Here is a 69,193-nt window from a genome sequence, read left to right on the forward strand (position 1 = left end):
TCTCTTACGGCTCCTGAGCGTTGCTCTCTAGGAGATGAGGATGGTGAGCTGTGCAGTGCTCCTCAAGAAGGAATTGCCTTGGTCTTGCCACTGCTATCCAGTTGAAAAGGATTTGCATCCATGAGCCGAGCTTGAAGGTGGCCCTGCCAGCAGATTGTCTTGCAGCGGAGAACCTGCAGCAGCCTCATGCAAGGTTTTCTTCCCTCAGCCCCTGGCCTGTGATTCCAGCAGCTCCTCAAGTGCTTCCTGTCAGATGTGCTGGGGCTGCCCCCGGGCCAGCTCTGGCAGTGGACACGGGAGGCTGCTCCTCTGGATCCTGCGTGGGGCCTGGTGACCACTGCATTGCCGGGTGCTGGCATTGTGACATGGGGGTGACACAGCCGCATATGTGCAGCCCTTTGGAGGAAGCCTTTGGGGTGCTGGCTCCAAATCAGTCCCTGTACCTACAAAATAGGGGAGTAAGCAACCTAATAGAGTCCCTTTTTTGCAAAAAGACAGTGTGGATTTGTTGCCAGTGCAGCCTTCCTTCCAGTAGCAATACTGCCTGTAGTATCATGTATGGAGGCCTCAGGGCTCGCTCAGGGCTTGTCACGCAGAACTGCAGGCCTGACAGAGCAGAACTGCTCTCCTCTCCTCTCCTGTCCTCTCCTGTCCTCTCCTCTCCTCTCCTCTTCTCTCCTCTCCTCTCCTCTTCTCTTCTCTCCTGTCCGCCAGTCCAATATCTAAGAGACTGTTTGCCTGAAAGGACAGAGGGTTTTCAGTTCCAAAATCAATGTCAAGGACACATAACACAATGAATTTTATTTTATTTTGTTGTTAATTTATTAATTTTCTTGATTTTATGTTAATTCTTGTTATGTTATTTCATGTCATTTTTTTTCCCTTTGTGACTCTGTTTCAGAACCCAGGCTCACAAGCACTAGCTCAAGCCCAAGTGTAGCCAGGAGTAGGCTGAGGCATTCTTCAGTTTAGCAGGAGAAAAGATCCCTTGCAGGCTGGCAAAGGCAAGTCCCAGAGCTGCAGAGAGCAGCAGCAGGAATAGAGGCCAAGCTGTCCGCGGTTCCTGCAGAGGGAGAACCTTGACAAGGAGTTGTGGGACTGACCATGCACAAAAGAGGAAGAAGAAGAAGAAGAAGAAGAAGAAGAAGAAGAAGAGGAAGAAGAGGAAGAAGAGGTGAGTGGTACCGTGGCATCTCTTCCAAAGCGTGACATGTAGCGATGACGAGCAGACTTTTTGCCTTCCACAACTTGTTTGGCTGCTGTGCTTCTTGGGCAGGGATGCATGAGAAGCGCTCTGGTCCCTGCCAGGCGCTTGTGTTAGCTGCAGGGAGAGCTGAGAAGTGGCAGCTGCGGCTGCCAGCATGGTGGAGCATGAGCAGCCGGCTCCCAGGCCAAATGGCCCAAAGAAATGGTGGCAAGGGGCCGTGCTGAGAACTGCAGAGGAAGGCAAAAAACCGCCGGGGACCAGTGCCAATGTGCCCCAGGGGAAAAAGTTCCTTGCTGAGCCCAGTGCTGGCCATGGGCTGTTCCCTGAGCATGTGAGCCAGAGCTGGCTCCTTGTCCCACAGGCTGCTCATGCTTGCCAGGAGCTGCCCAAGCCCTATCCTCCCTTGAGCTGGAGCTATCTGGCGGACTTGCCAGAGTGCCCAAGTGCCTCTGAGCTGATAGACCTTGTGGGCAAGAATCCTTGCTGTCCCTGTGTAGGACACCAGTGGGTGTTCCAAAGCACTGCAAGCCCTTGCAAGGCCTTGCAAGCCCTCGACATCCTATCTCTTAGGGCTCCTGAGCGTTGCTCTGTAGGAGATGAGGATGGTGAGCTGTGCAGTGCTCCTCAAGAAGGAATTGCCTTGGTCTTGCCACTGCTATCCAGTTGAAAAGGATTTGCATCCATGAGCCGAGCTTGGAAGGTGGCCCTGCCAGCAGATTGTCTTGCAGCGGAGAACCTCCAGCAGCCTCATGCAAGGTTTTCTTCCCTCAGCCCCTGGCCTGTGATTCCAGCAGCTCCTCAAGTGCTTCCTGTCAGATGTGCTGGGGCTGCCCCCGGGCCAGCTCTGGCAGTGGACACGGGAGGCTGCTCCTCTGGATCCTGCGTGGGGCCTGGTGACCACTGCGTTGCCGGGTGCTGGCATTGTGACATGGGGGTGACACAGCTGCATATGTGCAGCCCTTTGGAGGAAGCCTTTGGGGTGCTGGCTCCAAATCAGTCCCTGTACCTACAAAATAGGGGAGTAAGCAACCTAATAGAGTCCCTTTTTTGCAAAAAGACAGTGTGGATTTGTTGCCAGTGCAGCCTTCCTTCCAGTAGCAATACTGCCTGTAGTATCATGTATGGAGGCCTCAGGGCTCGCTCAGGGCTTGTCATGCAGAACTGCAGGCCTGACAGAGCAGAACTGCTCTCCTCTCCTCTCCTCTCCTCTCCTCTCCTCTCCTCTCCTCTCCTCTCCTCTCCTCTCCTCTCCTCTCCTCTCCTGTCCTCTCCTCTCCTCTCCTCTCCTCTCCTGTCCTCTCCTCTCCTCTCCTCTCCTCTTCTCTTCTCTCCTGTCCGCCAGTCCAATATCTAAGAGTCTGTTTGCCTGAAAGGACAGAGGGTTTTCAGTTCCAAAATCAATGTCAAGGACACATAACACAATGAATTTTATTTTATTTTGTTGTTAATTTATGAATTTTCTTGATTTTATGTTAATTCTTGTTATGTTATTTCATGTCATTTTTTTTCCCTTTGTGACTCTGTTTCAGAACCCAGGCTCACAAGCATTAGCTCAAGCCCAAGTGTAGCCAGGAGTAGGCTGAGGCATTCTTCAGTTTAGCATGAGAAAAGATCCCTTGCAGGCTGGCAAAGGCAAGTCCCAGAGCTGCAGAGAGCAGCAGCAGGAATAGAGGCCAAGCTGTCCGCGGTTCCTGCAGAGGGAGAACCTTGACAAGGAGTTGTGGGACTGACCATGCACAAAAGAGGAAGAAGAAGAAGAAGAAGAAGAGGAAGAAGAGGAAGAAGAGGTGAGTGGTACCGTGGCATCTCTTCCAAAGCGTGACATGTAGCGATGACGAGCAGACTTTTTGCCTTCCACAACTTGTTTGGCTGCTGTGCTTCTTGGCCAGGGATGCATGAGAAGCGCTCTGGTCCCTGCCAGGCGCTTGTGTTAGCTGCAGGGAGAGCTGAGAAGTGGCAGCTGCGGCTGCCAGCATGGTGGAGCATGAGCAGCCGTCTCCCAGGCCAAATGGCCCAAAGAAATGGTGGCAAGGGGCCGTGCTGAGAACTGCAGAGGAAGGCAAAAAAAAGCCGGGGACCAGTGCCAAGGTGCCCCGGGGGAAAAAGTTCCTTGCTGAGCCCAGTGCTGGCCATGGGCTGTTCCCTGAGCATGTGAGCCAGAGCTGGCTCCTTGTCGCACAGGCTGCTCATGCTTCCCAGGAGCTGCCCAAGCCCTATCCTCCCTTGAGCTGGAGCTATCTGGCGGACTTGCCAGAGTGCCCAAGTGCCTCTGAGCTGATAGACCTTGTGGGCAAGAATCCTTGCTGTCCCTGTGTAGGACACCAGTGGGTGTTCCAAAGCACTGCAAGCCCTTGCAAGCCCTTGCAAGCCCTCGACATCCTATCTCTTACGGCTCCTGAGCGTTGCTCTGTAGGAGATGAGGATGGTGAGCTGTGCAGTGCTCCTCAAGAAGGAATTGCCTTGGTCTTGCCACTGCTATCCAGTTGAAAAGGATTTGCATCCATGAGCCGAGCTTGGAAGGTGGCCCTGCCAGCAGATTGTCTTGCAGCGGAGAACCTCCAGCAGCCTCATGCAAGGTTTTCTTCCCTTAGCCCCTGGCCTGTGATTCCAGCAGCTCCTCAAGTGCTTCCTGTCAGATGTGCTGGGGCTGCCCCCGGGCCAGCTCTGGCAGTGGACACGGGAGGCTGCTCCTCTGGATCCTGCGTGGGGCCTGGTGACCACTGCGTTGCCGGGTGCTGGCATTGTGACATGGGGGTGACACAGCCGCGTATGTGCAGCCCTTTGGAGGAAGCCTTTGGGGTGCTGGCTCCAAATCAGTCCCTGTACCTACAAAATAGGGGAGTAAGCAACCTAATAGAGTCCCTTTTTTGCAAAAAGACAGTGTGGATTTGTTGCCAGTGCAGCCTTCCTTCCAGTAGCAATACTGCCTGTAGTATCATGTATGGAGGCCTCAGGGCTCGCTCAGGGCTTGTCACGCAGAACTGCAGGCCTGACAGAGCAGAACTGCTCTCCTTTCCTCTCCTCTCCTCTCCTCTCCTTTCCTGTCCTCTCCTCTCCTCTCCTCTCCTGTCCTCTTCTCTCCTGTCCGCCAGTCCAATATCTAAGAGACTGTTTGCCTGAAAGGACAGAGGGTTTTCAGTTCCAAAATCAATGTCAAGGACACATAACACAATGAATTTTATTTTATTTTGTTGTTAATTTATTAATTTTCTTGATTTTATGTTAATTCTTGTTATGTTATTTCATGTCATTTTTTTTCCCTTTGTGACTCTGTTTCAGAACCCAGGCTCACAAGCATTAGCTCAAGCCCAAGTGTAGCCAGGAGTAGGCTGAGGCATTCTTCAGTTTAGCATGAGAAAAGATCCCTTGCAGGCTGGCAAAGGCAAGTCCCAGAGCTGCAGAGAGCAGCAGCAGGAATAGAGGCCAAGCTGTCCGCGGTTCCTGCAGAGGGAGAACCTTGACAAGGAGTTGTGGGACTGACCATGCACAAAAGAGGAAGAAGAAGAAGAAGAAGAAGAAGAAGAGGAAGAAGAGGAAGAAGAGGTGAGTGGTACCGTGGCATCTCTTCCAAAGCGTGACATGTAGCGATGACGAGCAGACTTTTTGCCTTCCACAACTTGTTTGGCTGCTGTGCTTCTTGGGCAGGGATGCATGAGAAGCGCTCTGGTCCCTGCCAGGCGCTTGTGTTAGCTGCAGGGAGAGCTGAGAAGTGGCAGCTGCGGCTGCCAGCATGGTGGAGCATGAGCAGCCGGCTCCCAGGCCAAATGGCCCAAGGAAATGGTGGCAAGGGGCCGTGCTGAGAACTGCAGAGGAAGGCAAAAAACCGCCGGGGACCAGTGCCAAGGTGCCCCGGGGGAAAAAGTTCCTTGCTGAGCCCAGTGCTGGCCATGGGCTGTTCTCTGAGCATGTTAGCCAGAGATGGCTCCTTGTCCCACAGGCTGCTCATGCTTCCCAGGAGCTGCCCAAGCCCTATCCTCCCTTGAGCTGGAGCTATCTGGCGGACTTGCCAGAGTGCCCAAGTGCCTCTGAGCTGATAGACCTTGTGGGCAAGAATCCTTGCTGTCCCTGTGTAGGACACCAGTGGGTGTTCCAAAGCACTGCAAGCCCTTGCAAGCCCTTGCAAGCCCTCGACATCCTATCTCTTACGGCTCCTGAGCGTTGCTCTCTAGGAGATGAGGATGGTGAGCTGTGCAGTGCTCCTCAAGAAGGAATTGCCTTGGTCTTGCCACTGCTATCCAGTTGAAAAGGATTTGCATCCATGAGCCGAGCTTGGAAGGTGGCCCTGCCAGCAGATTGTCTTGCAGCGGAGAACCTCCAGCAGCCTCATGCAAGGTTTTCTTCCCTCAGCCCCTGGCCTGTGATTCCAGCAGCTCCTCAAGTGCTTCCTGTCAGATGTGCTGGGGCTGCCCCCGGGCCAGCTCTGGCAGTGGACACGGGAGGCTGCTCCTCTGGATCCTGCGTGGGGCCTGGTGACCACTGCGTTGCCGGGTGCTGGCATTGTGACATGGGGGTGACACAGCCGCATATGTGCAGCCCTTTGAAGGAAGCCTTTGGGGTGCTGGCTCCAAATCAGTCCCTGTACCTACAAAATAGGGGAGTAAGCAACCTAATAGAGTCCCTTTTTTGCAAAAAGACAGTGTGGATTTGTTGCCAGTGCAGCCTTCCTTCCAGTAGCAATACTGCCTGTAGTATCATGTATGGAGGCCTCAGGGCTCGCTCAGGGCTTGTCATGCAGAACTGCAGGCCTGACAGAGCAGAACTGCTCTCCTCTCCTCTCCTCTCCTCTCCTCTCCTCTCCTGTCCTCTCCTCTCCTCTCCTCTCCTGTCCTCTCCTCTCCTCTCCTCTCCTGTCCTCTTCTCTCCTGTCCGCCAGTCCAATATCTAAGAGACTGTTTGCCTGAAAGGACAGAGGGTTTTCAGTTCCAAAATCAATGTCAAGGTCACATAACACAATGAATTTTATTTTATTTTGTTGTTAATTTATGAATTTTCTTGATTTTATGTTAATTCATGTTATGTTATTTCATGTCATTTTTTTTCCCTTTGTGACTCTGTTTCAGAACCCAGGCTCACAAGCATTAGCTCAAGCCCAAGTGTAGCCAGGAGTAGGCTGAGGCATTCTTCAGTTTAGCATGAGAAAAGATCCCTTGCAGGCTGGCAAAGGCAAGTCCCAGAGCTGCAGAGAGCAGCAGCAGGAATAGAGGCCAAGCTGTCCGCGGTTCCTGCAGAGGGAGAACCTTGACAAGGAGTTGTGGGACTGACCATGCACAAAAGAGGAAGAAGAAGAAGAAGAAGAAGAAGAAGAGGAAGAAGAGGAAGAAGAGGTGAGTGGTACCGTGGCATCTCTTCCAAAGCGTGACATGTAGCGATGACGAGCAGACTTTTTGCCTTCCACAACTTGTTTGGCTGCTGTGCTTCTTGGGCAGGGATGCATGAGAAGCGCTCTGGTCCCTGCCAGGCGCTTGTGTTAGCTGCAGGGAGAGCTGAGAAGTGGCAGCTGCGGCTGCCAGCATGGTGGAGCATGAGCAGCCGTCTCCCAGGCCAAATGGCCCAAAGAAATGGTGGCAAGGGGCCGTGCTGAGAACTGCAGAGGAAGGCAAAAAACCGCCGGGGACCAGTGCCAAGGTGCCCCGGGGGAAAAAGTTCCTTGCTGAGCCCAGTGCTGGCCATGGGCTGTTCCCTGAGCATGTGAGCCAGAGCTGGCTCCTTGTCCCACAGGCTGCTCATGCTTCCCAGGAGCTGCCCAAGCCCTATCCTCCCTTGAGCTGGAGCTATCTGGCGGACTTGCCAGAGTGCCCAAGTGCCTCTGAGCTGATAGACCTTGTGGGCAAGAATCCTTGCTGTCCCTGTGTAGGACACCAGTGGGTGTTCCAAAGCACTGCAAGCCCTTGCAAGCCCTTGCAAGCCCTCGACATCCTATCTCTTACGGCTCCTGAGCGTTGCTCTGTAGGAGATGAGGATGGTGAGCTGTGCAGTGCTCCTCAAGAAGGAATTGCCTTGGTCTTGCCACTGCTATCCAGTTGAAAAGGATTTGCATCCATGAGCCGAGCTTGGAAGGTGGCCCTGCCAGCAGATTGTCTTGCAGCGGAGAACCTCCAGCAGCCTCATGCAAGGTTTTCTTCCCTCAGCCCCCGGCCTGTGATTCCAGCAGCTCCTCAAGTGCTTCCTGTCAGATGTGCTGGGGCTGCCCCCGGGCCAGCTCTGGCAGTGGACACGGGAGGCTGCTCCTCTGGATCCTGCGTGGGGCCTGGTGACCACTGCGTTGCCGGGTGCTGGCATTGTGACATGGGGGTGACACAGCTGCATATGTGCAGCCCTTTGGAGGAAGCCTTTGGGGTGCTGGCTCCAAATCAGTCCCTGTACCTACAAAATAGGGGAGTAAGCAACCTAATAGAGTCCCTTTTTTGCAAAAAGACAGTGTGGATTTGTTGCCAGTGCAGCCTTCCTTCCAGTAGCAATACTGCCTGTAGTATCATGTATGGAGGCCTCAGGGCTCGCTCAGGGCTTGTCACGCAGAACTGCAGGCCTGACAGAGCAGAACTGCTCTCCTCTCCTGTCCTCTCCTCTCCTCTCCTGTCCTCTCCTCTCCTCTCCTCTCCTGTCCTCTCCTCTCCTCTCCTCTCCTGTCCTCTTCTCTCCTGTCCGCCAGTCCAATATCTAAGAGACTGTTTGCCTGAAAGGACAGAGGGTTTTCAGTTCCAAAATCAATGTCAAGGACACATAACACAATGAATTTTATTTTATTTTGTTGTTAATTTATGAATTTTCTTGATTTTATGTTAATTCATGTTATGTTATTTCATGTCATTTTTTTTCCCTTTGTGACTCTGTTTCAGAACCCAGGCTCACAAGCATTAGCTCAAGCCCAAGTGTAGCCAGGAGTAGGCTGAGGCATTCTTCAGTTTAGCATGAGAAAAGATCCCTTGCAGGCTGGCAAAGGCAAGTCCCAGAGCTGCAGAGAGCAGCAGCAGGAATAGAGGCCAAGCTGTCCGCGGTTCCTGCAGAGGGAGAACCTTGACAAGGAGTTGTGGGACTGACCATGCACAAAAGAGGAAGAAGAAGAAGAAGAAGAAGAAGAAGAGGAAGAAGAGGAAGAAGAGGTGAGTGGTACCGTGGCATCTCTTCCAAAGCGTGACATGTAGCGATGACGAGCAGACTTTTTGCCTTCCACAACTTGTTTGGCTGCTGTGCTTCTTGGGCAGGGATGCATGAGAAGCGCTCTGGTCCCTGCCAGGCGCTTGTGTTAGCTGCAGGGAGAGCTGAGAAGTGGCAGCTGCGGCTGCCAGCATGGTGGAGCATGAGCAGCCGTCTCCCAGGCCAAATGGCCCAAAGAAATGGTGGCAAGGGGCCGTGCTGAGAACTGCAGAGGAAGGCAAAAAACCACCGGGGACCAGTGCCAAGGTGCCCCGGGGGAAAAAGTTCCTTGCTGAGCCCAGTGCTGGCCATGGGCTGTTCCCTGAGCATGTGAGCCAGAGCTGGCTCCTTGTCCCACAGGCTGCTCATGCTTGCCAGGAGCTGCCCAAGCCCTATCCTCCCTTGAGCTGGAGCTATCTGGCGGACTTGCCAGAGTGCCCAAGTGCCTCTGAGCTGATAGACCTTGTGGGCAAGAATCCTTGCTGTCCCTGTGTAGGACACCAGTGGGTGTTCCAAAGCACTGCAAGCCCTTGCAAGCCCTTGCAAGCCCTCGACATCCTATCTCTTACGGCTCCTGAGCGTTGCTCTGTAGGAGATGAGGATGGTGAGCTGTGCAGTGCTCCTCAAGAAGGAATTGCCTTGGTCTTGCCACTGCTATCCAGTTGAAAAGGATTTGCATCCATGAGCCGAGCTTGGAAGGTGGCCCTGCCAGCAGATTGTCTTGCAGCGGAGAACCTCCAGCAGCCTCATGCAAGGTTTTCTTTCCTTAGCCCCTGGCCTGTGATTCCAGCAGCTCCTCAAGTGCTTCCTGTCAGATGTGCTGGGGCTGCCCCCGGGCCAGCTCTGGCAGTGGACACGGGAGGCTGCTCCTCTGGATCCTGCGTGGGGCCTGGTGACCACTGCGTTGCCGGGTGCTGGCATTGTGACATGGGGGTGACACAGCTGCATATGTGCAGCCCTTTGGAGGAAGCCTTTGGGGTGCTGGCTCCAAATCAGTCCCTGTAGCTACAAAATAGGGGAGTAAGCAACCTAATAGAGTCCCTTTTTTGCAAAAAGACAGTGTGGATTTGTTGCCAGTGCAGCCTTCCTTCCAGTAGCAATACTGCCTGTAGTATCATGTATGGAGGCCTCAGGGCTCGCTCAGGGCTTGTCACGCAGAACTGCAGGCCTGACAGAGCAGAACTGCTCTCCTTTCCTCTCCTCTCCTCTCCTCTCCTCTCCTGTCCTCTCCTCTCCTCTCCTCTCCTGTCCTCTTCTCTCCTGTCCGCCAGTCCAATATCTAAGAGACTGTTTGCCTGAAAGGACAGAGGGTTTTCAGTTCCAAAATCAATGTCAAGGACACATAACACAATGAATTTTATTTTATTTTGTTGTTAATTTATTAATTTTCTTGATTTTATGTTAATTCATGTTATGTTATTTCATGTCATTTTTTTTCCCTTTGTGACTCTGTTTCAGAACCCAGGCTCACAAGCACTAGCTCAAGCCCAAGTGTAGCCAGGAGTAGGCTGAGGCATTCTTCAGTTTAGCCTGAGAAAAGATCCCTTGCAGGCTGGCAAAGGCAAGTCCCAGAGCTGCAGAGAGCAGCAGCAGGAATAGAGGCCAAGCTGTCCGCGGTTCCTGCAGAGGGAGAACCTTCACAGAATCACAGAATCACAGAATGTTAGGGATTGGAAGGGACCTCAAAAGATCATCTAGTCCAATCCCCCTGCCAGAGCAGGAAAACTTAGGTGAGGTTACACAGGAAGGCGTCCAGGCGGGTTTTGAATGTCTCCAGAGAAGGAGAATCCACAACCCCCCTGGGCAGCCTGTTCCAGTGCTCTGTCACCCTCACTGAGAAGAAGTTTCTTCTCACATTTAAGTGGAACCTCTTGTGTTCCAGCTTGAACCCATTACCCCTTGTCTTACTGTTGGTTGTCACTGAGAAGAGCCTAGCTCCATCCTCGTGACACCCACCCTTTATATATTTATAAACATTAATGAGGTCACCCCTCAGTCTCCTCTTCTGCAAGCTAAAGAGACCCAGCTCCCTCAGCCTTTCCTCATAAGGGAGATGCTCCACTCCCTTAATCATCTTTGTGGCCCTGCGCTGTACTCTCTCCAGCAGTTCCCTGTCCTTCTTGAACTGAGGGGCCCAGAACTGGACACAATATTCCAGATGAGGTCTCACCAGGGCAGAGTAGAGGGGAAGGAGAACCTCTCTGGACCTACTAACCACCCCCCTTCTAATACACCCCAGGATGCCATTGGCCTTCTTGGCCACAAGGGCACAGTGCTGGCTCATGGTCATCCTGCTGTCCACCAGGACCCCCAGGTCTCTTTCCCCTACACTGCTCTCTAATAGGTCATTCCCCAACCTGTACTGGAACCTGGGGTTGTTCCTGCCCAGATGCAAGACTCTACATTTCCCCTTGTTATATTTCATTAAATTTTTCCCCGCCCAACTCTCTAGCCTGTCCAGATCTCGCTGGATGGCAGCACAGCCTTCTGGCGTGTCAGCCACTCCTCCCAGCTTGGTGTCATCAGCAAACTTGCTGATAGTACACTCAATTCCCTCATCCAAGTCATTGATGAATATATTGAACAGTATTGGTCCCAGAACTGACCCTTGAGGCACTCCACTAGATACAGGCCTCCAACCAGACTCCGCCCCATTGATCACAACTCTCTGGCTTCTCTCCTTCAGCCAGTTTGCAGTCCACCTCACTACCCGATCATCCAGTCCACACTTCCTCAGTTTTGCCGTGAGGATGCTGTGGGAGACGGTGTCAAATGCTTTGCTGAAGTCAAGGTAGACCACATCCACTGCTCTGCCATCGTCAATCCACCTTGTTATGTCTTCATAAAAGGCTATGAGGTTGGTCAAACACGACTTCCCCTTGGTGAAGCCATGTTGACTGTCCCTGATGACCCTCTTATCCTTGATATGTCTTAAGATGGCACCAAGGATAAGGTGTTCCATCACTTTCCCAGGGATGGAGGTGAGGCTGACCGGTCTATAGTTGCCCGGGTCCTCCTTCTTGCCCTTTTTGAAGACCGGAGTGACATTTGCTTTCCTCCAGTCCTCAGGCACCTCTCCCGTTTCCCAAGACTTGGCAAAGATGATGGAGAGTGGTCCAGCAATGACTTCAGCCAGCTCCCTCAGCACCCGCGGGTGCATCCCATCTGGACCCATGGATTTATGGATGTCCAGATTGCTTAATTGCTCCCTAACCCAGTCCTCATCAACTGAGGCAGACTCCTCCATTGCCCTGCCTTCCTCTGGGGCCTCAGGGGTACGGGGCTCCTCAGGACAGCCTCCGGCAGAGTAGACAGAGACAAAGAAGGCATTCAGTAATTCTGCCTTCTCTGTATCTTCTGTCACCAGGGCACCCACCCCGTTCATCAGTGGGCCTACATTGCCTCTGGTGTTAGTTTTATCTGCCATGTATTTGAAGAACCTCTTCCTGTTGTCCTTGACCCCTCTCGCCAGGTTTAACTCTAAGGAGGCCTTAGCTTTCCTAGTTGCCTCCCTACATCCTCTGACAACAGCCTTATATTCTTCCCAAGTGGCCAGCCCCTCCTTCCATGATTTGTAAACCCTCCTCTTCCACTTGAGTTTGCCCAGCAGTTCCCTGTTTAACCACGCAGGTCTCCTGGCTCCCTTCCTTGACTTCCTGCGCGTCGGGATGCACTGATCTTGAGCTTGGTAGAAGTAGTCCCTGAAAGTTAACCAACTATCTTGGGCGCCTTTACCTTCAAGCAGCCTTGCCCACGGGATTTCCTCCAGCAACTGTTTGAACAGGCCAAAGTCGGCCCTGCTGAAGTCCAGGGTTGCAATTCTGCTCGGTATTCTGCTCCCACCACAGGAGATTCTGAACTCCACCATCTCATGGTCACTGCAACCAAGGCAGCCCCCCACCTTTACTGCTTCGACCAGACCCTCCTTGTTAGCGAGGACGAGATCCAGCAGCACACCTCTCCTAGTCGGCTCCTCCACCATTTGCATCAGGAAGTTATCGTCAATGCACTGGAGGAACCTCCTAGACTGAGGCTGGCTGGCTGAGTAGTCCTTCCAGCAAACATCAGGGTAGTTAAAATCCCCCATAACAACCAGAGCCTGTGACTGTGAGGCCACGCTCAGCTGCCCATAGAAGGCCTCATCAACTTCCTCACCCTGATCTGGTGGCCTGTAATAGACTCCCACAACAGTGTCACCCCTGCCAGCCTGCCCCTTAATTCTCACCCACAGACTCTCAACTTGCTCCTCAACCGCACCTGGACAGTACTCTATACATTGCAGTTGCTCTCTCACATAAAGAGCAACTCCACCACCTCGCCTGGCTGGCCTGTCTTTCCTGAAAAGGGCATAGCCATCCATGACCACATTCCAGTCATGTGAGCTGTCCCACCATGTCTCTGTAATTGCCACCAGATCATAATCTCCTGACCGAACGCAGGTTTCTAACTCCTCCTGCTTATTCCCCATGCTGCGCGCATTGGTGTACAGGCATTTCAGGGAGCGAGCCGAGTACACCGATTTCACCCTAGGGGCCTGGGGGGCCTCCCGGTCTTTATTGATTCCAGTGTGCTGCCCCACTGATGCAAGCCCAGCTACAACCCCATCCCCCTTCAAACCTAGTTTAAAGCCCTGCAAATGAGCCCTGCTAATTCCTGTCCCAGCATCTTTTTACCCCTGTGGGATAAACCTTTCCCACATATCACTGACCGGACTGGTGTCTTATAAAACCAGCCGTTATCAAAGAACCCAAAGCCCTGCCTGTAGCACCAGTCCCGAAGCCAATCATTTACGGACTCAATTTTTCTATTCCGTCCCACATCATCATCCGAAAATGGAAGGAGGGAAGAGAAGATAACTTGAGCCCCAGACTCTTTCACCATTTGTCCCAAGGCCTTGAAGTCTCTCTTCATTCCCCTCAGACTACGGGATGCCGCTTCCTCCCCATCTGTCTGAAAGATCAGTAGGGGGTAATAGTCCGTTGGGCGCACCAGTTTGGGGAGCGCCCTGGCGATGTCCCTGATCCGAGCTCCAGGTAGGCTACAAACTTCCCGATGCTGAGGGTCAGCTCTGCATATCGGGCCCTCCGTCCCTCTCAGAAGGGAATTGCCTACCACAATTACCCTTCTTTCTTTTTTATCGGAGGCAGTCTTGAGGCGTGGAGTCGATCGCCTCTTCCTATGTGACTTCGTAGGTGGCCCTTGCACCACATCCCCACCTACATCTTCTTCAATATCCAGGGCCTCAAACCTATTACGGAGGGGCACCCGGGGAAGCAAAGCAGGTAGGGAGGGGGGTTGCCCGCGACGCCTAACTGAAACTCGCTTCCAACCCTCCTCAGCTGTTTGGCCCCCTACTTCTGCCCGACAGCGACAGGGCAGGGGCTCTCTCAAATCCTCCCTCTCTGCCCGACAGGGCAGGGGGTCCATCACCTTTTGGGGGGTTCCTCCTTGGGGCCTTTCTGCCTGGCACGCCAGGGAGTTACTCCACCAGTCGATCTCCCTTTCACACTCCCTGATGGACCTCAGTGTCTCGATCTCCTCCTTAAGCTTTGCAACCATGACGAGCAGATCTTGCACCTGCTCGCACCTCACACAGGCTGAATGCTCATCTCCCTCCCCCGGCAGCAGCAGGCTCTGGCACTCCCTGCAGCCGGACACCTGGACAGCCACAGTTCGAGGCAGTAGCTCCGTCTGAGTCGACACAGTCTTCTTTAAGCAAGCTCTCTTCCTGGAGGAGACCATGTTTGGCAACAGTCAGGGACACTGACAAGGACAACCTTGACAAGGAGTTGTGGGACTGACCATGCACAAAAGAGGAAGAAGAAGAAGAAGAAGAAGAAGAAGAAGAAGAAGAAGAGGAAGAAGAGGAAGAAGAGGTGAGTGGTACCGTGGCATCTCTTCCAAAGCGTGACATGTAGCGATGACGAGCAGACTTTTTGCCTTCCACAACTTGTTTGGCTGCTGTGCTTCTTGGCCAGGGATGCATGAGAAGCGCTCTGGTCCCTGCCAGGTGCTTGTGTTAGCTGCAGGGAGAGCTGAGAAGTGGCAGCTGCGGCTGCCAGCATGGTGGAGCATGAGCAGCCGGCTCCCAGGCCAAATGGCCCAAAGAAATGGTGGCAAGGGGCCGTGCTGAGAACTGCGGAGGAAGGCAAAAAACCGCCGGGGACCAGTGCCAATGTGCCCTGGGGGAAAAAGTTCCTTGCTGAGCCCAGTGCTGGCCATGGGCTGTTCCCTGAGCATGTGAGCCAGAGCTGGCTCCTTGTCCCACAGGCTGCTCATGCTTCCCAGGAGCTGCCCAAGCCCTATCCTCCCTTGAGCTGGAGCTATCTGGCGGACTTGCCAGAGTGCCCAAGTGCCTCTGAGCTGATAGACCTTGTGGGCAAGAATCCTTGCTGTCCCTGTGTAGGACACCAGTGGGTGTTCCAAAGCACTGCAAGCCCTTGCAGGCCCTTGCAAGCCCTCGACATCCTATCTCTTACGGCTCCTGAGCGTTGCTCTGTAGGAGATGAGGATGGTGAGCTGTGCAGTGCTCCTCAAGAAGGAATTGCCTTGGTCTTGCCACTGCTATCCAGTTGAAAAGGATTTGCATCCATGAGCCGAGCTTGGAAGGTGGCCCTGCCAGCAGATTGTCTTGCAGCGGAGAACCTCCAGCAGCCTCATGCAAGGTTTTCTTCCCTCAGCCCCTGGCCTGTGATTCCAGCAGCTCCTCAAGTGCTTCCTGTCAGATGTGCTGGGGCTGCCCCCGGGCCAGCTCTGGCAGTGGACACGGGAGGCTGCTCCTCTGGATCCTGCGTGGGGCCTGGTGACCACTGCGTTGCCGGGTGCTGGTATTGTGACATGGGGGTGACACAGCCGCGTATGTGCAGCCCTTTGGAGGAAGCCTTTGGGGTGCTGGCTCCAAATCAGTCCCTGTAGCTACAAAATAGGGGAGTAAGCAACCTAATAGAGTCCCTTTTTTGCAAAAAGACAGTGTGGATTTGTTGCCAGTGCAGCCTTCCTTCCAGTAGCAATACTGCCTGTAGTATCATGTATGGAGGCCTCAGGGCTCGTTCAGGGCTTGTCACGCAGAACTGCAGGCCTGACAGAGCAGAACTGCTCTCCTCTCCTCTCCTCTCCTCTCCTGTCCTCTCCTCTCCTCTCCTCTCCTGTCCTCTCCTCTCCTCTCCTCTCCTCCTCTCTTCTCTCCTGTCCGCCAGTCCAATATGTAAGAGACTGTTTGCCTGAAAGGACAGAGGGTTTTCAGTTCCAAAATCAATGTCAAGGACACATAACACAATGAATTTTATTTTATTTTGTTGTTAATTTATTAATTTTCTTGATTTTATGTTAATTCTTGTTATGTTATTTCATGTCATTTTTTTTCCCTTTGTGACTCTGTTTCAGAACCCAGGCTCACAAGCATTAGCTCAAGCCCAAGTGTAGCCAGGAGTAGGCTGAGGCATTCTTCAGTTTAGCATGAGAAAAGATCCCTTGCAGGCTGGCAAAGGCAAGTCCCAGAGCTGCAGAGAGCAGCAGCAGGAATAGAGGCCAAGCTGTCCGCGGTTCCTGCAGAGGGAGAACCTTGACAAGGAGTTGTGGGACTGACCATGCACAAAAGAGGAAGAAGAAGAAGAAGAAGAAGAAGAAGAAGAAGAAGAAGAAGAAGAAGAAGAAGAAGAGGAAGAAGAGGAAGAAGAGGTGAGTGGTACCGTGGCATCTCTTCCAACGCGTGACATGTAGCGATGACGAGCAGACTTTTTGCCTTCCACAACTTGTTTGGCTGCTGTGCTTCTTGGCCAAGGATGCATGAGAAGCGCTCTGGTCCCTGCCAGGCGCTTGTGTTAGCTGCAGGGAGAGCTGAGAAGTGGCAGCTGCGGCTGCCAGCATGGTGGAGCATGAGCAGCCGGCTCCCAGGCCAAATGGCCCAAAGAAATGGTGGCAAGGGGCCGTGCTGAGAACTGCGGAGGAAGGCAAAAAACCGCCGGGGACCAGTGCCAATGTGCCCCAGGGGAAAAAGTTCCTTGCTGAGCCCAGTGCTGGCTATGGGCTGTTCCCTGAGCATGTGAGCCAGACCTGGCTCCTTGTCCCACAGGCTGCTCATGCTTCCCAGGAGCTGCCCAAGCCCTATCCTCCCTTGAGCTGGAGCTATCTGGCGGACTTGCCAGAGTGCCCAAGTGCCTCTGAGCTGATAGACCTTGTGGGCAAGAATCCTTGCTGTCCCTGTGTAGGACACCAGTGGGTGTTCCAAAGCACTGCAAGCCCTTGCAAGCCCTTGCAAGCCCTCGACATCCTATCTCTTACGGCTCCTGAGCGTTGCTCTCTAGGAGATGAGGATGGTGAGCTGTGCAGTGCTCCTCAAGAAGGAATTGCCTTGGTCTTGCCACTGCTATCCAGTTGAAAAGGATTTGCATCCATGAGCCGAGCTTGGAAGGTGGCCCTGCCAGCAGATTGTCTTGCAGCGGAGAACCTCCAGCAGCCTCATGCAAGGTTTTCTTCCCTCAGCCCCTGGCCTGTGATTCCAGCAGCTCCTCAAGTGCTTCCTGTCAGATGTGCTGGGGCTGCCCCCGGGCCAGCTCTGGCAGTGGACACGGGAGGCTGCTCCTCTGGATCCTGCGTGGGGCCTGGTGACCACTGCGTTGCCGGTGCTGGCATTGTGACATGGGGGTGACACAGCCGCGTATGTGCAGCCCTTTGGAGGAAGCCTTTGGGGTGCTGGCTCCAAATCAGTCCCTGTAGCTACAAAATAGGGGAGTAAGCAACCTAATAGAGTCCCTTTTTTGCAAAAAGACAGTGTGAATTTGTTGCCAGTGCAGCCTTCCTTCCAGTAGCAATACTGCCTGTAGTATCATGCATGGAGGCCTCAGGGCTCGCTCAGGGCTTGTCACGCAGAACTGCAGGCCTGACAGAGCAGAACTGCTCTCCTCTCCTCTCCTCTCCTCTCCTCTCCTCTCCTCTCCTCTCCTCTCCTCTTCTCTCCTGTCCGCCAGTCCAATATCTAAGAGACTGTTTGCCTGAAAGGACAGAGGGTTTTCAGTTCCAAAATCAATGTCAAGGACACATAACACAATGAATTTTATTTTATTTTGCTGTTAATTTATTAATTTTCTTGATTTTATGTTAATTCATGTTATGTTATTTCATGTCATTTTTTTTCCCTTTGTGACTCTGTTTCAGAACCCAGGCTCACAAGCATTAGCTCAAGCCCAAGTGTAGCCAGGAGTAGGCTGAGGCATTCTTCAGTTTAGCAGGAGAAAAGATCCCTTGCAGGCTGGCAAAGGCAAGTCCCAGAGCTGCAGAGAGCAGCAGCAGGAATAGAGGCCAAGCTGTCCGCGGTTCCTGCAGAGGGAGAACCTTGACAAGGAGTTGTGGGACTGACCATGCACAAAAGAGGAAGAAGAAGAAGAAGAAGAAGAAGAAGAAGAGGAAGAAGAGGAAGAAGAGGTGAGTGGTACCGTGGCATCTCTTCCAAAGCGTGACATGTAGCGATGACGAGCAGACTTTTTGCCTTCCACAACTTGTTTGGCTGCTGTGCTTCTTGGCCAGGGATGCATGAGAAGCGCTCTGGTCCCTGCCAGGCGCTTGTGTTAGCTGCAGGGAGAGCTGAGAAGTGGCAGCTGCGGCTGCCAGCATGGTGGAGCATGCGCAGCCGGCTCCCAGGCCAAATGGCCCAAAGAAATGGTGGCAAGGGGCCGTGCTGAGAACTGCAGAGGAAGGCAAAAAACCGCCGGGGACCAGTGCCAATGTGCCCCAGGGGAAAAAGTTCCTTGCTGAGCCCAGTGCTGGCCATGGGCTGTTCCCTGAGCATGTGAGCCAGACCTGGCTCCTTGTCCCACAGGCTGCTCATGCTTCCCAGGAGCTGCCCAAGCCCTATCCTCCCTTGAGCTGGAGCTATCTGGCAGACTTGCCAGAGTGCCCAAGTGCCTCTGAGCTGATAGACCTTGTGGGCAAGAATCCTTGCTGTCCCTGTGTAGGACACCAGTGGGTGTTCCAAAGCACTGCAAGCCCTTGCAAGCCCTTGCAAGCCCTCGACATCCTATCTCTTACGGCTCCTGAGCGTTGCTCTGTAGGAGATGAGGATGGTGAGCTGTGCAGTGCTCCTCAAGAAGGAATTGCCTTGGTCTTGCCACTGCTATCCAGTTGAAAAGGATTTGCATCCATGAGCCGAGCTTGGAAGGTGGCCCTGCCAGCAGATTGTCTTGCAGCGGAGAACCTCCAGCAGCCTCATGCAAGGTTTTCTTCCCTCAGCCCCTGGCCTGTGATTCCAGCAGCTCGTCAAGTGCTTCCTGTCAGATGTGCTGGGGCTGCCCCCGGGCCAGCTCTGGCAGTGGACACGGGAGGCTGCTCCTCTGGATCCTGCGTGGGGCCTGGTGACCACTGCGTTGCCGGGTGCTGGCATTGTGACATGGGGGTGACACAGCCGCATATGTGCAGCCCTTTGGAGGAAGCCTTTGGGGTGCTGGCTCCAAATCAGTCCCTGTAGCTACAAAATAGGGGAGTAAGCAACCTAATAGAGTCCCTTTTTTGCAAAAAGACAGTGTGGATTTGTTGCCAGTGCAGCCTTCCTTCCAGTAGCAATACTGCCTGTAGTATCATGCATGGAGGCCTCAGGGCTCGCTCAGGGCTTGTCACGCAGAACTGCAGGCCTGACAGAGCAGAACTGCTCTCCTCTCCTCTCCTCTCCTCTCCTCTGCTCTCCTCTCCTCTCCTCTCCTCTCCTCTCCTGTCCGCCAGTCCAATATCTAAGAGACTGTTTGCCTGAAAGGACAGAGGGTTTTCAGTTCCAAAATCAATGTCAAGGACACATAACACAATGAATGTTATTTTATTTTGTTGTTAATTTATTAATTTTCTTGATTTTATGTTAATTCATGTTATGTTATTTCATGTCATTTTTTTTCCCTTTGTGACTCTGTTTCAGAACCCAGGCTCACAAGCATTAGCTCAAGCCCAAGTGTAGCCAGGAGTAGGCTGAGGCATTCTTCAGTTTAGCATGAGAAAAGATCCCTTGCAGGCTGGCAAAGGCAAGTCCCAGAGCTGCAGAGAGCAGCAGCAGGAATAGAGGCCAAGCTGTCCGCGGTTCCTGCAGAGGGAGAACCTTGACAAGGAGTTGTGGGACTGACCATGCACAAAAGAGGAAGAAGAAGAAGAAGAAGAAGAAGAAGAACAAGAAGAAGAAGAAGAAGAAGAAGAAGAAGAGGAAGAAGAGGAAGTAGAGGTGAGTGGTACCGTGGCATCTCTTCCAACGCGTGACATGTAGCGATGACGAGCAGACTTTTTGCCTTCCACAACTTGTTTGGCTGCTGTGCTTCTTGGGCAGGGATGCATGAGAAGCGCTCTGGTCCCTGCCAGGCGCTTGTGTTACCTGCAGGGAGAGCTGAGAAGTGGCAGCTGCGGCTGCCAGCATGGTGGAGCATGAGCAGACGGCTCCCAGGCCAAATGGCCCAAAGAAATGGTGGCAAGGGGCTGTGCTGAGAACTGCGGAGGAAGGCAAAAAACCGCCGGGGACCAGTGCCAATGTGCCCCAGGGGAAAAAGTTCCTTGCTGAGCCCAGTGCTGGCCATGGGCTGTTCCCTGAGCATGTGAGCCAGACCTGGCTCCTTGTCCCACAGGCTGCTCATGCTTGCCAGGAGCTGCCCAAGCCCTATCCTCCCTTGAGCTGGAGCTATCTGGCGGACTTGCCAGAGTGCCCAAGTGCCTCTGAGCTGATAGACCTTGTGGGCAAGAATCCTTGCTGTCCCTGTGTAGGACACCAGTGGGTGTTCCAAAGCACTGCAAGCCCTTGCAAGCCCTTGCAAGCCCTCGACATCCTATCTCTTACGGCTCCTGAGCGTTGCTCTCTAGGAGATGAGGATGGTGAGCTGTGCAGTGTTCCTCAAGAAGGAATTGCCTTGGTCTTGCCACTGCTATCCAGTTGAAAAGGATTTGCATCCATGAGCCGAGCTTGGAAGGTGGCCCTGCCAGCAGATTGTCTTGCAGCGGAGAACCTCCAGCAGCCTCATGCAAGGTTTTCTTCCCTCAGCCCCTGGCCTGTGATTCCAGCAGCTCCTCAAGTGCTTCCTGTCAGATGTGCTGGGGCTGCCCCCGGGCCAGCTCTGGCAGTGGACACGGGAGGCTGCTCCTCTGGATCCTGCGTGGGGCCTGGTGACCACTGCGTTGCCGGGTGCTGGCATTGTGACATGGGGGTGACACAGCCGCATATGTGCAGGCCTTTGGAGGAAGCCTTTGGGGTGCTGGCTCCAAATCAGTCCCTGTACCTACAAAATAGGGGAGTAAGCAACCTAATAGAGTCCCTTTTTTGCAAAAAGACAGTGTGGATTTGTTGCCAGTGCAGCCTTCCTTCCAGTAGCAATACTGCCTATAGTATCATGTATGGAGGCCTCAGGGCTCACTCAGGGCTTGTCACGCAGAACTGCAGGCCTGACAGAGCAGAACTGCTCTCCTCTCCTCTCCTCTCCTCTCCTCTCCTCTCCTCTCCTCTCCTCTCCTCTCCTCTCCTCTCCTCTTCTCTCCTCTCCTCTCCTCTCCTCTCCTCTCCTCTCCTCTCCTCTCCTCTTCTCTCCTGTCCGCCAGTCCAATATCTAAGAGACTGTTTGCCTGAAAGAACAGAGGGTTTTCAGTTCCAAAATCAATGTCAAGGACACATAACACAATGAATTTTATTTTATTTTGTTGTTAATTTATGAATTTTCTTGATTTTATGTTAATTCATGTTATGTTATTTCATGTCATTTTTTTTCCCTTTGTGACTCTGTTTCAGAACCCAGGCTCACAAGCATTAGCTCAAGCCCAAGTGTAGCCAGGAGTAGGCTGAGGCATTCTTCAGTTTAGCATGAGAAAAGATCCCTTGCAGGCTGGCAAAGGCAAGTCCCAGAGCTGCAGAGAGCAGCAGCAGGAACAGAGGCCAAGCTGTCCGCGGTTCCTGCAGAGGGAGAAACTTGACAAGGAGTTGTGGGACTGACCATGCACAAAAGAGGAAGAAGAAGAGGAAGAAGAGGAAGAAGAGGTGAGTGGTACCGTGGCATCTCTTCCAAAGCGTGACATGTAGCGATGACGAGCAGACTTTTTGCCTTCCACAACTTGTTTGGCTGCTGTGCTTCTTGGGCAGGGATGCATGAGAAGCGCTCTGGTCCCTGCCAGGCGCTTGTGTTAGCTGCAGGGAGAGCTGAGAAGTGGCAGCTGCGGCTGCCAGCATGGTGGAGCATGAGCAGCCGGCTCCCAGGCCAAATGGCCCAAAGAAATGGTGGCAAGGGGCCGTGCTGAGAACTGCGGAGGAAGGCAAAAAACCGCCGGGGACCAGTGCCAATGTGCCCCAGGGGAAAAAGTTCCTTGCTGAGCCCAGTGCTGGCCATGGGCTGTTCCCTGAGCATGTGAGCCAGACCTGGCTCCTTGTCCCACAGGCTGCTCATGCTTCGCAGGAGCTGCCCAAGCCCTATCCTCCCTTGAGCTGGAGCTATCTGGCAGACTTGCCAGAGTGCCCAAGTGCCTCTGAGCTGATAGACCTTGTGGGCAAGAATCCTTGCTGTCCCTGTGTAGGACACCAGTGGGTGTTCCAAAGCACTGCAAGCCCTTGCAAGCCCTTGCAAGCCCTCGACATCCTATCTCTTACGGCTCCTGAGCGTTGCTCTGTAGGAGATGAGGATGGTGAGCTGTGCAGTGCTCCTCAAGAAGGAATTGCCTTGGTCTTGCCACTGCTATCCAGTTGAAAAGGATTTGCATCCATGAGCCGAGCTTGGAAGGTGGCCCTGCCAGCAGGTTGTCTTGCAGCGGAGAACCTCCAGCAGCCTCATGCAAGGTTTTCTTCCCTCAGCCCCTGGCCTGTGATTCCAGCAGCTCCTCAAGTGCTTCCTGTCAGATGTGCTGGGGCTGCCCCCGGGCCAGCTCTGGCAGTGGACACGGGAGGCTGCTCCTCTGGATCCTGCGTGGGGCCTGGTGACCATTGCGTTGCCGGGTGCTGGCATTGTGACATGGGGGTGACACAGCCGCATATGTGCAGGCCTTTGGAGGAAGCCTTTGGGGTGCTGGCTCCAAATCAGTCCCTGTACCTACAAAATAGGGGAGTAAGCAACCTAATAGAGTCCCTTTTTTGCAAAAAGACAGTGTGGATTAGTAGCCAGTGCAGCCTTGCTTCCAGTAGCAATACTGCCTGTAGTATCATGCATGGAGGCCTCAGGGCTCGCTCAGGGCTTGTCACGCAGAACTGCAGGCCTGACAGAGCAGAACTGCTCTCCTCTCCTCTCCTCTCCTCTCCTCTCCTCTCCTCTCCTCTCCTCTCCTGTCCTCTCCTCTCCTCTCCTCTCCTCTCCTCTCCTCTTCTCTCCTGTCCGCCAGTCCAATATCTAAGAGACTGTTTGCCTGAAAGGACAGAGGGTTTTCAGTTCCAAAATCAATGTCAAGGACACAGAACACAATGAATTTTATTTTATTTTGTTGTTAATTTATTAATTTTCTTGATTTTATGTTAATTCATGTTATGTTATTTCATGTCATTTTTTTTCCCTTTGTGACTCTGTTTCAGAACCCAGGCTCACAAGCATTAGTTCAAGCCCAAGTGGAGCCAGGAGTAGGCTGAGGCATTCTTCAGTTTAGCATGAGAAAAGATCCCTTGCAGGCTGGCAAAGGCAAGTCCCAGAGCTGCAGAGAGCAGCAGCAGGAATAGAGGCCAAGCTGTCCGCGGTTCCTGCAGAGGGAGAACCTTGACAAGGAGTTGTGGGACTGACCATGCACAAAAGAGGAAGAAGAAGAAGAAGAAGAAGAAGAAGAAGAAGAAGAGGTGAGTGGTACCGTGGCATCTCTTCCAAAGCGTGACATGTAGCGATGACGAGCAGACTTTTTGCCTTCCACAACTTGTTTGGCTGCTGTGCTTCTTGGCCAGGGATGCATGAGAAGCGCTCTGGTCCCTGCCAGGCGCTTGTGTTACCTGCAGGGAGAGCTGAGAAGTGGCAGCTGCGGCTGCCAGCATGGTGGAGCATGAGCAGCCGGCTCCCAGGCCAAATGGCCCAAAGAAATGGTGGCAAGGGGCCGTGCTGAGAACTGCAGAGGAAGGCAAAAAACCGCCGGGGACCAGTGCCAATGTGCCCCGGGGGAAAAAGTTCCTTGCTGAGCCCAGTGCTGGCCATGGGCTGTTCCCTGAGCATGTGAGCCAGACCTGGCTCCTTGTCCCACAGGCTGCTCATGCTTCCCAGGAGCTGCCCAAGCCCTATCCTCCCTTGAGCTGGAGCTATCTGGCGGACTTGCCAGAGTGCCCAAGTGCCTCTGAGCTGATAGACCTTGTGGGCAAGAATCCTTGCTGTCCCTGTGTAGGACACCAGTGGGTGTTCCAAAGCACTGCAAGCCCTTGCAAGCCCTTGCAAGCCCTCGACATCCTATCTCTTACGGCTCCTGAGCGTTGCTCTGTAGGAGATGAGGATGGTGAGCTGTGCAGTGCTCCTCAAGAAGGAATTGCCTTGGTCTTGCCACTGCTATCCAGTTGAAAAGGATTTGCATCCATGAGCCGAGCTTGGAAGGTGGCCCTGCCAGCAGATTGTCTTGCAGCGGAGAACCTCCAGCAGCCTCATGCAAGGTTTTCTTCCCTCAGCCCCTGGCCTGTGATTCCAGCAGCTCCTCAAGTGCTTCCTGTCAGATGTGCTGGGGCTGCCCCCGGGCCAGCTCTGGCAGTGGACACGGGAGGCTGCTCCTCTGGATTCTGCGTGGGGCCTGGTGACCACTGCGTTGCCGGGTGCTGGCATTGTGACATGGGGGTGACACAGCCGCATATGTGCAGCCCTTTGGAGGAAGCCTTTGGGGTGCTGGCTCCAAATCAGTCCCTGTAGCTACAAAATAGGGGAGTAAGCAACCTAATAGAGTCCCTTTTTTGCAAAAAGACAGTGTGGATTTGTTGCCAGTGCAGCCTTCCTTCCAGTAGCAATACTGCCTGTAGTATCATGCATGGAGGCCTCAGGGCTCGCTCAGGGCTTGTCACGCAGAACTGCAGGCCTGACAGAGCAGAACTGCTCTCCTCTCCTCTCCTCTCCTCTCCTCTCCTCTCCTCTTCTCTCCTGTCCGCCAGTCCAATATCTAAGAGACTGTTTGCCTGAAAGGACAGAGGGTTTTCAGTTCCAAAATCAATGTCAAGGACACATAACACAATGAATTTTATTTTATTTTGCTGTTAATTTATTAATTTTCTTGATTTTATGTTAATTCATGTTATGTGATTTCATGTCATTTTTTTTCCCTTTGTGACTCTGTTTCAGAACCCAGGCTCACAAGCATTAGCTCAAGCCCAAGTGTAGCCAGGAGTAGGCTGAGGCATTCTTCAGTTTAGCATGAGAAAAGATCCCTTGCAGGCTGGCAAAGGCAAGTCCCAGAGCTGCAGAGAGCAGCAGCAGGAATAGAGGCCAAGCTGTCCGCGGTTCCTGCAGAGGGAGAACCTTGACAAGGAGTTGTGGGACTGACCATGCACAAAAGAGGAAGAAGAAGAAGAAGAAGAAGAAGAAGAAGAGGAAGAAGAGGAAGAAGAGGTGAGTGGTACCGTGGCATCTCTTCCAAAGCGTGACATGTAGCGATGACGAGCAGACTTTTTGCCTTCCACAACTTGTTTGGCTGCTGTGCTTCTTGGGCAGGGATGCATGAGAAGCGCTCTGGTCCCTGCCAGGCGCTTGTGTTAGCTGCAGGGAGAGCTGAGAAGTGGCAGCTGCGGCTGCCAGCATGGTGGAGCATGCGCAGCCGGCTCCCAGGCCAAATGGCCCAAAGAAATGGTGGCAAGGGGCCGTGCTGAGAACTGCAGAGGAAGGCAAAAAACCGCCGGGGACCAGTGCCAATGTGCCCCAGGGGAAAAAGTTCCTTGCTGAGCCCAGTGCTGGCCATGGGCTGTTCCCTGAGCATGTGAGCCAGACCTGGCTCCTTGTCGCACAGGCTGCTCATGCTTCCCAGGAGCTGCCCAAGCCCTATCCTCCCTTGAGCTGGAGCTATCTGGCAGACTTGCCAGAGTGCCCAAGTGCCTCTGAGCTGATAGACCTTGTGGGCAAGAATCCTTGCTGTCCCTGTGTAGGACACCAGTGGGTGTTCCAAAGCACTGCAAGCCCTTGCAAGCCCTTGCAAGCCCTCGACATCCTATCTCTTACGGCTCCTGAGCGTTGCTCTGTAGGAGATGAGGATGGTGAGCTGTGCAGTGCTCCTCAAGAAGGAATTGCCTTGGTCTTGCCACTGCTATCCAGTTGAAAAGGATTTGCATCCATGAGCCGAGCTTGGAAGGTGGCCCTGCCAGCAGATTGTCTTGCAGCGGAGAACCTCCAGCAGCCTCATGCAAGGTTTTCTTCCCTCAGCCCCTGGCCTGTGATTCCAGCAGCTCGTCAAGTGCTTCCTGTCAGATGTGCTGGGGCTGCCCCCGGGCCAGCTCTGGCAGTGGACACGGGAGGCTGCTCCTCTGGATCCTGCGTGGGGCCTGGTGACCACTGCGTTGCCGGGTGCTGGCATTGTGACATGGGGGTGACACAGCCGCATATGTGCAGCCCTTTGGAGGAAGCCTTTGGGGTGCTGGCTCCAAATCAGTCCCTGTAGCTACAAAATAGGGGAGTAAGCAACCTAATAGAGTCCCTTTTTTGCAAAAAGACAGTGTGGATTTGTTGCCAGTGCAGCCTTCCTTCCAGTAGCAATACTGCCTGTAGTATCATGCATGGAGGCCTCAGGGCTCGCTCAGGGCTTGTCACGCAGAACTGCAGGCCTGACAGAGCAGAACTGCTCTCCTCTCCTCTCCTCTCCTGTCCGCCAGTACAATATCTAAGAGACTGTTTGCCTGAAAGGACAGAGGGTTTTCAGTTCCAAAATCAATGTCAAGGACACATAACACAATTAATTTTATTTTATTTTGTTGTTAATTTATTAATTTTCTTGATTTTATGTTAATTCATGTTATGTTATTTCATGTCATTTTTTTTCCCTTTGTGACTCTGTTTCAGAACCCAGGCTCACAAGCACTAGCTCAAGCCCAAGTGTAGCCAGGAGTAGGCTGAGGCATTCTTCAGTTTAGCCTGAGAAAAGATCCCTTGCAGGCTGGCAAAGGCAAGTCCCAGAGCTGCAGAGAGCAGCAGCAGGAATAGAGGCCAAGCTGTCCGCGGTTCCTGCAGAGGGAGAACCTTGACAAGGAGTTGTGGGACTGACCATGCACAAAAGAGGAAGAAGAAGAAGAAGAAGAAGAAGAAGAAGAAGAAGAAGAAGAAGAAGAGGCAGAAGAGGAAGAAGAGGTGAGTGGTACCGTGGCATCTCTTCCAAAGCGTGACATGTAGCGATGACGAGCAGACTTTTTGCCTTCCACAAGTTGTTTGGCTGCTGTGCTTCTTGGCCAGGGATGCATGAGAAGCGCTCTGGTCCCTGCCAGGCGCTTGTGTTAGCTGCAGGGAGAGCTGAGAAGTGGCAGCTGCGGCTGCCAGCATGGTGGAGCATGAGCAGCCGGCTCCCAGGCCAAATGGCCCAAAGAAATGGTGGCAAGGGGCCGTGCTGAGAACTGCAGAGGAAGGCAAAAAGCTGCCGGGGACCAGTGCCAATGTGCCCCGGGGGAAAAAGTTCCTTGCTGAGCCCAGTGCTGGCCATGGGCTGTTCCCTGAGCATGTGAGCCAGACCTGGCTCCTTGTCGCACAGGCTGCTCATGCTTCCCAGGAGCTGCCCAAGCCCTATCCTCCCTTGAGCTGGAGCTATCTGGCGGACTTGCCAGAGTGCCCAAGTGCCTCTGAGCTGATAGACCTTGTGGGCAAGAATCCTTGCTGTCCCTGTGTAGGACACCAGTGGGTGTTCCAAAGCACTGCAAGCCCTTGCAAGCCCTTGCAAGCCCTCGACATCCTATCTCTTACGGCTCCTGAGCGTTGCTGTGTAGGAGATGAGGATGGTGAGCTGTGCAGTGCTCCTCAAGAAGGAATTGCCTTGGTCTTGCCACTGCTATCCAGTTGAAAAGGATTTGCATCCATGAGCCGAGCTTGGAAGGTGGCCCTGCCAGCAGATTGTCTTGCAGCGGAGAACCTCCAGCAGCCTCATGCAAGGTTTTCTTCCCTCAGCCCCTGGCCTGGGATTCCAGCAGCTCCTCAAGTGCTTCCTGTCAGATGTGCTGGGGCTGCCCCCGGGCCAGCTCTGGCAGTGGACACGGGAGGCTGCTCCTCTGGATCCTGCGTGGGGCCTGGTGACCACTGCGTTGCCGGGTGCTGGCATTGTGACATGGGGGTGACACAGCCGCATATGTGCAGCCCTTTGGAGGAAGCCTTTGGGGTGCTGGCTCCAAATCAGTCCCTGTAGCTACAAAATAGGGGAGTAAGCAACCTAATAGAGTCCCTTTTTTGCAAAAAGACAGTGTGGATTTGTTGCCAGTGCAGCCTTCCTTCCAGTAGCAATACTGCCTGTAGTATCATGCATGGAGGCCTCAGGGCTCGCTCAGGGCTTGTCACGCAGAACTGCAGGCCTGACAGAGCAGAACTGCTCTCCTCTCCTCTCCTCTCCTCTCCTCTCCTCTCCTCTCCTCTCCTCTCCTCTCCTCTCCTCTCCTCTTCTCTCCTGTCTGCCAGTCCAATATCTAAGAGACTGTTTGCCTGAAAGGACAGAGGGTTTTCAGTTCCAAAATCAATGTCAAGGACACATAACACAATGAATTTTATTTTATTTTGTTGTTAATTTATTAATTTTCTTGATTTTATGTTAATTCATGTTATGTTATTTCATGTCATTTTTTTTCCCTTTGTGACTCTGTTTCAGAACCCAGGCTCACAAGCATTAGCTCAAGCCCAAGTGTAGCCAGGAGTAGGCTGAGGCATTCTTCAGTTTAGCAGGAGAAAAAATCCCTTGCAGGCTGGCAAAGGCAAGTCCCAGAGCTGCAGAGAGCAGCAGCAGGAATAGAGGCCAAGCTGTCCGCGGTTCCTGCAGAGGGAGAACCCTGACAAGGAGTTGTGGGACTGACCATGCACAAAAGAGGAAGAAGAAGAAGAAGAAGAAGAAGAAGAAGTAGAAGAGGAAGAATAGGAAGAAGAGGTGAGTGGTACCGTGGCATCTCTTCCAAAGCGTGACATGTAGCGATGACGAGCAGACCTTTTGCCTTCCACAACTTGTTTGGCTGCTGTGCTTCTTGGCCAGGGATGCATGAGAAGCGCTCTGGTCCCTGCCAGGCGCTTGTGTTAGCTGCAGGGAGAGCTGAGAAGTGGCAGCTGCGGCTGCCAGCATGGTGGAGCATGAGCAGCCGGCTCCCAGGCCAAATGGCCCAAAGAAATGGTGGCAAGGGGCCGTGCTGAGAACTGCAGAGGAAGGCAAAAAACCGCCGGGGACCAGTGCCAATGTGCCCCGGGGGAAAGAGTTCCTTGCTGAGCCCAGTGCTGGCCATGGGCTGTTCCCTGAGCATGTGAGCCAGACCTGGCTCCTTGTCCCACAGGCTGCTCATGCTTCCCAGGAGCTGCCCAAGCCCTATCCTCCCTTGAGCTGGAGCTATCTGGCGGACTTGCCAGAGTGCCCAAGTGCCTCTGAGCTGATAGACCTTGTGGGCAAGAATCCTTGCTGTCCCTGTGTAGGACACCAGTGGGTGTTCCAAAGCACTGCAAGCCCTTGCAAGCCCTTGCAAGCCCTCGACATCCTATCTCTTACGGCTCCTGAGCGTTGCTGTGTAGGAGATGAGGATGGTGAGCTGTGCAGTGCTCCTCAAGAAGGAATTGCCTTGGTCTTGCCACTGCTATCCAGTTGAAAAGGATTTGCATCCATGAGCCGAGCTTGGAAGGTGGCCCTGCCAGCAGATTGTCTTGCAGCGGAGAACCTCCAGCAGCCTCATGCAAGGTTTTCTTCCCTCAGCCCCTGGCCTGTGATTCCAGCAGCTCCTCAAGTGCTTCCTGTCAGATGTGCTGGGGCTGCCCCCGGGCCAGCTCTGGCAGTGGACACGGGAGGCTGCTCCTCTGGATCCTGCGTGGGGCCTGGTGACCACTGCGTTGCCGGGTGCTGGCATTGTGACATGGGGGTGACACAGCCGCATATGTGCAGCCCTTTGGAGGAAGCCTTTGGGGTGCTGGCTCCAAATCAGTCCCTGTACCTACAAAATAGGGGAGTAAGCAACCTAATAGAGTCCCTTTTTTGCAAAAAGACAGTGTGGATTTGTTGCCAGTGCAGCCTTCCTTCCAGTAGCAATACTGCCTGTAGTATCATGCATGGAGGCCTCAGGGCTCGCTCAGGGCTTGTCACGCAGAACTGCAGGCCTGACAGAGCAGAACTGCTCTCCTCTCCTCTCCTCTCCTCTCCTCTCCTCTCCTCTCCTCTCCTCTCCTCTCCTCTCCTCTCCTCTCCTTTCCTCTTCTCTCCTGTCTGCCAGTCCAATATCTAAGAGACTGTTTGCCTGAAAGGACAGAGGGTTTTCAGTTCCAAAATCAATGTCAAGGACACAGAACACAATGAATTTGATTTTATTTTGTTGTTAATTTATTAATTTTCTTGATTTTATGTTAATTCATGTTATGTTATTTCATGTCATTTTTTTTCCCTTTGTGACTCTGTTTCAGAACCCAGGCTCACAAGCATTAGCTCAAGCCCAAGTGTAGCCAGGAGTAGGCTGAGGCATTCTTCAGTTTAGCAGGAGAAAAAATCCCTTGCAGGCTGGCAAAGGCAAGTCCCAGAGCTGCAGAGAGCAGCAGCAGGAATAGAGGCCAAGCTGTCCGCGGTTCCTGCAGAGGGAGAACCCTGACAAGGAGTTGTGGGACTGACCATGCACAAAAGAGGAAGAAGAAGAAGAAGAAGAAGAAGAAGAAGTAGAAGAGGAAGAATAGGAAGAAGAGGTGAGTGGTACCGTGGCATCTCTTCCAAAGCGTGACATGTAGCGATGACGAGCAGACCTTTTGCCTTCCACAACTTGTTTGGCTGCTGTGCTTCTTGGGCAGGGATGCATGAGAAGCGCTCTGGTCCCTGCCAGGCGCTTGTGTTAGCTGCAGGGAGAGCTGAGAAGTGGCAGCTGCGGCTGCCAGCATGGTGGAGCATGAGCAGCCGGCTCCCAGGCCAAATGGCCCAAAGAAATGGTGGCAAGGGGCCGTGCTGAGAACTGCAGAGGAAGGCAAAAAGCTGCCGGGGACCAGTGCCAATGTGCCCCGGGGGAAAAAGTTCCTTGCTGAGCCCAGTGCTGGCCATGGGCTGTTCCCTGAGCATGTGAGCCAGACCTGGCTCCTTGTCCCACAGGCTGCTCATGCTTCCCAGGAGCTGCCCAAGCCCTATCCTCCCTTGAGCTGGAGCTATCTGGCGGACTTGCCAGAGTGCCCAAGTGCCTCTGAGCTGATAGACCTTGTGGGCAAGAATCCTTGCTGTCCCTGTGTAGGACACCAGTGGGTGTTCCAAAGCACTGCAAGCCCTTGCAAGCCCTTGCAAGCCCTCGACATCCTATCTCTTACGGCTCCTGAGCGTTGCTGTGTAGGAGATGAGGATGGTGAGCTGTGCAGTGCTCCTCAAGAAGGAATTGCCTTGGTCTTGCCACTGCTATCCAGTTGAAAAGGATTTGCATCCATGAGCCGAGCTTGGAAGGTGGCCCTGCCAGCAGATTGTCTTGCAGCGGAGAACCTCCAGCAGCCTCATGCAAGGTTTTCTTCCCTCAGCCCCTGGCCTGTGATTCCAGCAGCTCCTCAAGTGCTTCCTGTCAGATGTGCTGGGGCTGCCCCCGGGCCAGCTCTGGCAGTGGACACGGGAGGCTGCTCCTCTGGATCCTGCGTGGGGCCTGGTGACCACTGCGTTGCCGGGTGCTGGCATTGTGACATGGGGGTGACACAGCCGCATATGTGCAGCCCTTTGGAGGAAGCCTTTGGGGTGCTGGCTCCAAATCAGTCCCTGTACCTACAAAATAGGGGAGTAAGCAACCTAATAGAGTCCCTTTTGTGCAAAAAGACAGTGTGGATTTGTTCCCAGTGCAGCCTTCCTTCCAGTAGCAATACTGCCTGTAGTATCATGTATGGAGGCCTCAGGGCTCGCTCAGGGCTTGTCAAGCAGAACTGCAGGCCTGACAGAGCAGAACTGCTCTCCTCTCCTCTCCTCTCCTCTCCTCTCCTCTCCTCTCCTCTCCTCTCCTCTCCTGTCCGCCAGTCCAATATCTAAGAGACTGTTTGCCTGAAAGGACAGAGGGTTTTCAGTTCCAAAATCAATGTCAAGGACACATAACACAATGAATTTGATTTTATTTTGTTGTTAATTTATTAATTTTCTTGATTTTATGTTAATTCATGTTATGTTATTTCATGTCATTTTTTTTCCCTTTGTGACTCTGTTTCAGAACCCAGGCTCACAAGCACTAGCTCAAGCCCAAGTGGAGCCAGGAGTAGGCTGAGGCATTCTTCAGTTTAGCAGGAGAAAAGATCCCTTGCAGGCTGGCAAAGGCAAGTCCCAGAGCTGCAGAGAGCAGCAGCAGGAATAGAGGCCAAGCTGTGCGCGGTTCCTGCAGAGGGAGAACCTTGACAAGGAGTTGTGGGACTGACCATGCACAAAAGAGGAAGAAGAAGAAGAAGAAGAAGAAGAAGAAGAAGAAGAAGAGGAAGAAGAGGAAGAAGAGGTGAGTGGTACCGTGGCATCTCTTCCAAAGCGTGACATGTAGCGATGACGAGCAGACTTTTTGCCTTCCACAACTTGTTTGGCTGCTGTGCTTCTTGGCCAGGGATGCATGAGAAGCGCTCTGGTCCCTGCCAGGCGCTTGTGTTAGCTGCAGGGAGAGCTGAGAAGTGGCAGCTGCGGCTGCCAGCATGGTGGAGCATGAGCAGCCGGCTCCCAGGCCAAATGGCCCAAAGAAATGGTGGCAAGGGGCCGTGCTGAGAACTGCAGAGGAAGGCAAAAAACCGCCGGGGACCAGTGCCAATGTGCCCCGGGGGAAAAAGTTCCTTGCTGAGCCCAGTGCTGGCCATGGGCTGTTCCCTGAGCATGTGAGCCAGACCTGGCTCCTTGTCCCACAGGCTGCTCATGCTTCCCAGGAGCTGCCCAAGCCCTATCCTCCCTTGAGCTGGAGCTATCTGGCGGACTTGCCAGAGTGCCCAAGTGCCTCTGAGCTGATAGACCTTGTGGGCAAGAATCCTTGCTGTCCCTGTGTAGGACACCAGTGGGTGTTCCAAAGCACTGCAAGCCCTTGCAAGCCCTTGCAAGCCCTCGACATCCTATCTCTTACGGCTCCTGAGCGTTGCTGTGTAGGAGATGAGGATGGTGAGCTGTGCAGTGCTCCTCAAGAAGGAATTGCCTTGGTCTTGCCACTGCTATCCAGTTGAAAAGGATTTGCATCCATGAGCCGAGCTTGGAAGGTGGCCCTGCCAGCAGATTGTCTTGCAGCGGAGAACCTCCAGCAGCCTCATGCAAGGTTTTCTTCCCTCAGCCCCTGGCCTGTGATTCCAGCAGCTCCTCAAGTGCTTCCTGTCAGATGTGCTGGGGCTGCCCCCGGGCCAGCTCTGGCAGTGGACACGGGAGGCTGCTCCTCTGGATCCTGCGTGGGGCCTGGTGACCACTGCGTTGCCGGGTGCTGGCATTGTGACATGGGGGTGACACAGCCGCATATGTGCAGGCCTTTGGAGGAAGCCTTTGGGGTGCTGGCTCCAAATCAGTCCCTGTAGCTACAAAATAGGGGAGTAAGCAACCTAATAGAGTCCCTTTTTTGCAAAAAGACAGTGTGGATTTGTTGCCAGTGCAGCCTTCCTTCCAGTAGCAATACTGCCTGTAGTATCATGCATGGAGGCCTCAGGGCTCGCTCAGGGCTTGTCACGCAGAACTGCAGGCCTGACAGAGCAGAACTGCTCTCCTCTCCTCTCCTCTCCTCTCCTCTCCTCTCCTCTCCTCTCCTCTCCTCTCCTCTCCTCTCCTCTCCTCTCCTCTCCTCTTCTCTCCTGTCTGCCAGTCCAATATCTAAGAGACTGTTTGCCTGAAAGGACAGAGGGTTTTCAGTTCCAAAATCAATGTCAAGGACACAGAACACAATGAATTTGATTTTATTTTGTTGTTAATTTATTAATTTTCTTGATTTTATGTTAATTCATGTTATGTTATTTCATGTCATTTTTTTTCCCTTTGTGACTCTGTTTCAGAACCCAGGCTCACAAGCACTAGCTCAAGCCCAAGTGTAGCCAGGAGTAGGCTGAGGCATTCTTCAGTTTAGCAGGAGAAAAAATCCCTTGCAGGCTGGCAAAGGCAAGTCCCAGAGCTGCAGAGAGCAGCAGCAGGAATAGAGGCCAAGCTGTCCGCGGTTCCTGCAGAGGGAGAACCCTGACAAGGAGTTGTGGGACTGACCATGCACAAAAGAGGAAGAAGAAGAAGAAGAAGAAGAAGAAGAAGTAGAAGAGGAAGAATAGGAAGAAGAGGTGAGTGGTACCGTGGCATCTCTTCCAAAGCGTGACATGTAGCGATGACGAGCAGACCTTTTGCCTTCCACAACTTGTTTGGCTGCTGTGCTTCTTGGGCAGGGATGCATGAGAAGCGCTCTGGTCCCTGCCAGGCGCTTGTGTTAGCTGCAGGGAGAGCTGAGAAGTGGCAGCTGCGGCTGCCAGCATGGTGGAGCATGAGCAGCCGGCTCCCAGGCCAAATGGCCCAAAGAAATGGTGGCAAGGGGCCGTGCTGAGAACTGCAGAGGAAGGCAAAAAGCTGCCGGGGACCAGTGCCAATGTGCCCCGGGGGAAAAAGTTCCTTGCTGAGCCCAGTGCTGGCCATGGGCTGTTCCCTGAGCATGTGAGCCAGACCTGGCTCCTTGTCGCACAGGCTGCTCATGCTTCCCAGGAGCTGCCCAAGCCCTATCCTCCCTTGAGCTGGAGCTATCTGGCGGACTTGCCAGAGTGCCCAAGTGCCTCTGAGCTGATAGACCTTGTGGGCAAGAATCCTTGCTGTCCCTGTGTAGGACACCAGTGGGTGTTCCAAAGCACTGCAAGCCCTTGCAAGCCCTTGCAAGCCCTCGACATCCTATCTCTTACGGCTCCTGAGCGTTGCTGTGTAGGAGATGAGGATGGTGAGCTGTGCAGTGCTCCTCAAGAAGGAATTGCCTTGGTCTTGCCACTGCTATCCAGTTGAAAAGGATTTGCATCCATGAGCCGAGCTTGGAAGGTGGCCCTGCCAGCAGATTGTCTTGCAGCGGAGAACCTCCAGCAGCCTCATGCAAGGTTTTCTTCCCTCAGCCCCTGGCCTGTGATTCCAGCAGCTCCTCAAGTGCTTCCTGTCAGATGTGCTGGGGCTGCCCCCGGGCCAGCTCTGGCAGTGGACACGGGAGGCTGCTCCTCTGGATCCTGCGTGGGGCCTGGTGACCACTGCGTTGCCGGGTGCTGGCATTGTGACATGGGGGTGACACAGCCGCATATGTGCAGGCCTTTGGAGGAAGCCTTTGGGGTGCTGGCTCCAAATCAGTCCCTGTAGCTACAAAATAGGGGAGTAAGCAACCTAATAGAGTCCCTTTTTTGCAAAAAGACAGTGTGGATTTGTTGCCAGTGCAGCCTTCCTTCCAGTAGCAATACTGCCTGTAGTATCATGCATGGAGGCCTCAGGGCTCGCTCAGGGCTTGTCACGCAGAACTGCAGGCCTGACAGAGCAGAACTGCTCTCCTCTCCTCTCCTCTCCTCTCCTCTCCTCTCCTCTCCTCTCCTCTCCTCTCCTCTCCTCTCCTCTCCTCTCCTCTCCTCTCCTTTCCTCTTCTCTCCTGTCTGCCAGTCCAATATCTAAGAGACTGTTTGCCTGAAAGGACAGAGGGTTTTCAGTTCCAAAATCAATGTCAAGGACACAGAACACAATGAATTTGATTTTATTTTGTTGTTAATTTATTAATTTTCTTGATTTTATGTTAATTCATGTTATGTTATTTCATGTCATTTTTTTTCCCTTTGTGACTCTGTTTCAGAACCCAGGCTCACAAGCATTAGCTCAAGCCCAAGTGTAGCCAGGAGTAGGCTGAGGCATTCTTCAGTTTAGCAGGAGAAAAAATCCCTTGCAGGCTGGCAAAGGCAAGTCCCAGAGCTGCAGAGAGCAGCAGCAGGAATAGAGGCCAAGCTGTCCGCGGTTCCTGCAGAGGGAGAACCCTGACAAGGAGTTGTGGGACTGACCATGCACAAAAGAGGAAGAAGAAGAAGAAGAAGAAGAAGAAGAAGTAGAAGAGGAAGAATAGGAAGAAGAGGTGAGTGGTACCGTGGCATCTCTTCCAAAGCGTGACATGTAGCGATGACGAGCAGACCTTTTGCCTTCCACAACTTGTTTGGCTGCTGTGCTTCTTGGGCAGGGATGCATGAGAAGCGCTCTGGTCCCTGCCAGGCGCTTGTGTTAGCTGCAGGGAGAGCTGAGAAGTGGCAGCTGCGGCTGCCAGCATGGTGGAGCATGAGCAGCTGGCTCCCAGGCCAAATGGCCCAAAGAAATGGTGGCAAGGGGCCGTGCTGAGAACTGCAGAGGAAGGCAAAAAGCTGCCGGGGACCAGTGCCAATGTGCCCCGGGGGAAAAAGTTCCTTGCTGAGCCCAGTGCTGGCCATGGGCTGTTCCCTGAGCATGTGAGCCAGACCTGGCTCCTTGTCGCACAGGCTGCTCATGCTTCCCAGGAGCTGCCCAAGCCCTATCCTCCCTTGAGCTGGAGCTATCTGGCGGACTTGCCAGAGTGCCCAAGTGCCTCTGAGCTGATAGACCTTGTGGGCAAGAATCCTTGCTGTCCCTGTGTAGGACACCAGTGGGTGTTCCAAAGCACTGCAAGCCCTTGCAAGCCCTTGCAAGCCCTCGACATCCTATCTCTTACGGCTCCTGAGCGTTGCTGTGTAGGAGATGAGGATGGTGAGCTGTGCAGTGCTCCTCAAGAAGGAATTGCCTTGGTCTTGCCACTGCTATCCAGTTGAAAAGGATTTGCATCCATGAGCCGAGCTTGGAAGGTGGCCCTGCCAGCAGATTGTCTTGCAGCGGAGAACCTCCAGCAGCCTCATGCAAGGTTTTCTTCCCTCAGCCCCTGGCCTGTGATTCCAGCAGCTCCTCAAGTGCTTCCTGTCAGATGTGCTGGGGCTGCCCCCGGGCCAGCTCTGGCAGTGGACACGGGAGGCTGCTCCTCTGGATCCTGTGTGGGGCCTGGTGACCACTGCGTTGCCGGGTGCTGGCATTGTGACATGGGGGTGACACAGCCGCATATGTGCAGGCCTTTGGAGGAAGCCTTTGGGGTGCTGGCTCCAAATCAGTCCCTGTACCTACAAAATAGGGGAGTAAGCAACCTAATAGAGTCCCTTTTTTGCAAAAAGACAGTGTGGATTTGTTGCCAGTGCAGCCTTCCTTCCAGTAGCAATACTGCCTGTAGTATCATGCATGGAGGCCTCAGGGCTCGCTCAGGGCTTGTCACGCAGAACTGCAGGCCTGACAGAGCAGAACTGCTCTCCTCTCCTCTCCTCTCCTCTCCTCTCCTCTCCTCTCCTCTCCTCTCCTCTCCTCTCCTCTCCTCTCCTCTCCTCTCCTCTCCTCTCCTTTCCTCTTCTCTCCTGTCTGCCAGTCCAATATCTAAGAGACTGTTTGCCTGAAAGGACAGAGGGTTTTCAGTTCCAAAATCAATGTCAAGGACACATAACACAATGAATTTTATTTTATTTTGTTGTTAATTTATTAATTTTCTTGATTTTATGTTAATTCATGTTATGTTATTTCATGTCATTTTTTTTCCCTTTGTGACTCTGTTTCAGAACCCAGGCTCACAAGCACTAGCTCAAGCCCAAGTGTAGCCAGGAGTAGGCTGAGGCATTCTTCAGTTTAGCAGGAGAAAAAATCCCTTGCAGGCTGGCAAAGGCAAGTCCCAGAGCTGCAGAGAGCAGCAGCAGGAATAGAGGCCAAGCTGTCCGCGGTTCCTGCAGAGGGAGAACCCTGACAAGGAGTTGTGGGACTGACCATGCACAAAAGAGGAAGAAGAAGAAGAAGAAGAAGAAGAAGAAGTAGAAGAGGAAGAATAGGAAGAAGAGGTGAGTGGTACCGTGGCATCTCTTCCAAAGCGTGACATGTAGCGATGACGAGCAGACCTTTTGCCTTCCACAACTTGTTTGGCTGCTGTGCTTCTTGGGCAGGGATGCATGAGAAGCGCTCTGGTCCCTGCCAGGCGCTTGTGTTAGCTGCAGGGAGAGCTGAGAAGTGGCAGCTGCGGCTGCCAGCATGGTGGAGCATGAGCAGCCGGCTCCCAGGCCAAATGGCCCAAAGAAATGGTGGCAAGGGGCCGTGCTGAGAACTGCAGAGGAAGGCAAAAAGCTGCCGGGGACCAGTGCCAATGTGCCCCGGGGGAAAAAGTTCCTTGCTGAGCCCAGTGCTGGCCATGGGCTGTTCCCTGAGCATGTGAGCCAGACCTGGCTCCTTGTCGCACAGGCTGCTCATGCTTCCCAGGAGCTGCCCAAGCCCTATCCTCCCTTGAGCTGGAGCTATCTGGCGGACTTGCCAGAGTGCCCAAGTGCCTCTGAGCTGATAGACCTTGTGGGCAAGAATCCTTGCTGTCCCTGTGTAGGACACCAGTGGGTGTTCCAAAGCACTGCAAGCCCTTGCAAGCCCTTGCAAGCCCTCGACATCCTATCTCTTACGGCTCCTGAGCGTTGCTGTGTAGGAGATGAGGATGGTGAGCTGTGCAGTGCTCCTCAAGAAGGAATTGCCTTGGTCTTGCCACTGCTATCCAGTTGAAAAGGATTTGCATCCATGAGCCGAGCTTGGAAGGTGGCCCTGCCAGCAGATTGTCTTGCAGCGGAGAACCTCCAGCAGCCTCATGCAAGGTTTTCTTCCCTCAGCCCCTGGCCTGTGATTCCAGCAGCTCCTCAAGTGCTTCCTGTCAGATGTGCTGGGGCTGCCCCCGGGCCAGCTCTGGCAGTGGACACGGGAGGCTGCTCCTCTGGATCCTGCGTGGGGCCTGGTGACCACTGCGTTGCCGGGTGCTGGCATTGTGACATGGGGGTGACACAGCCGCATATGTGCAGGCCTTTGGAGGAAGCCTTTGGGGTGCTGGCTCCAAATCAGTCCCTGTACCTACAAAATAGGGGAGTAAGCAAGCTAATAGAGTCCCTTTTTTGCAAAAAGACAGTGTGGATTTGTTGCCAGTGCAGCCTTCCTTCCAGTAGCAATACTGCCTGTAGTATCATGCATGGAGGCCTCAGGGCTCGCTCAGGGCTTGTCACGCAGAACTGCAGGCCTGACAGAGCAGAACTGCTCTCCTCTCCTCTCCTCTCCTCTCCTCTCCTCTCCTCTCCTCTCCTCTCCTCTCCTCTCCTCTTCTCTCCTGTCCGCCAGTCCAATATCTAAGGGACTGTTTGCCTGAAAGGACAGAGGGTTTTCAGTTCCAAAATCAATGTCAAGGACACATAACACAATGAATTTTATTTTATTTTGTTGTTAATTTATTAATTTTCTTGATTTTATGTTAATTCTTGTTATGTTATTTCATGTCATTTTTTTTCCCTTTGTGACTCTGTTTCAGAACCCAGGCTCACAAGCATTAGCTCAAGCCCAAGTGTAGCCAGGAGTAGGCTGAGGCATTCTTCAGTTTAGCCTGAGAAAAGATCCCTTGCAGGCTGGCAAAGGCAAGTCCCAGAGCTGCAGAGAGCAGCAGCAGGAATAGAGGCCAAGCTGTCCGCGGTTCCTGCAGAGGGAGAACCCTGACAAGGAGTTGTGGGACTGACCATGCACAAAAGAGGAAGAAGAAGAAGAAGAAGAAGAAGAAGAAGAAGAAGAAGAAGAAGAAGAAGAAGAAGAAGAAGAAGAAGAAGAAGAGGAAGAATAGGAAGAAGAGGTGAGTGGTACCGTGGCATCTCTTCCAAAGCGTGACATGTAGCGATGACGAGCAGACTTTTTGCCTTGCACAACTTGTTTGGCTGCTGTGCTTCTTGGGCAGGGATGCATGAGAAGCGCTCTGGTCCCTGCCAGGCGCTTGTGTTAGCTGCAGGGAGAGCTGAGAAGTGGCAGCTGCGGCTGCCAGCATGGTGGAGCATGAGCAGCTGGCTCCCAGGCCAAATGGCCCAAAGAAATGGTGGCAAGGGGCCGTGCTGAGAACTGCAGAGGAAGGCAAAAAACCGCCGGGGACCAGTGCCAATGTGCCCCGGGGGAAAAATTTCCTTGCTGAGCCCAGTGCTGGCCATGGGCTGTTCCCTGAGCATGTGAGCCAGACCTGGCTCCTTGTCCCACAGGCTGCTCATGCTTCCCAGGAGCTGCCCAAGCCCTATCCTCCCTTGAGCTGGAGCTATCTGGCGGACTTGCCAGAGTGCCCAAGTGCCTCTGAGCTGATAGACCTTGTGGGCAAGAATCCTTGCTGTCCCTGTGTAGGACACCAGTGGGTGTTCCAAAGCACTGCAAGCCCTTGCAAGCCCTTGCAAGCCCTCGACATCCTATCTCTTACGGCTCCTGAGCGTTGCTGTGTAGGAGATGAGGATGGTGAGCTGTGCAGTGCTCCTCAAGAAGGAATTGCCTTGGTCTTGCCACTGCTATCCAGTTGAAAAGGATTTGCATCCATGAGCCGAGCTTGGAAGGTGGCCCTGCCAGCAGATTGTCTTGCAGCGGAGAACCTCCAGCAGCCTCATGCAAGGTTTTCTTCCCTCAGCCCCTGGCCTGTGATTCCAGCAGCTCCTCAAGTGCTTCCTGTCAGATGTGCTGGGGCTGCCCCCGGGCCAGCTCTGGCAGTGGACACGGGAGGCTGCTCCTCTGGATCCTGCGTGGGGCCTGGTGACCACTGCGTTGCCGGGTGCTGGCATTGTGACATGGGGGTGACACAGCCGCATATGTGCAGGCCTTTGGAGGAAGCCTTTGGGGTGCTGGCTCCAAATCAGTCCCTGTACCTACAAAATAGGGGAGTAAGCAAGCTAATAGAGTCCCTTTTTTGCAAAAAGACAGTGTGGATTTGTTGCCAGTGCAGCCTTCCTTCCAGTAGCAATACTGCCTGTAGTATCATGCATGGAGGCCTCAGGGCTCGCTCAGGGCTTGTCACGCAGAACTGCAGGCCTGACAGAGCAGAACTGCTCTCCTCTCCTCTCCTCTCCTCTCCTCTCCTCTCCTCTCCTCTCCTCTCCTCTCCTCTTCTCTCCTGTCCGCCAGTCCAATATCTAAGGGACTGTTTGCCTGAAAGGACAGAGGGTTTTCAGTTCCAAAATCAATGTCAAGGACACATAACACAATGAATTTTATTTTATTTTGTTGTTAATTTATTAATTTTCTTGATTTTATGTTAATTCTTGTTATGTTATTTCATGTCATTTTTTTTCCCTTTGTGACTCTGTTTCAGAACCCAGGCTCACAAGCATTAGCTCAAGCCCAAGTGTAGCCAGGAGTAGGCTGAGGCATTCTTCAGTTTAGCCTGAGAAAAGATCCCTTGCAGGCTGGCAAAGGCAAGTCCCAGAGCTGCAGAGAGCAGCAGCAGGAATAGAGGCCAAGCTGTCCGCGGTTCCTGCAGAGGGAGAACCCTGACAAGGAGTTGTGGGACTGACCATGCACAAAAGAGGAAGAAGAAGAAGAAGAAGAAGAAGAAGAAGAAGAAGAAGAAGAAGAAGAAGAAGAAGAAGAAGAAGAAGAAGAAGAGGAAGAATAGGAAGAAGAGGTGAGTGGTACCGTGGCATCTCTTCCAAAGCGTGACATGTAGCGATGACGAGCAGACTTTTTGCCTTGCACAACTTGTTTGGCTGCTGTGCTTCTTGGGCAGGGATGCATGAGAAGCGCTCTGGTCCCTGCCAGGTGCTTGTGTTAGCTGCAGGGAGAGCTGAGAAGTGGCAGCTGCGGCTGCCAGCATGGTGGAGCATGAGCAGCTGGCTCCCAGGCCAAATGGCCCAAAGAAATGGTGGCAAGGGGCCGTGCTGAGAACTGCAGAGGAAGGCAAAAAACCGCCGGGGACCAGTGCCAATGTGCCCCGGGGGAAAAATTTCCTTGCTGAGCCCAGTGCTGGCCATGGGCTGTTCCCTGAGCATGTGAGCCAGACCTGGCTCCTTGTCCCACAGGCTGCTCATGCTTCCCAGGAGCTGCCCAAGCCCTATCCTCCCTTGAGCTGGAGCTATCTGGCGGACTTGCCAGAGTGCCCAAGTGCCTCTGAGCTGATAGACCTTGTGGGCAAGAATCCTTGCTGTCCCTGTGTAGGACACCAGTGGGTGTTCCAAAGCACTGCAAGCCCTTGCAAGCCCTTGCAAGCCCTCGACATCCTATCTCTTACGGCTCCTGAGCGTTGCTGTGTAGGAGATGAGGATGGTGAGCTGTGCAGTGCTCCTCAAGAAGGAATTGCCTTGGTCTTGCCACTGCTATCCAGTTGAAAAGGATTTGCATCCATGAGCCGAGCTTGGAAGGTGGCCCTGCCAGCAGATTGTCTTGCAGCGGAGAACCTCCAGCAGCCTCATGCAAGGTTTTCTTCCCTCAGCCCCTGGCCTGTGATTCCAGCAGCTCCTCAAGTGCTTCCTGTCAGATGTGCTGGGGCTGCCCCCGGGCCAGCTCTGGCAGTGGACACGGGAGGCTGCTCCTCTGGATCCTGCGTGGGGCCTGGTGACCACTGCGTTGCCGGGTGCTGGCATTGTGACATGGGGGTGACACAGCCGCATATGTGCAGCCCTTTGGAGGAAGCCTTTGGGGTGCTGGCTCCAAATCAGTCCCTGTACCTACAAAATAGGGGAGTAAGCAACCTAATAGAGTCCCTTTTTTGCAAAAAGACAGTGTGGATTTGTTGCCAGTGCAGCCTTCCTTCCAGTAGCAATACTGCCTGTAGTATCATGCATGGAGGCCTCAGGGCTCGCTCAGGGCTTGTCACGCAGAACTGCAGGCCTGACAGAGCAGAACTGCTCTCCTCTCCTCTCCTCTCCTCTCCTCTCCTCTCCTCTCCTCTCCTCTCCTCTCCTCTCCTCTCCTCTCCTCTCCTCTCCTCTTCTCTCCTGTCTGCCAGTCCAATATCTAAGAGACTGTTTGCCTGAAAGGACAGAGGGTTTTCAGTTCCAAAATCAATGTCAAGGACACATAACACAATGAATTTGATTTTATTTTGTTGTTAATTTATTAATTTTCTTGATTTTATGTTAATTCATGTTATGTTATTTCATGTCATTTTTTTTCCCTTTGTGACTCTGTTTCAGAACCCAGGCTCACAAGCACTAGCTCAAGCCCAAGTGTAGCCAGGAGTAGGCTGAGGCATTCTTCAGTTTAGCAGGAGAAAAAATCCCTTGCAGGCTGGCAAAGGCAAGTCCCAGAGCTGCAGAGAGCAGCAGCAGGAATAGAGGCCAAGCTGTCCGCGGTTCCTGCAGAGGGAGAACCCTGACAAGGAGTTGTGGGACTGACCATGCACAAAAGAGGAAGAAGAAGAAGAAGAAGAAGAAGAAGAAGTAGAAGAGGAAGAATAGGAAGAAGAGGTGAGTGGTACCGTGGCATCTCTTCCAAAGCGTGACATGTAGCGATGACGAGCAGACCTTTTGCCTTCCACAACTTGTTTGGCTGCTGTGCTTCTTGGGCAGGGATGCATGAGAAGCGCTCTGGTCCCTGCCAGGCGCTTGTGTTAGCTGCAGGGAGAGCTGAGAAGTGGCAGCTGCGGCTGCCAGCATGGTGGAGCATGAGCAGCCGGCTCCCAGGCCAAATGGCCCAAAGAAATGGTGGCAAGGGGCCGTGCTGAGAACTGCAGAGGAAGGCAAAAAGCTGCCGGGGACCAGTGCCAATGTGCCCCGGGGGAAAAAGTTCCTTGCTGAGCCCAGTGCTGGCCATGGGCTGTTCCCTGAGCATGTGAGCCAGACCTGGCTCCTTGTCCCACAGGCTGCTCATGCTTCCCAGGAGCTGCCCAAGCCCTATCCTCCCTTGAGCTGGAGCTATCTGGCGGACTTGCCAGAGTGCCCAAGTGCCTCTGAGCTGATAGACCTTGTGGGCAAGAATCCTTGCTGTCCCTGTGTAGGACACCAGTGGGTGTTCCAAAGCACTGCAAGCCCTTGCAAGCCCTTGCAAGCCCTCGACATCCTATCTCTTACGGCTCCTGAGCGTTGCTGTGTAGGAGATGAGGATGGTGAGCTGTGCAGTGCTCCTCAAGAAGGAATTGCCTTGGTCTTGCCACTGCTATCCAGTTGAAAAGGATTTGCATCCATGAGCCGAGCTTGGAAGGTGGCCCTGCCAGCAGATTGTCTTGCAGCGGAGAACCTCCAGCAGCCTCATGCAAGGTTTTCTTCCCTCAGCCCCTGGCCTGTGATTCCAGCAGCTCCTCAAGTGCTTCCTGTCAGATGTGCTGGGGCTGCCCCCTGGCCAGCTCTGGCAGTGGACACGGGAGGCTGCTCCTCTGGATCCTGCGTGGGGCCTGGTGACCACTGCGTTGCCGGGTGCTGGCATTGTGACATGGGGGTGACACAGCCGCATATGTGCAGCCCTTTGGAGGAAGCCTTTGGGGTGCTGGCTCCAAATCAGTCCCTGTAGCTACAAAATAGGGGAGTAAGCAAGCTAATAGAGTCCCTTTTTTGCAAAAAGACAGTGTGGATTTGTTGCCAGTGCAGCCTTCCTTCCAGTAGCAATACTGCCTGTAGTATCATGCATGGAGGCCTCAGGGCTCGCTCAGGGCTTGTCACGCAGAACTGCAGGCCTGACAGAGCAGAACTGCTCTCCTCTCCTCTCCTCTCCTCTCCTCTCCTCTCCTCTCCTCTCCTCTCCTCTCCTCTCCTCTCCTTTCCTCTTCTCTCCTGTCTGCCAGTCCAATATCTAAGAGACTGTTTGCCTGAAAGGACAGAGGGTTTTCAGTTCCAAAATCAATGTCAAGGACACAGAACACAATGAATTTGATTTTATTTTGTTGTTAATTTATTAATTTTCTTGATTTTATGTTAATTCATGTTATGTTATTTCATGTCATTTTTTTTCCCTTTGTGACTCTGTTTCAGAACCCAGGCTCACAAGCATTAGCTCAAGCCCAAGTGTAGCCAGGAGTAGGCTGAGGCATTCTTCAGTTTAGCAGGAGAAAAAATCCCTTGCAGGCTGGCAAAGGCAAGTCCCAGAGCTGCAGAGAGCAGCAGCAGGAATAGAGGCCAAGCTGTCCGCGGTTCCTGCAGAGGGAGAACCCTGACAAGGAGTTGTGGGACTGACCATGCACAAAAGAGGAAGAAGAAGAAGAAGAAGAAGAAGAAGAAGTAGAAGAGGAAGAATAGGAAGAAGAGGTGAGTGGTACCGTGGCATCTCTTCCAAAGCGTGACATGTAGCGATGACGAGCAGACCTTTTGCCTTCCACAACTTGTTTGGCTGCTGTGCTTCTTGGGCAGGGATGCATGAGAAGCGCTCTGGTCCCTGCCAGGCGCTTGTGTTAGCTGCAGGGAGAGCTGAGAAGTGGCAGCTGCGGCTGCCAGCATGGTGGAGCATGAGCAGCCGGCTCCCAGGCCAAATGGCCCAAAGAAATGGTGGCAAGGGGCCGTGCTGAGAACTGCAGAGGAAGGCAAAAAGCTGCCGGGGACCAGTGCCAATGTGCCCCGGGGGAAAAAGTAACTTGCTGAGCCCAGTGCTGGCCATGGGCTGTTCCCTGAGCATGTGAGCCAGACCTGGCTCCTTGTCGCACAGGCTGCTCATGCTTCCCAGGAGCTGCCCAAGCCCTATCCTCCCTTGAGCTGGAGCTATCTGGCGGACTTGCCAGAGTGCCCAAGTGCCTCTGAGCTGATAGACCCTGTGGGCAAGAATCCTTGCTGTCCCTGTGTAGGACACCAGTGGGTGTTCCAAAGCACTGCAAGCCCTTGCAAGCCCTTGCAAGCCCTCGACATCCTATCTCTTACGGCTCCTGAGCGTTGCTCTGTAGGAGATGAGGATGGTGAGCTGTGCAGTGCTCCTCAAGAAGGAATTGCCTTGGTCTTGCCACTGCTATCCAGTTGAAAAGGATTTGCATCCATGAGCCGAGCTTGGAAGGTGGCCCTGCCAGCAGATTGTCTTGCAGCGGAGAACCTCCAGCAGCCTCATGCAAGGTTTTCTTCCCTCAGCCCCTGGCCTGTGATTCCAGCAGCTCCTCAAGTGCTTCCTGTCAGATGTGCTGGGGCTGCCCCCGGGCCAGCTCTGGCAGTGGACACGGGAGGCTGCTCCTCTGGATCCTGCGTGGGGCCTGGTGACCACTGCGTTGCCGGGTGCTGGCATTGTGACATGGGGGTGACACAGCCGCATATGTGCAGCCCTTTGGAGGAAGCCTTTGGGGTGCTGGCTCCAAATCAGTCCCTGTACCTACAAAATAGGGGAGTAAGCAACCTAATAGAGTCCCTTTTGTGCAAAAAGACAGTGTGGATTTGTTGCCAGTGCAGCCTTCCTTCCAGTAGCAATACTGCCTGTAGTATCATGTATGGAGGCCTCAGGGCTCGCTCAGGGCTTGTCAAGCAGAACTGCAGGCCTGACAGAGCAGAACTGCTCTCCTCTCCTCTCCTCTCCTCTCCTCTCCTCTCCTCTCCTCTCCTCTCCACTCCTCTCCTCTCCTGTCCGCCAGTACAATATCTAAGAGACTGTTTGCCTGAAAGGACAGAGGGTTTTCAGTTCCAAAATCAATGTCAAGGACACATAACACAATGAATTTTATTTTATTTTGTTGTTAATTTATTAATTTTCTTGATTTTATGTTAATTCATGTTATGTTATTTCATGTCATTTTTTTTCCCTTTGTGACTCTGTTTCAGAACCCAGGCTCACAAGCACTAGCTCAAGCCCAAGTGTAGCCAGGAGTAGGCTGAGGCATTCTTCAGTTTAGCAGGAGAAAAGATCCCTTGCAGGCTGGCAAAGGCAAGTCCCAGAGCTGCAGAGAGCAGCAGCAGGAATAGAGGCCAAGCTGTCCGCGGTTCCTGCAGAGGGAGAACCTTGACAAGGAGTTGTGGGACTGACCATGCACAAAAGAGGAAGAAGAAGAAGAAGAAGAAGAAGAAGAAGAAGAAGAAGAAGAAGAGGAAGAAGAGGAAGAAGAGGTGAGTGGTACCGTGGCATCTCTTCCAAAGCGTGACATGTAGCGATGACGAGCAGACTTTTTGCCTTCCACAACTTGTTTGGCTGCTGTGCTTCTTGGGCAGGGATGCATGAGAAGCGCTCTGGTCCCTGCCAGGCGCTTGTGTTAGCTGCAGGGAGAGCTGAGAAGTGGCAGCTGCGGCTGCCAGCATGGTGGAGCATGAGCAGCCGGCTCCCAGGCCAAATGGCCCAAAGAAATGGTGGCAAGGGGCCGTGCTGAGAACTGCAGAGGAAGGCAAAAAACCGCCGGGGACCAGTGCCAATGTGCCCCGGGGGAAAAAGTTCCTTGCTGAGCCCAGTGCTGGCCATGGGCTGTTCCCTGAGCATGTGAGCCAGACCTGGCTCCTTGTCCCACAGGCTGCTCATGCTTCCCAGGAGCTGCCCAAGCCCTATCCTCCCTTGAGCTGGAGCTATCTGGCGGACTTGCCAGAGTGCCCAAGTGCCTCTGAGCTGATAGACCCTGTGGGCAAGAATCCTTGCTGTCCCTGTGTAGGACACCAGTGGGTGTTCCAAAGCACTGCAAGCCCTTGCAAGGCCTTGCAAGCCCTCGACATCCTATCTGTTAAGGCTCCTGAGCGTTGCTCTGTAGGAGATGAGGATGGTGAGCTGTGCAGTGCTCCTCAAGAAGGAATTGCCTTGGTCTTGCCACTGCTATCCAGTTGAAAAGGATTTGCATCCATGAGCCGAGCTTGGAAGGTGGCCCTGCCAGCAGATTGTCTTGCAGCGGAGAACCTCCAGCAGCCTCATGCAAGGTTTTCTTCCCTCAGCCCCTGGCCTGTGATTCCAGCAGCTCCTCAAGTGCTTCCTGTCAGATGTGCTGGGGCTGCCCCCGGGCCAGCTCTGGCAGTGGACACGGGAGGCTGCTCCTCTGGATCCTGCGTGGGGTCTGGTGACCACTGCGTTGCCGGGTGCTGGCATTGTGACATGGGGGTGACACAGCCGCATATGTGCAGCCCTTTGGAGGAAGCCTTTGGGGTGCTGGCTCCAAATCAGTCCCTGTAGCTACAAAATAGGCGAGTAAGCAACCTAATAGAGTCCCTTTTGTGCAAAAAGACAGTGTGGATTTGTTCCCAGTGCAGCCTTCCTTCCAGTAGCAATACTGCCTGTAGTATCATGTATGGAGGCCTCAGGGCTCGCTCAGGGCTTGTCAAGCAGAACTGCAGGCCTGACAGAGCAGAACTGCTCTCCTCTCCTCTCCTCTCCTCTCCTCTCCTCTCCTGTCCGCCAGTCCAATATCTAAGAGACTGTTTGCCTGAAAGGACAGAGGGTTTTCAGTTCCAAAATCAATGTCAAGGACACATAACACAATGAATTTGATTTTATTTTGTTGTTAATTTATTAATTTTCTTGATTTTATGTTAATTCATGTTATGTTATTTCATGTCATTTTTTTTCCCTTTGTGACTCTGTTTCAGAACCCAGGCTCACAAGCACTAGCTCAAGCCCAAGTGTAGCCAGGAGTAGGCTGAGGCATTCTTCAGTTTAGCAGGAGAAAAGATCCCTTGCAGGCTGGCAAAGGCAAGTCCCAGAGCTGCAGAGAGCAGCAGCAGGAATAGAGGCCAAGCTGTCCGCGGTTCCTGCAGAGGGAGAACCTTGACAAGGAGTTGTGGGACTGACCATGCACAAAAGAGGAAGAAGAAGAAGAAGAAGAAGAAGAAGAAGAAGAAGAAGAGGAAGAAGAGGAAGAAGAGGTGAGTGGTACCGTGGCATCTCTTCCAAAGCGTGACATGTAGCGATGACGAGCAGACTTTTTGCCTTCCACAACTTGTTTGGCTGCTGTGCTTCTTGGCCAGGGATGCATGAGAAGCGCTCTGGTCCCTGCCAGGCGCTTGTGTTAGCTGCAGGGAGAGCTGAGAAGTGGCAGCTGCGGCTGCCAGCATGGTGGAGCATGAGCAGCCGGCTCCCAGGCCAAATGGCCCAAAGAAATGGTGGCAAGGGGCCGTGCTGAGAACTGCAGAGGAAGGCAAAAAGCTGCCGGGGACCAGTGCCAATGTGCCCCGGGGGAAAAAGTTCCTTGCTGAGCCCAGTGCTGGCCATGGGCTGTTCCCTGAGCATGTGAGCCAGACCTGGCTCCTTGTCGCACAGGCTGCTCATGCTTCCCAGGAGCTGCCCAAGCCCTATCCTCCCTTGAGCTGGAGCTATCTGGCGGACTTGCCAGAGTGCCCAAGTGCCTCTGAGCTGATAGACCTTGTGGGCAAGAATCCTTGCTGTCCCTGTGTAGGACACCAGTGGGTGTTCCAAAGCACTGCAAGCCCTTGCAAGCCCTTGCAAGCCCTCGACATCCTATCTCTTACGGCTCCTGAGCGTTGCTGTGTAGGAGATGAGGATGGTGAGCTGTGCAGTGCTCCTCAAGAAGGAATTGCCTTGGTCTTGCCACTGCTATCCAGTTGAAAAGGATTTGCATCCATGAGCCGAGCTTGGAAGGTGGCCCTGCCAGCAGATTGTCTTGCAGCGGAGAACCTCCAGCAGCCTCATGCAAGGTTTTCTTCCCTCAGCCCCTGGCCTGTGATTCCAGCAGCTCCTCAAGTGCTTCCTGTCAGATGTGCTGGGGCTGCCCCCGGGCCAGCTCTGGCAGTGGACACGGGAGGCTGCTCCTCTGGATCCTGCGTGGGGCCTGGTGACCACTGCGTTGCCGGGTGCTGGCATTGTGACATGGGGGTGACACAGCCGCATATGTGCAGCCCTTTGGAGGAAGCCTTTGGGGTGCTGGCTCCAAATCAGTCCCTGTACCTACAAAATAGGGGAGTAAGCAACCTAATAGAGTCCCTTTTTTGCAAAAAGACAGTGTGGATTTGTTGCCAGTGCAGCCTTCCTTCCAGTAGCAATACTGCCTGTAGTATCATGCATGGAGGCCTCAGGGCTCGCTCAGGGCTTGTCACGCAGAACTGCAGGCCTGACAGAGCAGAACTGCTCTCCTCTCCTCTCCTCTCCTCTCCTCTCCTCTCCTCTCCTCTCCTCTCCTCTCCTCTCCTCTCCTCTCCTCTCCTCTCCTTTCCTCTTCTCTCCTGTCTGCCAGTCCAATATCTAAGAGACTGTTTGCCTGAAAGGACAGAGGGTTTTCAGTTCCAAAATCAATGTCAAGGACACAGAACACAATGAATTTGATTTTATTTTGTTGTTAATTTATTAATTTTCTTGATTTTATGTTAATTCATGTTATGTTATTTCATGTCATTTTTTTTCCCTTTGTGACTCTGTTTCAGAACCCAGGCTCACAAGCATTAGCTCAAGCCCAAGTGTAGCCAGGAGTAGGCTGAGGCATTCTTCAGTTTAGCAGGAGAAAAAATCCCTTGCAGGCTGGCAAAGGCAAGTCCCAGAGCTGCAGAGAGCAGCAGCAGGAATAGAGGCCAAGCTGTCCGCGGTTCCTGCAGAGGGAGAACCCTGACAAGGAGTTGTGGGACTGACCATGCACAAAAGAGGAAGAAGAAGAAGAAGAAGAAGAAGAAGAAGTAGAAGAGGAAGAATAGGAAGAAGAGGTGAGTGGTACCGTGGCATCTCTTCCAAAGCGTGACATGTAGCGATGACGAGCAGACCTTTTGCCTTCCACAACTTGTTTGGCTGCTGTGCTTCTTGGGCAGGGATGCATGAGAAGCGCTCTGGTCCCTGCCAGGCGCTTGTGTTAGCTGCAGGGAGAGCTGAGAAGTGGCAGCTGCGGCTGCCAGCATGGTGGAGCATGAGCAGCCGGCTCCCAGGCCAAATGGCCCAAAGAAATGGTGGCAAGGGGCCGTGCTGAGAACTGCAGAGGAAGGCAAAAAGCTGCCGGGGACCAGTGCCAATGTGCCCCGGGGGAAAAAGTAACTTGCTGAGCCCAGTGCTGGCCATGGGCTGTTCCCTGAGCATGTGAGCCAGACCTGGCTCCTTGTCGCACAGGCTGCTCATGCTTCCCAGGAGCTGCCCAAGCCCTATCCTCCCTTGAGCTGGAGCTATCTGGCGGACTTGCCAGAGTGCCCAAGTGCCTCTGAGCTGATAGACCCTGTGGGCAAGAATCCTTGCTGTCCCTGTGTAGGACACCAGTGGGTGTTCCAAAGCACTGCAAGCCCTTGCAAGCCCTTGCAAGCCCTCGACATCCTATCTCTTACGGCTCCTGAGCGTTGCTCTGTAGGAGATGAGGATGGTGAGCTGTGCAGTGCTCCTCAAGAAGGAATTGCCTTGGTCTTGCCACTGCTATCCAGTTGAAAAGGATTTGCATCCATGAGCCGAGCTTGGAAGGTGGCCCTGCCAGCAGATTGTCTTGCAGCGGAGAACCTCCAGCAGCCTCATGCAAGGTTTTCTTCCCTCAGCCCCTGGCCTGTGATTCCAGCAGCTCCTCAAGTGCTTCCTGTCAGATGTGCTGGGGCTGCCCCCGGGCCAGCTCTGGCAGTGGACACGGGAGGCTGCTCCTCTGGATCCTGCGTGGGGCCTGGTGACCACTGCGTTGCCGGGTGCTGGCATTGTGACATGGGGGTGACACAGCCGCATATGTGCAGCCCTTTGGAGGAAGCCTTTGGGGTGCTGGCTCCAAATCAGTCCCTGTACCTACAAAATAGGGGAGTAAGCAACCTAATAGAGTCCCTTTTGTGCAAAAAGACAGTGTGGATTTGTTGCCAGTGCAGCCTTCCTTCCAGTAGCAATACTGCCTGTAGTATCATGTATGGAGGCCTCAGGGCTCGCTCAGGGCTTGTCAAGCAGAACTGCAGGCCTGACAGAGCAGAACTGCTCTCCTCTCCTCTCCTCTCCTCTCCTCTCCTCTCCTCTCCTCTCCTCTCCACTCCTCTCCTCTCCTGTCCGCCAGTACAATATCTAAGAGACTGTTTGCCTGAAAGGACAGAGGGTTTTCAGTTCCAAAATCAATGTCAAGGACACATAACACAATGAATTTTATTTTATTTTGTTGTTAATTTATTAATTTTCTTGATTTTATGTTAATTCATGTTATGTTATTTCATGTCATTTTTTTTCCCTTTGTGACTCTGTTTCAGAACCCAGGCTCACAAGCACTAGCTCAAGCCCAAGTGTAGCCAGGAGTAGGCTGAGGCATTCTTCAGTTTAGCAGGAGAAAAGATCCCTTGCAGGCTGGCAAAGGCAAGTCCCAGAGCTGCAGAGAGCAGCAGCAGGAATAGAGGCCAAGCTGTCCGCGGTTCCTGCAGAGGGAGAACCTTGACAAGGAGTTGTGGGACTGACCATGCACAAAAGAGGAAGAAGAAGAAGAAGAAGAAGAAGAAGAAGAAGAAGAAGAAGAAGAAGAAGAAGAGGAAGAAGAGGAAGAAGAGGTGAGTGGTACCGTGGCATCTCTTCCAAAGCGTGACATGTAGCGATGACGAGCAGACTTTTTGCCTTCCACAACTTGTTTGGCTGCTGTGCTTCTTGGGCAGGGATGCATGAGAAGCGCTCTGGTCCCTGCCAGGCGCTTGTGTTAGCTGCAGGGAGAGCTGAGAAGTGGCAGCTGCGGCTGCCAGCATGGTGGAGCATGAGCAGCCGGCTCCCAGGCCAAATGGCCCAAAGAAATGGTGGCAAGGGGCCGTGCTGAGAACTGCAGAGGAAGGCAAAAAACCGCCGGGGACCAGTGCCAATGTGCCCCGGGGGAAAAAGTTCCTTGCTGAGCCCAGTGCTGGCCATGGGCTGTTCCCTGAGCATGTGAGCCAGACCTGGCTCCTTGTCCCACAGGCTGCTCATGCTTCCCAGGAGCTGCCCAAGCCCTATCCTCCCTTGAGCTGGAGCTATCTGGCGGACTTGCCAGAGTGCCCAAGTGCCTCTGAGCTGATAGACCCTGTGGGCAAGAATCCTTGCTGTCCCTGTGTAGGACACCAGTGGGTGTTCCAAAGCACTGCAAGCCCTTGCAAGGCCTTGCAAGCCCTCGACATCCTATCTCTTACGGCTCCTGAGCGTTGCTCTGTAGGAGATGAGGATGGTGAGCTGTGCAGTGCTCCTCAAGAAGGAATTGCCTTGGTCTTGCCACTGCTATCCAGTTGAAAAGGATTTGCATCCATGAGCCGAGCTTGGAAGGTGGCCCTGCCAGCAGATTGTCTTGCAGCGGAGAACCTCCAGCAGCCTCATGCAAGGTTTTCTTCCCTCAGCCCCTGGCCTGTGATTCCAGCAGCTCCTCAAGTGCTTCCTGTCAGATGTGCTGGGGCTGCCCCCGGGCCAGCTCTGGCAGTGGACACGGGAGGCTGCTCCTCTGGATCCTGCGTGGGGTCTGGTGACCACTGCGTTGCCGGGTGCTGGCATTGTGACATGGGGGTGACACAGCCGCATATGTGCAGCCCTTTGGAGGAAGCCTTTGGGGTGCTGGCTCCAAATCAGTCCCTGTAGCTACAAAATAGGCGAGTAAGCAACCTAATAGAGTCCCTTTTGTGCAAAAAGACAGTGTGGATTTGTTCCCAGTGCAGCCTTCCTTCCAGTAGCAATACTGCCTGTAGTATCATGTATGGAGGCCTCAGGGCTCGCTCAGGGCTTGTCAAGCAGAACTGCAGGCCTGACAGAGCAGAACTGCTCTCCTCTCCTCTCCTCTCCTCTCCTCTCCTCTCCTGTCCGCCAGTCCAATATCTAAGAGACTGTTTGCCTGAAAGGACAGAGGGTTTTCAGTTCCAAAATCAATGTCAAGGACACATAACACAATGAATTTGATTTTATTTTGTTGTTAATTTATTAATTTTCTTGATTTTATGTTAATTCATGTTATGTTATTTCATGTCATTTTTTTTCCCTTTGTGACTCTGTTTCAGAACCCAGGCTCACAAGCACTAGCTCAAGCCCAAGTGTAGCCAGGAGTAGGCTGAGGCATTCTTCAGTTTAGCAGGAGAAAAGATCCCTTGCAGGCTGGCAAAGGCAAGTCCCAGAGCTGCAGAGAGCAGCAGCAGGAATAGAGGCCAAGCTGTCCGCGGTTCCTGCAGAGGGAGAACCTTGACAAGGAGTTGTGGGACTGACCATGCACAAAAGAGGAAGAAGAAGAAGAAGAAGAAGAAGAAGAAGAAGAAGAAGAGGAAGAAGAGGAAGAAGAGGTGAGTGGTACCGTGGCATCTCTTCCAAAGCGTGACATGTAGCGATGACGAGCAGACTTTTTGCCTTCCACAACTTGTTTGGCTGCTGTGCTTCTTGGCCAGGGATGCATGAGAAGCGCTCTGGTCCCTGCCAGGCGCTTGTGTTAGCTGCAGGGAGAGCTGAGAAGTGGCAGCTGCGGCTGCCAGCATGGTGGAGCATGAGCAGCCGGCTCCCAGGCCAAATGGCCCAAAGAAATGGTGGCAAGGGGCCGTGCTGAGAACTGCAGAGGAAGGCAAAAAGCTGCCGGGGACCAGTGCCAATGTGCCCCGGGGGAAAAAGTTCCTTGCTGAGCCCAGTGCTGGCCATGGGCTGTTCCCTGAGCATGTGAGCCAGACCTGGCTCCTTGTCCCACAGGCTGCTCATGCTTCCCAGGAGCTGCCCAAGCCCTATCCTCCCTTGAGCTGGAGCTATCTGGCGGACTTGCCAGAGTGCCCAAGTGCCTCTGAGCTGATAGACCTTGTGGGCAAGAATCCTTGCTGTCCCTGTGTAGGACACCAGTGGGTGTTCCAAAGCACTGCAAGCCCTTGCAAGCCCTTGCAAGCCCTCGACATCCTATCTCTTACGGCTCCTGAGCGTTGCTGTGTAGGAGATGAGGATGGTGAGCTGTGCAGTGCTCCTCAAGAAGGAATTGCCTTGGTCTTGCCACTGCTATCCAGTTGAAAAGGATTTGCATCCATGAGCCGAGCTTGGAAGGTGGCCCTGCCAGCAGATTGTCTTGCAGCGGAGAACCTCCAGCAGCCTCATGCAAGGTTTTCTTCCCTCAGCCCCTGGCCTGTGATTCCAGCAGCTCCTCAAGTGCTTCCTGTCAGATGTGCTGGGGCTGCCCCCGGGCCAGCTCTGGCAGTGGACACGGGAGGCTGCTCCTCTGGATCCTGCGTGGGGCCTGGTGACCACTGCGTTGCCGGGTGCTGGCATTGTGACATGGGGGTGACACAGCCGCATATGTGCAGCCCTTTGGAGGAAGCCTTTGGGGTGCTGGCTCCAAATCAGTCCCTGTAGCTACAAAATAGGGGAGTAAGCAACCTAATAGAGTCCCTTTTTTGCAAAAAGACAGTGTGGATTTGTTCCCAGGGCAGCCTTACTTCCAGTAGCAATACTGCCTGTAGTATCATGCATGGAGGCCTCAGGGCTCGCTCAGGGCTTGTCACGCAGAACTGCAGGCCTGACAGAGCAGAACTGCTCTCCTCTCCTCTCCTCTCCTCTCCTCTCCTCTCCTCTCCTCTCCTTTCCTCTTCTCTCCTGTCTGCCAGTCCAATATCTAAGAGACTGTTTGCCTGAAAGGACAGAGGGTTTTCAGTTCCAAAATCAATGTCAAGGACACATAACACAATGAATTTGATTTTATTTTGTTGTTAATTTATTAATTTTCTTGATTTTATGTTAATTCATGTTATGTTATTTCATGTCATTTTTTTTCCCTTTGTGACTCTGTTTCAGAACCCAGGCTCACAAGCACTAGCTCAAGCCCAAGTGTAGCCAGGAGTAGGCTGAGGCATTCTTCAGTTTAGCAGGAGAAAAAATCCCTTGCAGGCTGGCAAAGGCAAGTCCCAGAGCTGCAGAGAGCAGCAGCAGGAATAGAGGCCAAGCTGTCCGCGGTTCCTGCAGAGGGAGAACCCTGACAAGGAGTTGTGGGACTGACCATGCACAAAAGAGGAAGAAGAAGAAGAAGAAGAAGAAGAAGAAGTAGAAGAGGAAGAATAGGAAGAAGAGGTGAGTGGTACCGTGGCATCTCTTCCAAAGCGTGACATGTAGCGATGACGAGCAGACCTTTTGCCTTCCACAACTTGTTTGGCTGCTGTGCTTCTTGGGCAGGGATGCATGAGAAGCGCTCTGGTCCCTGCCAGGCGCTTGTGTTAGCTGCAGGGAGAGCTGAGAAGTGGCAGCTGCGGCTGCCAGCATGGTGGAGCATGAGCAGCCGGCTCCCAGGCCAAATGGCCCAAAGAAATGGTGGCAAGGGGCCGTGCTGAGAACTGCAGAGGAAGGCAAAAAGCTGCCGGGGACCAGTGCCAATGTGCCCCGGGGGAAAAAGTTCCTTGCTGAGCCCAGTGCTGGCCATGGGCTGTTCCCTGAGCATGTGAGCCAGACCTGGCTCCTTGTCGCACAGGCTGCTCATGCTTCCCAGGAGCTGCCCAAGCCCTATCCTCCCTTGAGCTGGAGCTATCTGGCGGACTTGCCAGAGTGCCCAAGTGCCTCTGAGCTGATAGACCTTGTGGGCAAGAATCCTTGCTGTCCCTGTGTAGGACACCAGTGGGTGTTCCAAAGCACTGCAAGCCCTTGCAAGCCCTTGCAAGCCCTCGACATCCTATCTCTTACGGCTCCTGAGCGTTGCTGTGTAGGAGATGAGGATGGTGAGCTGTGCAGTGCTCCTCAAGAAGGAATTGCCTTGGTCTTGCCACTGCTATCCAGTTGAAAAGGATTTGCATCCATGAGCCGAGCTTGGAAGGTGGCCCTGCCAGCAGATTGTCTTGCAGCGGAGAACCTCCAGCAGCCTCATGCAAGGTTTTCTTCCCTCAGCCCCTGGCCTGTGATTCCAGCAGCTCCTCAAGTGCTTCCTGTCAGATGTGCTGGGGCTGCCCCCGGGCCAGCTCTGGCAGTGGACACGGGAGGCTGCTCCTCTGGATCCTGCGTGGGGCCTGGTGACCACTGCGTTGCCGGGTGCTGGCATTGTGACATGGGGGTGACACAGCCGCATATGTGCAGGCCTTTGGAGGAAGCCTTTGGGGTGCTGGCTCCAAATCAGTCCCTGTAGCTACAAAATAGGGGAGTAAGCAACCTAATAGAGTCCCTTTTTTGCAAAAAGACAGTGTGGATTTGTTGCCAGTGCAGCCTTCCTTCCAGTAGCAATACTGCCTGTAGTATCATGCATGGAGGCCTCAGGGCTCGCTCAGGGCTTGTCACGCAGAACTGCAGGCCTGACAGAGCAGAACTGCTCTCCTCTCCTCTCCTCTCCTCTCCTCTCCTCTCCTCTCCTCTCCTCTCCTCTCCTCTCCTCTCCTCTCCTCTCCTCTCCTCTCCTCTCCTCTCCTCTCCTCTCCTCTCCTCTCCTTTCCTCTTCTCTCCTGTCTGCCAGTCCAATATCTAAGAGACTGTTTGCCTGAAAGGACAGAGGGTTTTCAGTTCCAAAATCAATGTCAAGGACACAGAACACAATGAATTTGATTTTATTTTGTTGTTAATTTATTAATTTTCTTGATTTTATGTTAATTCATGTTATGTTATTTCATGTCATTTTTTTTCCCTTTGTGACTCTGTTTCAGAACCCAGGCTCACAAGCATTAGCTCAAGCCCAAGTGTAGCCAGGAGTAGGCTGAGGCATTCTTCAGTTTAGCATGAGAAAAGATCCCTTGCAGGCTGGCAAAGGCAAGTCCCAGAGCTGCAGAGAGCAGCAGCAGGAATAGAGGCCAAGCTGTCCGCGGTTCCTGCAGAGGGAGAACCCTGACAAGGAGTTGTGGGACTGACCATGCACAAAAGAGGAAGAAGAAGAAGAAGAAGAAGAAGAACAAGTAGAAGAGGAAGAATAGGAAGAAGAGGTGAGTGGTACCGTGGCATCTCTTCCAAAGCGTGACATGTAGCGATGACGAGCAGACCTTTTGCCTTCCACAACTTGTTTGGCTGCTGTGCTTCTTGGGCAGGGATGCATGAGAAGCGCTCTGGTCCCTGCCAGGCGCTTGTGTTAGCTGCAGGGAGAGCTGAGAAGTGGCAGCTGCGGCTGCCAGCATGGTGGAGCATGAGCAGCCGGCTCCCAGGCCAAATGGCCCAAAGAAATGGTGGCAAGGGGCCGTGCTGAGAACTGCAGAGGAAGGCAAAAAGCTGCCGGGGACCAGTGCCAATGTGCCCCGGGGGAAAAAGTTCCTTGCTGAGCCCAGTGCTGGCCATGGGCTGTTCCCTGAGCATGTGAGCCAGACCTGGCTCCTTGTCCCACAGGCTGCTCATGCTTCCCAGGAGCTGCCCAAGCCCTATCCTCCCTTGAGCTGGAGCTATCTGGCGGACTTGCCAGAGTGCCCAAGTGCCTCTGAGCTGATAGACCCTGTGGGCAAGAATCCTTGCTGTCCCTGTGTAGGACACCAGTGGGTGTTCCAAAGCACTGCAAGCCCTTGCAAGGCCTTGCAAGCCCTCGACATCCTATCTCTTACGGCTCCTGAGCGTTGCTCTGTAGGAGATGAGGATGGTGAGCTGTGCAGTGCTCCTCAAGAAGGAATTGCCTTGGTCTTGCCACTGCTATCCAGTTGAAAAGGATTTGCATCCATGAGCCGAGCTTGGAAGGTGGCCCTGCCAGCAGATTGTCTTGCAGCGGAGAACCTCCAGCAGCCTCATGCAAGGTTTTCTTCCCTCAGCCCCTGGCCTGTGATTCCAGCAGCTCCTCAAGTGCTTCCTGTCAGATGTGCTGGGGCTGCCCCCGGGCCAGCTCTGGCAGTGGACACGGGAGGCTGCTCCTCTGGATCCTGCGTGGGGTCTGGTGACCACTGCGTTGCCGGGTGCTGGCATTGTGACATGGGGGTGACACAGCCGCATATGTGCAGCCCTTTGGAGGAAGCCTTTGGGGTGCTGGCTCCAAATCAGTCCCTGTAGCTACAAAATAGGGGAGTAAGCAACCTAATAGAGTCCCTTTTGTGCAAAAAGACAGTGTGGATTTGTTCCCAGTGCAGCCTTCCTTCCAGTAGCAATACTGCCTGTAGTATCATGTATGGAGGCCTCAGGGCTCGCTCAGGGCTTGTCAAGCAGAACTGCAGGCCTGACAGAGCAGAACTGCTCTCCTCTCCTCTCCTCTCCTCTCCTCTCCTCTCCTCTCCTCTCCACTCCTCTCCTCTCCTGTCCGCCAGTACAATATCTAAGAGACTGTTTGCCTGAAAGGACAGAGGGTTTTCAGTTCCAAAATCAATGTCAAGGACACATAACACAATGAATTTGATTTTATTTTGTTGTTAATTTATTAATTTTCTTGATTTTATGTTAATTCATGTTATGTTATTTCATGTCATTTTTTTTCCCTTTGTGACTCTGTTTCAGAACCCAGGCTCACAAGCACTAGCTCAAGCCCAAGTGTAGCCAGGAGTAGGCTGAGGCATTCTTCAGTTTAGCAGGAGAAAAGATCCCTTGCAGGCTGGCAAAGGCAAGTCCCAGAGCTGCAGAGAGCAGCAGCAGGAATAGAGGCCAAGCTGTCCGCGGTTCCTGCAGAGGGAGAACCTTGACAAGGAGTTGTGGGACTGACCATGCACAAAAGAGGAAGAAGAAGAAGAAGAAGAAGAAGAAGAAGAAGAAGAAGAGGAAGAAGAGGAAGAAGAGGTGAGTGGTACCGTGGCATCTCTTCCAAAGCGTGACATGTAGCGATGACGAGCAGACTTTTTGCCTTCCACAACTTGTTTGGCTGCTGTGCTTCTTGGCCAGGGATGCATGAGAAGCGCTCTGGTCCCTGCCAGGCGCTTGTGTTAGCTGCAGGGAGAGCTGAGAAGTGGCAGCTGCGGCTGCCAGCATGGTGGAGCATGAGCAGCCGGCTCCCAGGCCAAATGGCCCAAAGAAATGGTGGCAAGGGGCCGTGCTGAGAACTGCAGAGGAAGGCAAAAAACCGCCGGGGACCAGTGCCAATGTGCCCCGGGGGAAAAAGTTCCTTGCTGAGCCCAGTGCTGGCCATGGGCTGTTCCCTGAGCATGTGAGCCAGGCCTGGCTCCTTGTCCCACAGGCTGCTCATGCTTCCCAGGAGCTGCCCAAGCCCGATCCTCCCTTGAGCTGGAGCTATCTGGCGGACTTGCCAGAGTGCCCAAGTGCCTCTGAGCTGATAGACCTTGTGGGCAAGAATCCTTGCTGTCCCTGTGTAGGACACCAGTGGGTGTTCCAAAGCACTGCAAGCCCTTGCAAGCCCTTGCAAGCCCTCGACATCCTATCTCTTAGGGCTCCTGAGCGTTGCTCTGTAGGAGATGAGGATGGTGAGCTGTGCAGTGCTCCTCAAGAAGGAATTGCCTTGGTCTTGCCACTGCTATCCAGTTGAAAAGGATTTGCATCCATGAGCCGAGCTTGGAAGGTGGCCCTGCCAGCAGATTGTCTTGCAGCGGAGAACCTCCAGCAGCCTCATGCAAGGTTTTCTTCCCTCAGCCCCTGGCCTGTGATTCCAGCAGCTCCTCAAGTGCTTCCTGTCAGATGTGCTGGGGCTGCCCCCGGGCCAGCTCTGGCAGTGGACACGGGAGGCTGCTCCTCTGGATCCTGCGTGGGGCCTGGTGACCACTGCGTTGCCAGGTGCTGGCATTGTGACATGGGGGTGACACAGCCGCATATGTGCAGCCCTTTGGAGGAAGCCTTTGGGGTGCTGGCTCCAAATCAGTCCCTGTAGCTACAAAATAGGGGAGTAAGCAACCTAATAGAGTCCCTTTTTTGCAAAAAGACAGTGTGGATTTGTTGCCAGTGCAGCCTTCCTTCCAGTAGCAATACTGCCTGTAGTATCATGCATGGAGGCCTCAGGGCTCGCTCAGGGCTTGTCACGCAGAACTGCAGGCCTGACAGAGCAGAACTGCTCTCCTCTCCTCTCCTCTCCTCTCCTCTCCTCTCCTCTCCTCTCCTCTCCTCTCCTCTCCTCTCCTCTCCTCTCCTTTCCTCTTCTCTCCTGTCCGCCAGTCCAATATCTAAGAGACTGTTTGCCTGAAAGGACAGAGGGTTTTCAGTTCCAAAATCAATGTCAAGGACACATAACACAATGAATTTTATTTTATTTTGTTGTTAATTTATTAATTTTCTTGATTTGATGTTAATTCATGTTATGTTATTTCATGTCATTTTTTTTCCCTTTGTGACTCTGTTTCAGAACCCAGGCTCACAAGCATTAGCTCAAGCCCAAGTGTAGCCAGGAGTAGGCTGAGGCATTCTTCAGTTTAGCATGAGAAAAGATCCCTTGCAGGCTGGCAAAGGCAAGTCCCAGAGCTGCAGAGAGCAGCAGCAGGAATAGAGGCCAAGCTGTCCGCGGTTCCTGCAGAGGGAGAACCCTGACAAGGAGTTGTGGGACTGACCATGCACAAAAGAGGAAGAAGAAGAAGAAGAAGAAGAAGAAGAAGTAGAAGAGGAAGAATAGGAAGAAGAGGTGAGTGGTACCGTGGCATCTCTTCCAAAGCGTGACATGTAGCGATGACGAGCAGACCTTTTGCCTTCCACAACTTGTTTGGCTGCTGTGCTTCTTGGGCAGGGATGCATGAGAAGCGCTCTGGTCCCTGCCAGGCGCTTGTGTTAGCTGCAGGGAGAGCTGAGAAGTGGCAGCTGCGGCTGCCAGCATGGTGGAGCATGAGCAGCCGGCTCCCAGGCCAAATGGCCCAAAGAAATGGTGGCAAGGGGCCGTGCTGAGAACTGCAGAGGAAGGCAAAAAACCGCCGGGGACCAGTGCCAATGTGCCCTGGGGGAAAAAGTTCCTTGCTGAGCCCAGTGCTGGCCATGGGCTGTTCCCTGAGCATGTGAGCCAGACCTGGCTCCTTGTCCCACAGGCTGCTCATGCTTCCCAGGAGCTGCCCAAGCCCTATCCTCCCTTGAGCTGGAGCTATCTGGCGGACTTGCCAGAGTGCCCAAGTGCCTCTGAGCTGATAGACCTTGTGGGCAAGAATCCTTGCTGTCCCTGTATAGGACACCAGTGGGTGTTCCAAAGCACTGCAAGCCCTTGCAAGCCCTTGCAAGCCCTCGACATCCTATCTCTTAGGGCTCCTGAGCGTTGCTCTGCAGGAGATGAGGATGGTGAGCTGTGCAGTGCTCCTCAAGAAGGAATTGCCTTGGTCTTGCCACTGCTATCCAGTTGAAAAGGATTTGCATCCATGAGCCGAGCTTGGAAGGTGGCCCTGCCAGCAGATTGTCTTGCAGCGGAGAACCTCCAGCAGCCTCATGCAAGGTTTTCTTCCCTCAGCCCCTGGCCTGTGATTCCAGCAGCTCCTCAAGTGCTTCCTGTCAGATGTGCTGGGGCTGCCCCCGGGCCAGCTCTGGCAGTGGACACGGGAGGCTGCTCCTCTGGATCCTGCGTGGGGCCTGGTGACCACTGCGTTGCCGGGTGCTGGCATTGTGACATGGGGGTGACACAGCCGCATATGTGCTGCCCTTTGGAGGAAGCCTTTGGGGTGCTGGCTCCAAATCAGTCCCTGTAGCTACAAAATAGGGGAGTAAGCAACCTAATAGAGTCCCTTTTTTGCAAAAAGACAGTGTGGATTTGTTGCCAGTGCAGCCTTCCTTCCAGTAGCAATACTGCCTGTAGTATCATGTATGGAGGCCTCAGGGCTCGCTCAGGGCTTGTCACGCAGAACTGCAGGCCTGACAGAGCAGAACTGCTCTCCTCTCCTCTCCTCTCCTCTCCTCTCCTCTCCTCTCCTCTCCTCTCCTCTCCTCTCCTCTCCTCTCCTCTCCTCTCTTCTTCTCTCCTGTCCGCCAGTCCAATATCTAAGAGATTATTTGCCTGAAAGGACAGAGGGTTTTCAGTTCCAAAATCAATTTCAAGAACACAGAACACAATGAATTTTATTTTATTTTGTTGTTAATTTATTAATTTTCTTGATTTTATGTTAATTCATGTTATTTCATGTCATTTTTTTTCCCTTTGTGACTCTGTTTCAGAACCCAGGCTCACAAGCATTAGCTCAAGCCCAAGTGTAGCCAGGAGTAGGCTGAGGCATTCTTCAGTTTAGCAGGAGAAAAGATCCCTTGCAGGCTGGCAAAGGCAAGTCCCAGAGCTGCAGAGAGCAGCAGCAGGAATAGAGGCCAAGCTGTCCGCGGTTCCTGCAGAGGGAGAACCCTGACAAGGAGTTGTGGGACTGACCATGCACAAAAGAGGAAGAAGAAGAAGAAGAAGAAGAAGAAGAAGTAGAAGAGGAAGAATAGGAAGAAGAGGTGAGTGGTACCGTGGCATCTCTTCCAAAGCGTGACATGTAGCGATGACGAGCAGACCTTTTGCCTTCCACAACTTGTTTGGCTGCTGTGCTTCTTGGGCAGGGATGCATGAGAAGCGCTCTGGTCCCTGCCAGGCGCTTGTGTTAGCTGCAGGGAGAGCTGAGAAGTGGCAGCTGCGGCTGCCAGCATGGTGGAGCATGAGCAGCCGGCTCCCAGGCCAAATGGCCCAAAGAAATGGTGGCAAGGGGCCGTGCTGAGAACTGCAGAGGAAGGCAAAAAACCGCCGGGGACCAGTGCCAATGTGCCCCAGGGGAAAAAGTTCCTTGCTGAGCCCAGTGCTGGCCATGGGCTGTTCCCTGAGCATGTGAGCCAGACCTGGCTCCTTGTCCCACAGGCTGCTCATGCTTCCCAGGAGCTGCCCAAGCCCTATCCTCCCTTGAGCTGGAGCTATCTGGCGGACTTGCCAGAGTGCCCAAGTGCCTCTGAGCTGATAGACCTTGTGGGCAAGAATCCTTGCTGTCCCTGTGTAGGACACCAGTGGGTGTTCCAAAGCACTGCAAGCCCTTGCAAGCCCTTGCAAGCCCTCGACATCCTATCTCTTAGGGCTCCTGAGCGTTGCTCTGTAGGAGATGAGGATGGTGAGCTGTGCAGTGCTCCTCAAGAAGGAATTGCCTTGGTCTTGCCACTGCTATCCAGTTGAAAAGGATTTGCATCCATGAGCCGAGCTTGGAAGGTGGCCCTGCCAGCAGATTGTCTTGCAGCGGAGAACCTCCAGCAGCCTCATGCAAGGTTTTCTTCCCTCAGCCCCTGGCCTGTGATTCCAGCAGCTCCTCAAGTGCTTCCTGTCAGATGTGCTGGGGCTGCCCCCGGGCCAGCTCTGGCAGTGGACACGGGAGGCTGCTCCTCTGGATCCTGCGTGGGGCCTGGTGACCACTGCGTTGCCGGGTGCTGGCATTGTGACATGGGGGTGACACAGCCGCATATGTGCAGCCCTTTGGAGGAAGCCTTTGGGGTGCTGGCTCCAAATCAGTCCCTGTACCTACAAAATAGGGGAGTAAGCAACCTAATAGAGTCCCTTTTTTGCAAAAAGACAGTGTGGATTTGTTGCCAGTGCAGCCTTCCTTCCAGTAGCAATACTGCCTGTAGTATCATGCATGGAGGCCTCAGGGCTCGCTCAGGGCTTGTCACGCAGAACTGCAGGCCTGACAGAGCAGAACTGCTCTCCTCTCCTCTCCTCTCCTCTCCTCTCCTCTCCTCTCCTCTCCTCTCCTCTCCTCTCCTCTCCTCTCCTTTCCTCTTCTCTCCTGTCTGCCAGTCCAATATCTAAGAGACTGTTTGCCTGAAAGGACAGAGGGTTTTCAGTTCCAAAATCAATGTCAAGGACACAGAACACAATGAATTTGATTTTATTTTGTTGTTAATTTATTAATTTTCTTGATTTTATGTTAATTCATGTTATGTTATTTCATGTCATTTTTTTTCCCTTTGTGACTCTGTTTCAGAACCCAGGCTCACAAGCATTAGCTCAAGCCCAAGTGTAGCCAGGAGTAGGCTGAGGCATTCTTCAGTTTAGCAGGAGAAAAGATCCCTTGCAGGCTGGCAAAGGCAAGTCCCAGAGCTGCAGAGAGCAGCAGCAGGAATAGAGGCCAAGCTGTCCGCGGTTCCTGCAGAGGGAGAACCCTGACAAGGAGTTGTGGGACTGACCATGCACAAAAGAGGAAGAAGAAGAAGAAGAAGAAGAAGAAGAAGTAGAAGAGGAAGAATAGGAAGAAGAGGTGAGTGGTACCGTGGCATCTCTTCCAAAGCGTGACATGTAGCGATGACGAGCAGACCTTTTGCCTTCCACAACTTGTTTGGCTGCTGTGCTTCTTGGGCAGGGATGCATGAGAAGCGCTCTGGTCCCTGCCAGGCGCTTGTGTTAGCTGCAGGGAGAGCTGAGAAGTGGCAGCTGCGGCTGCCAGCATGGTGGAGCATGAGCAGCCGGCTCCCAGGCCAAATGGCCCAAAGAAATGGTGGCAAGGGGCCGTGCTGAGAACTGCAGAGGAAGGCAAAAAACCGCCGGGGACCAGTGCCAATGTGCCCCAGGGGAAAAAGTTCCTTGCTGAGCCCAGTGCTGGCCATGGGCTGTTCCCTGAGCATGTGAGCCAGACCTGGCTCCTTGTCCCACAGGCTGCTCATGCTTCCCAGGAGCTGCCCAAGCCCTATCCTCCCTTGAGCTGGAGCTATCTGGCGGACTTGCCAGAGTGCCCAAGTGCCTCTGAGCTGATAGACCTTGTGGGCAAGAATCCTTGCTGTCCCTGTGTAGGACACCAGTGGGTGTTCCAAAGCACTGCAAGCCCTTGCAAGCCCTTGCAAGCCCTCGACATCCTATCTCTTACGGCTCCTGAGCGTTGCTCTGTAGGAGATGAGGATGGTGAGCTGTGCAGTGCTCCTCAAGAAGGAATTGCCTTGGTCTTGCCACTGCTATCCAGTTGAAAAGGATTTGCATCCATGAGCCGAGCTTGGAAGGTGGCCCTGCCAGCAGATTGTCTTGCAGCGGAGAACCTCCAGCAGCCTCATGCAAGGTTTTCTTCCCTCAGCCCCTGGCCTGTGATTCCAGCAGCTCCTCAAGTGCTTCCTGTCAGATGTGCTGGGGCTGCCCCCGGGCCAGCTCTGGCAGTGGACACGGGAGGCTGCTCCTCTGGATCCTGCGTGGGGCCTGGTGACCACTGCGTTGCCGGGTGCTGGCATTGTGACATGGGGGTGACACAGCCGCATATGTGCTGCCCTTTGGAGGAAGCCTTTGGGGTGCTGGCTCCAAATCAGTCCCTGTAGCTACAAAATAGGGGAGTAAGCAACCTAATAGAGTCCCTTTTTTGCAAAAAGACAGTGTGGATTTGTTGCCAGTGCAGCCTTCCTTCCAGTAGCAATACTGCCTGTAGTATCATGTATGGAGGCCTCAGGGCTCGCTCAGGGCTTGTCACGCAGAACTGCAGGCCTGACAGAGCAGAACTGCTCTCCTCTCCTCTCCTCTCCTCTCCTCTCCTCTCCTCTCCTCTCCTCTCCTCTCCTCTCCTCTCCTCTCCTCTCCTCTCCTCTCCTCTTCTCTCCTGTCCGCCAGTCCAATATCTAAGAGATTATTTGCCTGAAAGGACAGAGGGTTTTCAGTTCCAAAATCAATTTCAAGAACACAGAACACAATGAATTTTATTTTATTTTGTTGTTAATTTATTAATTTTCTTGATTTTATGTTAATTCATGTTATTTCATGTCATTTTTTTTCCCTTTGTGACTCTGTTTCAGAACCCAGGCTCACAAGCATTAGCTCAAGCCCAAGTGTAGCCAGGAGTAGGCTGAGGCATTCTTCAGTTTAGCCTGAGAAAAGATCCCTTGCAGGCTGGCAAAGGCAAGTCCCAGAGCTGCAGAGAGCAGCAGCAGGAATAGAGGCCAAGCTGTCCGCGGTTCCTGCAGAGGGAGAACCTTGACAAGGAGTTGTGGGACTGACCATGCACAAAAGAGGAAGAAGAAGAAGAAGAAGAAGAAGAAGAAGAAGAAGAAGAAGAGGAAGAAGAGGAAGAAGAGGTGGGTGGTACCGTGGCATCTCTTCCAAAGCATGACATGTAGCGATGACGAGCAGACTTTTTGCCTTCCACAACTTGTTTGGCTGCTGTGCTTCTTGGCCAGGGATGCATGAGAAGCGCTCTGGTCCCTGCCAGGCGCTTGTGTTAGCTGCAGGGAGAGCTGAGAAGTGGCAGCTGCGGCTGCCAGCATGGTGGAGCATGAGCAGCCGGCTCCCAGGCCAAATGGCCCAAAGAAATGGTGGCAAGGGGCTGTGCTGAGAACTGCAGAGGAAGGCAAAAAACCGCCGGGGACCAGTGCCAATGTGCCCCAGGGGAAAAAGTTCCTTGCTGAAGCCCAGTGCTGGCCATGGGCTGTTCCCTGAGCATGTGAGCCAGACCTGGCTCCTTGTCGCACAGGCTGCTCATGCTTCCCAGGAGCTGCCCAAGCCCTATCCTCCCTTGAGCTGGAGCTATCTGGCGGACTTGCCAGAGTGCCCAAGTGCCTCTGAGCTGATAGACCTTGTGGGCAAGAATCCTTGCTGTCCCTGTGTAGGACACCAGTGGGTGTTCCAAAGCACTGCAAGCCCTTGCAAGCCCTTGCAAGCCCTCGACATCCTATCTCTTACGGCTCCTGAGCTCTGTAGGAGATGAGGATGGTGAGCTGTGCAGTGCTCCTCAAGAAGGAATTGCCTTGGTCTTGCCACTGCTATCCAGTTGAAAAGGATTTGCATCCATGAGCCGAGCTTGAAAGGTGGCCCTGCCAGCAGATTGTCTTGCAGCGGAGAACCTCCAGCAGCCTCATGCAAGGTTTTCTTCCCTCAGCCCCCGGCCTGTGATTCCAGCAGCTCCTCAAGTGCTTCCTGTCAGATGTGCTGGGGCTGCCCCCGGGCCAGCTCTGGCAGTGGACACGGGAGGCTGCTCCTCTGGATCCTGCGTGGGGCCTGGTGACCACTGCGTTGCCGGGTGCTGGCATTGTGACATGGGGGTGACACAGCCGCATATGTGCAGCCCTTTGGAGGAAGCCTTTGGGGTGCTGGCTCCAAATCAGTCCCTGTACCTACAAAATAGGGGAGTAAGCAACCTAATAGAGTCCCTTTTTTGCAAAAAGACAGTGTGGATTTGTTGCCAGTGCAGCCTTCCTTCCAATAGCAATACTGCCTGTAGTATCATGTATGGAGGCCTCAGGGCTCGCTCAGGGCTTGTCACGCAGAACTGCAGGCCTGACAGAGCAGAACTGCTCTCCTCTCCTCTCCTCTCCTCTCCTCTCCTCTCCTCTCCTCTCCTCTCCTCTCCTCTCCTCTCCTCTCCTCTCCTCTTCTCTTCTCTCCTGTCCGCCAGTCCAATATCTAAGAGACTGTTTGCCTGAAAGGACAGAGGGTTTTCAGTTCCAAAATCAATGTCAAGGACACATAACACAATTAATTTTATTTTATTTTGTTGTTAATTTATTAATTTTCTTGATTTTATGTTAATTCATGTTATGTTATTTCATGTCATTTTTTTTCCCTTTGTGACTCTGTTTCAGAACCCAGGCTCACAAGCATTAGCTCAAGCCCAAGTGTAGCCAGGAGTAGGCTGAGGCATTGTTCAGTTTAGCCTGAGAAAAGATCCCTTGCAGGCTGGCAAAGGCAAGTCCCAGAGCTGCAGAGAGCAGCAGCAGGAATAGAGGCCAAGCTGTCCGCGGTTCCTGCAGAGGGAGAACCTTGACAAGGAGTTGTGGGACTGACCATGCACAAAAGAGGAAGAAGAAGAAGAAGAAGAAGAAGAAGAAGAAGAGGAAGAAGAGGAAGAAGAGGTGAGTGGTACCGTGGCATCTCTTCCAAAGCGTGACATGTAGCGATGACGAGCAGACTTTTTGCCTTGCACAACTTGTTTGGCTGCTGTGCTTCTTGGCCAGGGATGCATGAGAAGCGCTCTGGTCCCTGCCAGGCGCTTGTGTTAGCTGCAGGGAGAGCTGAGAAGTGGCAGCTGCGGCTGCCAGCATGGTGGAGCATGAGCAGCCGGCTCCCAGGCCAAATGGCCCAAAGAAATGGTGGCAAGGGGCCGTGCTGAGAACTGCAGAGGAAGGCAAAAAACCGCCGGGGACCAGTGCCAATGTGCCGCAGGGGAAAAAGTTCCTTGCTGAGCCCAGTGCTGGCCATGGGCTGTTCCCTGAGCATGTGAGCCAGACCTGGCTCCTTGTCCCACAGGCTGCTCATGCTTCCCAGGAGCTGCCCAAGCCCTATCCTCCCTTGAGCTGGAGCTATCTGGCGGACTTGCCAGAGTGCCCAAGTGCCTCTGAGCTGATAGACCTTGTGGGCAAGAATCCTTGCTGTCCCTGTGTAGGACACCAGTGGGTGTTCCAAAGCACTGCAAGCCCTTGCAAGCCCTTGCAAGCCCTCGACATCCTATCTCTTACGGCTCCTGAGCGTTGCTCTGTAGGAGACGAGGATGGTAGGCTGTGCAGTGCTCCTCAAGAAGGAATTGCCTTGGTCTTGCCACTGCTATCCAGTTGAAAAGGATTTGCATCCATGAGCCGAGCTTGGAAGGTGGCCCTGCCAGCAGATTGTCTTGCAGCGGAGAACCTCCAGCAGCCTCATGCAAGGTTTTCTTCCCTCAGCCCCTGGCCTGTGATTCCAGCAGCTCCTCAAGTGCTTCCTGTCAGATGTGCTGGGGCTGCCCCCGGGCCAGCTCTGGCAGTGGACACGGGAGGCTGCTCCTCTGGATCCTGCGTGGGGCCTGGTGACCACTGCGTTGCCGGGTGCTGGCATTGTGACATGGGGGTGACACAGCCGCATATGTGCAGCCCTTTGGAGGAAGCCTTTGGGGTGCTGGCTCCAAATCAGTCCCTGTACCTACAAAATAGGGGAGTAAGCAACCTAATAGAGTCCCTTTTTTGCAAAAAGACAGTGTGGATTTGTTGCCAGTGCAGCCTTCCTTCCAGTAGCAATACTGCCTGTAGTATCATGTATGGAGGCCTCAGGGCTCGCTCAGGGCTTCTCACGCAGAACTGCAGGCCTGACAGAGCAGAACTGCTCTCCTCTCCTCTCCTCTCCTCTCCTCTCCTCTCCTCTCCTCTCCTCTCCTCTTCTCTTCTCTCCTGTCCGCCAGTCCAATATCTAAGAGACTGTTTGCCTGAAAGGACAGAGGGTTTTCAGTTCCAAAATCAATGTCAAGGACACATAACACAATGAATTTTATTTTATTTTGTTGTTAATGTATTAATTTTCTTGATTTTATGTTAATTCATGTTATGTTATTTCATGTCATTTTTTTTCCCTTTGTGACTCTGTTTCAGAACCCAGGCTCACAAGCATTAGCTCAAGCCCAAGTGTAGCCAGGAGTAGGCTGAGGCATTCTTCAGTTTAGCCTGAGAAAAGATCCCTTGCAGGCTGGCAAAGGCAAGTCCCAGAGCTGCAGAGAGCAGCAGCAGGAATAGAGGCCAAGCTGTCCGCGCTTCCTGCAGAGGGAGAACCTTGACAAGGAGTTGTGGGACTGACCATGCACAAAAGAGGAAGAAGAAGAAGAAGAAGAAGAAGAGGAAGAAGAGGAAGAAGAGGTGAGTGGTACCGTGGCATCTCTTCCAACGCGTGACATGTAGCGATGACGAGCAGACCTTTTGCCTTCCACAACTTGTTTGGCTGCTGTGCTTCTTGGCCAGGGATGCATGAGAAGCGCTCTG

Source organism: Caloenas nicobarica, chromosome 14 (genome assembly GCF_036013445.1).
Source record: "Caloenas nicobarica isolate bCalNic1 chromosome 14, bCalNic1.hap1, whole genome shotgun sequence".
Taxonomy (NCBI): domain Eukaryota; kingdom Metazoa; phylum Chordata; class Aves; order Columbiformes; family Columbidae; genus Caloenas; species Caloenas nicobarica.